The 60,948-nt window shown below is 30.6% G+C and overlaps 2 long non-coding RNA genes across 2 annotated transcripts; one reads left to right on the top strand and one right to left on the bottom strand.

Moving 5' to 3' along the window:
• The first annotated feature begins 4,206 nt into the window (after positions 1-4,206).
• LOC139425543 (uncharacterized) lies at positions 4,207-45,924 on the top strand. Its single transcript, XR_011636747.2, has 3 exons — positions 4,207-4,468; positions 44,134-44,239; positions 45,505-45,924. It is a non-coding gene; the product is annotated as an uncharacterized LOC139425543 (long non-coding RNA).
• Positions 13,401-29,507, bottom strand: LOC139425544 (uncharacterized). The gene is made up of 2 exons (XR_011636748.2): positions 29,223-29,507; positions 13,401-14,844 (listed from the first exon to the last, which is right to left on the bottom strand). It is a non-coding gene; the product is annotated as an uncharacterized LOC139425544 (long non-coding RNA).
• Positions 45,925-60,948: the final 15,024 nt, after the last annotated feature.

Below are 60,948 nucleotides of genomic sequence, written 5' to 3'. Positions count from 1 at the left end.
AATTTAATTGTTGTCCTGATACCATAGAGATAACCCAATAGCAAGTCTTAACTTTTCCCCAACTGTATATTATTCCATATTTCTTTTGTTAAAGATTGTATAAATTACGTACAGATTCTTGTTGATTTGCATTGAGTAGAAATCATGTTTTCTATAAAGATAAAGTAGTGAGTTCAAACTTTTTCCTATGAGTCTATTATTTCATATTTCTTCTGCTACAATTGATATTAATTTTGTACAGGTTCTCGCTGATTTCCAATGAGTCGAAATTCTATTCCCATAAAGATATTAAAAGTACTGAGTTAGCTTTACCTATGAGTATATCACTTCAGATTTCTTCTAATAAAGTTCATAAGAATTTTGTAAGGTTTCTTGTTAATTTGAATTGGATATATAGTATATAGAAATTCTGTGTCCATAGAGATAACAAAATAGGGATTCCAAACATTTTACTATGAGTATATTATGTCATACTTCTATTATAGTTGGCGAGAACTATGTCATACTTCTATTACAGTTGGCACGAACTTCACACGGATTTTTGTTGATTTGCATTGGGTATAAATCTTGTTTCCATAGAGATATTATAGAAGTGAGTTACCTTTTCCTATGAGTATATTATTTCCTTTTCTTTTTGTTGCAGTTGGTACTAATTTTGGAATGATTCGTATGTATTTATTTACATTGAGTGAAAAACCTGTTGCCATAGAGATGACAAAGTAGCGAGTCCAAACTTTTTACTATGTCATACTTCTATTACAGTTGGCACGAACTTCACACGGATTTTTGTTGATTTGCATTGGGTAGAAATCCTGTTTCCATAGAGATATTAAAGTAGTGTGTCTTTTTTCTATGAGTATATTATTTCATACTTCTTTTCCAATAATTAGTATAAGGTTTGTATGTGCGGATTCTTTTTGATTTATATTGGGAAAAAATATCATTTCTATAGAGATAACTAATTAATGAATCCAAACTTTTCCTATGGAATTATTATTTCATACTTCTTCTGCTATACTAGATGCAATTTTTTTTACAGACTTTTTTTTTCATGTGTATTGGATGAAAAATCTGTTACCATAGCACAAACTCGAACCAAGGCTCAAACAACATTTTTTCAACGTCTCTTATTATTTTCTATTTCTGAAAGAAAGAAAAAAAAATCAAATTCTTGCAAGAGAACATCTATGTCCTATTCTTTGATCAATTTCTTAACGGTTCATAAACTTTGATTCTATCAGAACAAAGAAAACGAAAAGGAAAGAAAAAAAATCTTTTTAGGTTAGCTATAAAATATTAATTTACTGAGAAAATAAAAGAAGATTAAGTTCTGTATGCCCGGGTAGTCGAAAAAAACAAAGCAAAATAAACAAAAAATACCAGTCGCAGGTCCCTAAGTGCCCCCTAAGACGGCCCCTTTCCGCTTTAGAGTCTAACATTAGATTTAAAGACCATTACTTGATATTAAAAGCCGTAAGAGCGAAACTATCTAATTACTAACCCCCAATCCACGGTCAATGCCCCTCTGATGATGATAACTTTTTCGATTCGAACATTTTTCGCGCCTGAAATTCTTATGGAACGGAAACGTCCCTTCTTATGTTTTGATGGGGTATTTCTTTGTGTATTCGTCAAAGTTTTCGGCTTGACCTGTTGATCTAAACAGTCTCTAATTTACTTTTTGCTCAGGTAGAGATACTGGGCCGCGGGTGGTTAGTCGCTTATAGAACAATGACCCGGCGATTTCCGTTGAAATTTTTGTGTCCCCTCACTGATTTTTTGGTTTATTTCCTCTCACACAGGAATCCTGATTAAACAATGACAGCGAAAAACTATTTTATTTTCTTCACGTACATCCTTTAACCTGAGATTAACGTTCAGGAACAATGACACTGGATTTACAGTTTTCCACATTACTGTTTTTTTACTCTGAGTCTTTAAATTATAAAAATTATTTTCATTATCAGAGCCGGATTTAATGAGGGACTACTGGGGCTGCAACCCGAGCCTAGCCTCCCAAGTTTTTTAGGGCTTCACAAAAGTATGATTGATTCTTTAAATTTTCTAAAATTTTAAAAATATATTTTCAAACGTAATGTTTAATGATCTTTCTTGAAGAATCATTAAAAATATATTGTGCATTTTGATAATAAATTTCAGAAAATAGAAAAAAAAAATATTATTTGTCTTTATTACTTCTATTTTTTTTCCAGCATTTTTATCCCGGCAATGACACGTTTTTGTCGTCCCACCTCTGCGCTTAGAGTTCCCCCACAGCACTAAATTTAATTGTTTATTTTCTTTAAAATTGTTTATTTTACTTCAAAAAATAATGATCAATTGCAATCAATAACCATATTTACTAATACAACAATAGCGCAGAGCGAGTATTCCTGGAAGACGAGTTATCTCATCCAAAGCTATGAAAGAGTTAAAGATGAAGAGTTGAGTAAGAGTTCTACTCTTTACTCAAGTTCCTAATTTTATCTATTATTGTTTGCTTCAAGCCATAAGTGTTTTTTTAAACTAATTTTTCTGCAACAATCTACTAAACACTTGAAGATAAACGGGGTTGTTTGGTTGGCAGAAATATAACAAGTTTAGTTAAAACGGAACATTCGAATTTGTTTCTTTCGATTTTTTAAAATTTTTATGTTTCGTAGTTCTTATTGCTCCTTAACATTTAGAATTTCATACATGATGATTTTTCTGACATATAAACTTGATCGTATTTTATATTTAGAATGTAATTACTTTTGTAAAAAATTAAAAATTTCTGTTTTTATTATTTTTATTTTTTTGAATTTTTTAAAAACTAGCTTAACTGGAATTGAATTTTATAAAAAATTTCAATATTTCTGAATATAGGCCAATTTTAGATAATTTGTAACATGTAAGGCCCCAAGTTACACATCAGCCCCATTACATCTCAATCCAACCCTGTTAATTATAATTATTTGAAAGAAATTTTACTTTTATATTTTCCATAAAACAGTTAAAATTTTCTTACTCTCGTATTAATACGATAAAATCTATACACTTTAGAGTTATAAATTGCTATAAAGCAATATTCCTTATATAGTAGTGATTGCTATAAAGCAATATTCCTTATATAGTAGTGATTGCTATAAAGCAATATTCCTTATAAAGAGATCTTTCACTTCCATTTATCACCTCTCGAGTTCGCTTGTGTTAGTTGAGCGCAGTAACCACCAAACGCCTTTCTCTACAGAGTTTGTGCGTATGGGATTACGCGCGTATGATCCAATACGCGCACGATAATGCGCGTATTGGATCGTGCGGGATGAAACGTGAAAGTGCAAAATCTTTCTGAATGACCAATATTTTTCACGATTTATCCTCTCGGGCTAAGCTTGTAGCCAGGGCCTGATTATTTCATGGGCGTGAGGGACACTGGACCATGGCCCCACATTCTAAGGGCCCTCAAATCTCATTTCGTAAAACTGTTATCTTTCACGTTTTTTATATTTTGAATTAAATTTTTTCGTATTTAAGGTGCTTTTAGTATTTCAGTGATGGCCTTATAAAAATTTAAATGCTTACTCATTGCTCATAAATATTAAATTCATCATAATTTATTGAATTTAAATGGCGAGTAATATTTTTCTCTTAAAATAATACTCTTAAACATTTTTTTTTAAAATTAAATTTAACCTCATTTGAGATTGATGTAGGTAATATAAATTAAAATAAAAACAACACGAAGCAAATTTTACAAATAAAATTATTATTAATAATTCAATCGTTAAATCTTAATAATTCGGTTAGCTGTAATGCAATAAAATAACAGTTTAAAACCTTCACTATTGCTCATATTTTTAAATAATAGCAAAATTAAAAAAATGTGAAATAAATATTTCTATATTTTTTTTCTCTTAAATGTTTCTTAAGAGAATTCATAAGTCAGTGAATATTTGAGGGCCCACAAATCAGATCTTTGCCTAGGGCCTCTGCTTCCAAAAGAGGTAGGTAGTGGCTCTAGTCCCTCATAAAGCCAAATTGGGTTCTGCATATAGCTAAAATATTAATAAATGTCCAAAATATGAATGCAGCTGAAATAATTCAAAACAATATACTAAAAAAAAGCAAATAGAGCTTCTGTTACATTGAATGTGTACATATTTGTAAGCTTCTTAAGCTGTTGGAAAGGTGAGTCACTTCAAAATCTGATGACAAATGTATTGTTCACTGCGTCGGGTGAGTTTACCTACCTGAAAGAAAGTCTAAAGATCATCTCTTTTACAATGAAAAAGGGGGGCGGGGAATCGGCAACGCTTCTGTTGGAAATCCGAGGTAAAAAAAATGACAATAATAAAAAAAGACTTGTCAATAGTCGACATCGATAGAACTGCTTTGAACAATATTTGACTTTTTTTATAAGATTTTTCAAGAGATGTGCTGACGAATACCGATTCAAAATGGATTTGGTTTTAATTTCAAGACGAAGGTGAGTCAAATACGTTACGTAAATGTAGGACATCTTAAAAGTTTGACTAAATAGAGATTGAAAAAAAAAGTTTTAAAACACAAAAATAGTGATCTAAAGTTTGCATTATGTTTTTTGCGGCTAATATTAACTTTATAAGAATTTCTGACATCTGGCATAAATATCTTAAAAAGTTAGAAACCGATTTGAGGTTATTTATTTGTTTTTATTTATTTATTTTTATTTACTTATTTTTATTTATTTATTTATTTTTATTTACTTATTTTTATTTATTTATTTGTTTTTATTTATTATTTCTTATTTATTTTTATTTACTTATTTATTTTATTTTATTTTATTTATTTATTTTACCTATTTATTTATTTACTTATTCATTTATTTATTTATTTACTTATTTATTTTATTTATTTATTTTATTTATTTAGTTATTTTTGAATCTGATATAACTGAATATTTTGTAATCAGTAGTGGCGGTGGAGAGCCCTCAGCTTAGGGGGGGGGGGATACTTAAAATGCACTCAAACATTGGACCGAAAATTAATATTTCTTGGTGTAACAAAATATTTCATTCATTTATTTATTTAATAAAAAATCATTTATTGAAACATAATATTGTAGTAAATTTAAAGATTTTATCAATTTAGGAGTTGGTGTTTTGTGCAAATAAATCAGAACTATGGTGTAACGTAACTGTGAGCATTAATTTTTCAAAATAGTGCTGATTGTATATCGTATAGTTCATTTTGGTGTGGGGAACCATAGTTTGTGGGACTCCATCTCATAAGCATCCGACACACTTGTCAGTGAAATTGTCAGTTTCTTCATTTGCATTTATAATAACACTTCTGCAATTTTAGCTCATTAACTTTAATTTCAAGACTAATAACAATATGTATATTTTAAATAAATAACAAATTTAAAAACGTAGGGCAAAAATATTATAATAAGTTAAAGAAATATCATAATTGCTTAAATTTTTTGGTGACTCATCCTTCATGTAATATTTATAATATTTATTTAATATTTTATTTAATTGTAGTCAAAAATAATTTTGAATTGTGAGGCTTACAAAATTTCACATCATTTTAAAAAATATAATTTTATATGACAAAATGCAATATCTTAAACGAAATCGGTCGAATAGTTCCTTTGAAATCGAATTTTAAATATATATTCGTTCGCGCTGGGAGCTTGACATGCACTTAGTTGCAAAGAGGTTCTCTCCATAGTGATAATGGTTTTTTCTTAACTCGAAGATGTTAAACTCTCCCCCTCAACCCCCTTCTCCCCCATTTACCTCAAAAGAGGGAGAAGCCTTCAGAGTAGTGTAGGGGTTTTTTCAGATATTTAACATAACAGTGCTTTATATGAAGAAAAAAAAATCTTGTGTTTGAAACAAATCTAATGTCATTGAACTAATGATGAAACTAATTTAAAATTTAACGGCATGTTTCAGATTTTCTTATTAACTATCGACAATAAAATTGTAAAATTCATGGACTTCAACAGAAAAAAATTATTTGATTTCGAAACAGTATAGTTGATCTGTTTTTACACTTATAAAAAATATTTTGAGTGTAATAGTCTAAAAATATTTGACAACAGAGTATACTCGTACTGTCACAAATACAGCAATTCTCTGAACTGTAGACAAATCATGAAGCTGTTTGGTCACCTTATCAGATCCTACCTCGGGTAATACAGTTGCCGAGTTTCAACATTTATTGTTAACGGAGTTTGTAGCTTAAATGGAAACATTTGAATTCTTAATGCTTATCGTAGACAAAGAAAAAAAAAATTTTTTCTCGATAAACACAATTAATGAAATTTTATTACGACCACTTCATGCCATTTCAAAGTTTTCAAAGCGTTTGAAATAAATTTGTGTAAGAGAGGAACGTAACTATATTTTAATTAAAAAGTAAATAAATATGTGTTATCACATGACTTACACTTTTGTTTCGGAGTTTGGTAAACAGTTTCAAAGTTATTTTTAAATTTGTTTCACTTTTAAGATTTTTACTCAATATTAAGAGGATGGTTCCTTAACCTCGCAGCTGGATAACATTTACTATTATTATTATTATTAAGGAATTCTTTTTTTGTTAGACACATGATTAAGATTTAAAAAAAAAGGATTACATTGTGCTAAAGTAATAATTAAATCGACACTATAAGGCACTATCTATCAAATAAACAAATTTTAAAAAAAATTATTTTCACAGCTTTTTTACACATCTGTACCAGAAATTTTTGTGCATACATAGATATAAATCAAATATATTTTTAGTAAAAAAATGTAATCATTATACATCGTATGTATAATACACGCTGCTTCCATTTAAACTTAGTTCCAGTTGAGAGAAAAACACCAAGGTAGAAAACTGTATGGTGTCAAATTTCAAGGGTTGAAATATTGTGAAGGAATTTTCCGTAACCATATCTCAAAAATAAATTCTCTTATAAATTAAAGCATTAATAATTACCTCTTTTCAAACGTAAGTTTAAAAAAAAGTATAAATAATTTTAAAAGTAAGTGTCTTTCAAAAAGAAAATAGAATAATACCTTAATTCACTTTGATGATTCTATAACTAAAGATTAGAATGCATCTGAATTTAAATTAATAACACTTAAAACTATTATTACTCTTACACCTTGTTATCTCATTAGAAAAATAATAAGAATAAAATCGTTTCTATGAGAAATACTAATGAAACTATATGGCTCCGCTGAAAAATATTGAAGGGTCAATTTATAAAACTTATATTAACAACTAGATGGCAGCACTACAAGTTTCGTGTACTTTATCTTCCTCCACTAAATAAAAATAAACCAGAGAAAAATGAACAAAGCAGAATTGATGATTATCTTGATAAAAATAATTTGTCTGATTAAATAAAATTCACTTTTTGTTAATTTAGAATAAAATTCTAAATTAACTATGAAATAAAATTAATAAATAATAACATTTTTGTCATAAGTTTTAGATTTCTAAATATGAAATCTTCTCTGATGCACTCTGAAAACATAACACCATACATTGTGAAAGTATAGTCAGTTTGCATTACTTCAACGAAGAGCTAGCACCTATTCGCTTGTAAGCACTGAGGTTCTGCAGCTATTTTTGTGTTCGGTTTTGCGAACTTCACCGTCACAGAATAATTAGCCACATAGGCGTGGAAATAGAATTTGTACAGTGTCTAAGTATAGTGAATTGATCGTAGGACAAGGTTTTCTAGTAGATCACCGAAGTCAAACATCACTGGAAGGTATGAGGAGGGTGAACACCGAGTGTGCGTTCCTTGTTAAACTTTTCTACTGTAAACTGCCGGAATTCACGGGTAGGTCATCGGGCTATCAAAGAAAGGAATCTCCCGCCCCCCTCTAAAAAAGATCAAAATTATGTCTTCGGAACATCATCCTCAGGGATTTCTCTCCAAACTATAGCCGATAGCCTTTCTGCAGCTCTAGAACTACGTAAATAAAGTACTGCTAGTACTACTACTGTAAGACTTACATATGCACGCTTGTGTACTCATCACAAGCCCTATTCAAGTTGAAAAACAGATAGCATAAGTTAGAGATGAACATCACAAAAATATATCCAGAGTTGCAGCCGGGTTCGAGCCTGCTACCTCCATGCTATAGAGAATTTGATGATTCCAAAATTTTTAGATATAAAGCTTTTAAAAATGAATTCAGCTGTTCTCCAATATGATACACCTATTCTGTTGTCATAGACAGAGAATCGCTCTCTCTTCCCTTGGTTACCCTGGATGCGTCTTCGTGCTGTCCATCTTTGTATTGTCCTGTATGTCCTTCTATTAGACAAAGGTTTATGAGCTTAAATTGTACTCATATGCCTGCAAATGTATTTAATTCCAATAAACCAATTAAGTCCATAATGAAAGAGTCCCGCTTCCCAGTTAAGTCCCATTTCCTGAGATAAGTCCTGAAAGATAAGGATCGCTTCCTATGGGCAAACTGTTGAATGTACTGTTGTTGTATTTGGATAGCCGATGACGCCCGGTGGCTGAGCGGTAGCTCTTCGCGCTGTCGCGTCACATGTCCCTGGTTCGATCCTCGGGTCGGGCAAGGTTGACTCAGCCTTTCATCCCTTCAGTGGGTCGATAAATGAGTACCAAGCATGCTTGGGAACTAAACACTGGGGGTTCCGTGTTCGGCTGACTACCTGACCGGAACATCTGCTCCTGCACCAGCCCAAGGTCAAAAAAACTGTGATGGGTACAGTAGGCCTTGGCCCTCAATGGGCTGTCGCACCACTGAGTTTAGTTTTAGTTTAGATTGCCGATAGAAATGTAGGGCCCACTGCCCTTGGTGTTTCAGGATTTAAGAGAAATCAGGCACTGCAGTCTTGTTAATTCAAACAATTTATCAGTAGAACTTTTTATTTCGAGCCTGGCATCTTAGATAGTGTTTTTTAAAAAATCAACAAAGCTGGAAATGTACGTTCAAAGTTTGCACGCAGTTTTAAATGCGCGTTAAAGAAACTAAACGTAGCACAATAAAAAAAAGCGTTTTTTTTTCTTCAGATAAACAGTGTACAGTTTCAAATAAACACATGTACAGTGCATCAAGAAAAAGAAGGAAAAAAAAAAACGGACTACCCTGAATAACTTTTGATCTAATGATCGGTTGTTCACGTTCTTGGACTCTATCTTAAGTGATCGAGAGGGTGACCTCAAATATGCTAATTAATAAGTGCAGACGATATTGTATGTTACGAAATCAAGCACCAAAACGTTTTTTGTCTGAATAAACGCACCCTTTTTTTGACGGATTCAGATTTCTGATCCCCAAAATATAGGGGGTAGCGGCAATCTAAGAAAGACGGCCCCAATAGTTTAGTCAGGAGAGCGCTCCAAAGCTTGGTCCCGTTAATGTTCATTTAACTTTTTGCGTATTTCGCTATATCTCGAACGCTATATCACGTCAACCGTTCAGAAGAAGACTGTTTTATGTGAGAGTTCAATACTATCTTTATCTTTTCGCATTGTTCTACGTTACGATTAAAACGTTTCAGTTATGTTTCTGTTTTTTGTTATGACGCGGGCATTATGACATTTTTGTAATCAACAGGAAAGTTACCTGCAATGCTAAGTTACGTTTCTGCATCCACGGGAACATTTCCGTGTTACGTTTTTGAAATGCAAGTTACATTTGGTGCTGTATGAGCTCTTCGTTTTCTGTAAAATTTATTATAAGACCAATCTATGCGTAAACACGGTATTGCTTGATTCTAATTCCACACCTTACGGGGGATTTCTACAATTACTATCCGCTCTTAACTGGATAAAAATAAATATTTTTCAAGGAAAATGGTTAAATAACCAATATTTAAAGCAAAACATCTGCGAAACAATTCCCGAAAAAAAAGCACTAAAAATTTCAGTAAATATTGAACAAATTATAATTTCGAAATAAATCATCGTTAAGTTAACAAATAAAAATTGCTCTTTCAGTGCGCTTAATTTCAACTCTGTAGTTGCGTCTCTGTGGTCTGTAAAGCGATCCGCGTTGTATTTTTTTTTACAAGAAATTTAACAGTTAATAATTCTCGAACTAATTATCGAATGTTAGAATTTTAATTATTTTATCAAACTCCCTGTACATTTTTCTACGCTTCATCATAATTTCAAGTTTATAACTTTTACAGTATTTGTGCAGCAAAACAAAATATAACGTGAGTTTAATTTAAATACCAAAAACGGTGGCTTATGATTTTTTTTAATATATAGAGACACCCAAATTAGAGTAAATATGTGCCCAAATTAATTATTGACACTAATAACAACAACGATATTATGCGAACCATTACATAAGAAATTAGGTGTTTTTTTAAGTAAAAGCAATCGTTTGACCTGTCTTAACTTATCCGAAACATGGTCTTTAACTAAATCACAAACAGACCTGCTTGCTGTTTCTTGAGAAAAAAGCCTTAAGATAAATTTTCGGTGCTATAGATTTTTTGGAGACAACGACATAATTTTGAACTATTCAAGAAAGCTGCAATCAGCAAATATTAGGGGACCGGAAAGTAATGTCGTTTCAGTGCGTTTGACATGTGTTATCAAGATTTATTTTTAATCAATAATATATTCACCTACGTTACCAACAACCTTTCAATGCCGGGTAGAAAATGAATCGAAAAAAAAATATTAATTGGCTCTTACATCTAACGAATATTTAATGCACCAAAACGACATTACTTTCCGGTCCCCCTAATGCATCAAAATAAGTCACTTAAAGCTTGTGCGTCACATCTGACGAATGGGCACTTCTTACTTGACATTTAAGATCTTCAATTACAAACCAGTGGGAACTAGAGTTAGAGGTAGGCCTAAGATAAGATGGCCTGACTGTGTGAAAGGGAATATCAAAATCCTAAGAATTACTAACTGGAGAACAATTGCGAAGAAAACAGCAGAATGGAGGAAGGTTTTAGAGAAGGCTCTGGCCCACAATTGAATATAGAATACAGCCAATAGATGAAGAAGAAGAATGTCTCTCAATTATTTCTTGTCACTAAGCAACAACAACAATAAGAACCATTACTTTAAAAACAGGTGGTTTACTATAGGCCATTGGTTTTATTCAGATGTTAAACCCCTTCTTTTAAAGTGAAACTGTTTACTGAATTGGAAGTAAAATCTTTCTGTATTTCTTAAAATATGTAATTGCTTTCTTAAACTATCAGAAAAAATAAAGAAATTCAGTAGTTTTTCTTTTTCAACTCTCAAGGCGAAAGCAGCATTCATGTTGAAATTAACTTGAAGTTAGAAATATTTTCTAAGAATTTTATCACAAAACTTATCTAAGTAATGTAGATAATGTATATTATTTTTTAATAGTATAAATAAATGCAAATTATAGTGAGAGAAGCAATTTGGAACGTCAAGATTTCTATCACAAAAGAAAGCTTTATCTCCAATCTATCATTTACAGTGGTTTGCGTTTTGCTTTTAATTCAAAACTAGATGTATACAAAGTCAAAAGAATAAGCTTTTGCAGAAATGTCAAGGAAAGTTTTTTAAAGTTCGCATATCTAAAGAAATTTTTACTTCATTGACCCAAAAACCTGCAAATAAGTTTTTCACAAAATTTAAATTTATAAAAATCAAATTAACTTTTAGTTTTACTTATTTTGTAATAATTCCATAGTTAAGAAAAGATTATGTTTCATTTATACATATAAATTTCACCAATAAGATGATTTCTTTTATAGGATATATTATTCTGTTCCTATGTTAATATACATAAACTGAAACTTAAAACTAAAATTAAAAAAAATTTGTTAAATCATTTTTTTTAAATTTAATGGGATTAAAATTAATAAAAAAGAAATCAACTATCAGTTTTACTTAGTTTGTAGAAATTGCATTGTTAAGTGAATTTCATTTAAACATAAAAATCTCGCCAATAACCAGCTATTATAGAAATATAGTTTTTTTCCTATATTAATGTACAAACTGAATTATTAAACAAATTTTTTTTTGTTGCTAAATTAATATGATTATTAAAGCTTCAAAATACTAGGCATTAAATTATGTTAGTTTAATTTAAACTAGACTGAGGTTTGGTCAAATATTTAGCACATGATTAAATGAGCTTCAGCTTTTAGATACCTTATTTCTGTATTTTTTTTTCTATTGTCGATTGACTTATCTACAGACTCAATGCTTTATTAATGAAAAGTGAATTATAATTTTTAATGTTGGTATAACAAAACCTTAGTTATTATATAAAGAGAAAGCTATGAAAACATTTCATTTGTGAACCCACTTTAGACTCCTTTAAGACTGCAACCGATGATTCGCCTTCATTTGGGACCTTTTTTTAGTGTTAATGTTTTGGTAGCTCATCATGTTCAACTAAATCTAAATTTGTCTGACAGACGCGACTCAAACAGTCAGACAGATATTATTATTGTAAAAATTCAGCTTAATCTAACATGCACGTAACATGTAAAATGCAAAATTTGAAAATCATTTTGTGTTGTCCTCATATTATTTTATTTAAGATTTTAGATTTGAGTTGAATTTTATTCAATGATGCTAAAAAAAATTAAATAAATCGCTTTACAGTGAAGTCTGCAATCAAGGAACAGAAAAGAAATATTTACTTTTTGTTCTTTAGCTGTGTTCTCTCATTTCAACTATTTGATTTTTATTATAAACAAGTTAAGAAATGTTTTTTTTAAAAAAAAAAAAAAAAAAAAAAACTTCAATTTTCCGATAATTATTTGTTTGTTTGCTTTTTAAAATTAAAAAGAAAACTTCGATGAAAAATAATCTGCAGATGCTGTAATGAACTGCAGATGCTGTACTAATCTGCAAATGCTGTACTAATCTGCAGAGCCCGCTGCCGTACTGAAAGGTTTCTGCTACCAGGCTTATAATGTTCCTTAATTCGAAAGTATGACGAGTAAAAATCAAATGGTGAAAAATATTAAACCGGGTGCGATCTTCCGATCCAGCTACTCTTAACGACCCATTGTCTTGCTTTCGTAATTTTTTAAATAAATAAAAAAAAACACGATTTTTGACTTTTATTTAAGATAAAGTAACAAATTTAAAAGAAAAAAAATTGCATTATAGTTGCGACCAACTACAGCAAAGAGAAAAATCTCCAAAAATCAGGACGAGTCGTTAAAGGCTGTTGGATTGTAAATTAGCCACCCGGGTTGTTCGCTATGCGTGAAAATTTTCTATCAAGTTCATAATAATTGAAAAATATATTATACGAAACCTAATTTAAGGAATTGTTTCGTTATTCGTAATATTTCGTAATTCGAAGTTTCGTTACTCGAGTTATTCGTAATATCGGGTATAAGACAATAAAAATTAAAAATTCCCTATTTTCAGTTTATGAAACAGTAGTAATATGCATCTATACAAAAATATCAAAAACTAGAAATTGTATTTATTTTATTAAGTATCAGAAAATACAAAGAATTTTGCATGCACTTGTCTTTCCTCTTGTACATGTAAATCCCAGTTTTTCAAATAAAAGCATATTTAATTTTTTTTCTATCAGAAACTTAGTCTCAAGATTGTCTCATAAAACATGGAACATTCAAAATGTTAGATTTGTATCTTTTCTCCTCAATTTTGACAAGGGTGTTCGCATAAGCAAATCTGTTCAACAATGTTATAAATTTTTACAGAATGAATGAAAACAAGGTCTAAATAGAATCATATATGTGAAATTTGAAGGAAAAAACAAGACCAAAGTTTTTTAAATTTGTAATGGGAGGGTCATTATTAAATAAACAATTGAATTCTTCTGTTTTGAATCGTTTTTGTACTGAATAAACTCGTCTAAAAAAAACTGTTTAAACAAAAGTTGAATTTCACCAAAAAGAGCTAATTTTTTCCCTTCGTCTGTTGAAATAATTTGTTAATTGAGGGCGCATTATTCGTAAAGTACGGAAAATTTCTTCATTTTGTTGTTTCTAATGGCACTTAAACAAGCCAAGCTGACCAGTAATTGGCCAAATGAAATCAGTAAGTAGCGCCTTTTGTTTTACAAGAGAACACCGCAAAGGTGAAAGTACGTCTTATCTCAAAACCCATCTGATAGATGGCAGCACCATTCATTCGTGAGGTCACTTCTTCAATTTAGACACAGATCTGAAGGGGAGGGCAATTTTCTCCAGATCCCTGCAGCCATTGTGTGCTCAGCGACTGTCCATAGTACTTTTGATTCCTCATATTTTACGAGCGCGTATATCGCTTGTAAAGTGGGTCTTAGAGGAGTTGAGAATCGAACCACTTAGTTGACTCCTAATTTCATTTGCCTACTGGCCTGGATTCAGGATTACAGGATTTTAGAGTTGTTGCGCATGGCGGGCCATGCTGCCTGATAGGGTCCGTGCGAGGAAACTTATTGAGACAGTCTTGGCCTGTAGGGCATCAGAAGAAGAAGAAGAAGAGTTGTAGCACGGCAATGCGGTTTAGTTGTTCTTTAGCGCTTACAAAATTAATTAACGTTCAGTGCGTGCAAAGCATTGATTTTTATTGTTTAATAACTGAGATGAAACGGTTCTGTACAATCTACCTACAAGATCGACTTCATTTACAAAGTGGCGCCTTCAATTTATAATAGAGAAAGGTTTACAAATATTTATAAAAAAAATATACGTTTGTTAGAAATATTTTTCTCTTTTTGACAACTCATAGTTTTAGGCATTTTTACAGCGACCTTCAGCGTTTCAGGCGTTGATTGATAAGCAGACAAGGACGCTTAAAAAATTGGCAACGTTTCAAAACAACTATCCATTGGCAACAAGTTCTTCTGTAGTAGTCTTTCTCCCACATTTTCTTGGAAATACAAATGCACTTTTACACGTGTTCTGAAAAAAAAGAAGATAAAAGTAAACGAAAGAAAGAAAAATAAATTTTTTAAGACATTCTTAATTTTTTTAAACTCCGCCCAGAGTCACCTGAATAAGCTATTGACTCAGCTTCATCAAAATCAGAAGTTTTAATACCCGATTTCGTGGTATATGCATATTATAACCACGTCTTGAAACTACCTGTTGCGAAAGTTCTTCACATCATGTGTTTCTGAGTCATATTACGCTTTCAGTCAATTAAGAGAGTTTTTATTGTTATATTTTAATGCTATTTTTACGTTTCTATCTACTTTTATGACTTAGATATTCTTTCTTTTTTATTTCTGAGTCATTCTTATAAGTAGAGCAAACGATTTTGATGTTGCGAAATATATATTTTATTTGTGGCAATAAGAACTCTTTTTTTCTTTTATTAGTCATTTTTTTCTATAAAAAGTTCTTTTTGTTATATATCTGTTTCACTTTATCTGTTGATTACAAATTAAATAACAATTTGTTTCATTTTTCGTTTCTATATTGTAGAACTTTATCGCAATTTAATAACCATTTTATTATTGTTTGTTCTTTTTCGAAGTTAGATATAAGAAAGGTAGATTGTTCTAAATTTATTTCATGGCAGTTCTGCTATTTTTAAGTTCATTAAGTTACTCAAGATGCATAATTTAAATTAAATTTATTAAAAAAAGCGATTAAAAAAAATTTTTTTTTTCATTTTCGCCTTATCTGATTGCATCATGACAGAAGGACTACAGTTCTAGAATTTTCAGACGGAAAGTTTCGTTTGTTTTTTAACAATGAATGATTGATGTAGCAAGTACTGCTACACTGGAATCGAAACAGAGGATTTCTTTTAATTTTGTTGGTACTTATCAGTATTAAATAAACTAAGCTTTTTTGGTACTACTAATAGATACCAAATAAGCTATAGTCTACAATCTATAGTCAAAGCATGACCAGCTCATATAGATACCATGTGCTGGCCATGCTTTTAGCCATATAGATACCAACAGGAACCGAACATCTATCTATAACCGATAAGTGCCGAATTTTATTATCACAACATTGTCGAAAATTATCGATAATTGACATTGTATCGCGATATTTTACCTATTTAAGTCACTTATATTATTTTTAAATTGATCAATATCTTCGCTACCCAAATAAAATGTATCAACATTATTAATAACATCGTATTCAATAATTATCATTATGTATAATAACACATTCACATTTACATTCGCTGTATTATCTTTTTGATTTGTTATGTTGCCGATAATCATTACGATATTATAGTTTTCGATAATTGTTATTGATAATGATCACGATATTTTCGTATTTCATGAGTATTGTTAACATTAGTGATCGCGATATTGTATTCCATACATCTATGTGCATGCCGATCTGACTGAATAGTGGTCAGGGAGCTAACCTTAGATCAGAAAGGTCTTGGGTTCGAATGGATGTTACATAAAACAGTCTAGTAGTAGTCACTAAAAAAATTTGTTAGATTATCAGACTTATATTTTCACTAGTATGAAATTTAAAAAAAATAATTCGAAGTTTTTTTAAAAAATTCATATTCAAAAACGTATCAGTAATTAATTTTGTAAATTAAAGAAATTTCGATGATGAATAACTGCTTCTCTTAAATCTAAATAAGTGCAAATTTGAAAAATTATTGCTTGGAAGTGAGCAGTGTTTTGAAGATTTTACCTTTAACGCAGAAAGAGACACACTCCCGTGTTTCATTCTGTATTACAAGAAATTATTAAAATGCTAAATATAATATTTTTTACTTACTTTGAACTAAATTAATACAAAATAAAAAAAAAGTATGAATAGATAGATAGATAGATATGGGCCAATCCAAGGTAACTAATAAATCAAACGCGCTTTAATACTGCAGTAAGAACGAGCCATAAAAGATCCCTCTATTTAAGCTTCTATTTTCATATTTTGTTATCTGCCAAACTTATTACGAAAGTATTTTGTAAGTTCATTTGAATTCGCTCCTCGCCTTATAGATTACATTTTTTACTTTATTCTGTATTTTTCTTACATTTTATTTTCCATTTTTTACTTAATATATTCTATTTTCATTTCAACTTTTTTGGGTGGTTCTCAAGCTATTGCATCGATATATTGGCTTTGGCTATATTAATACAATATTATAAAGCACTCCTTTTTGCGGATAGAGTCGTGTGAGCTGATGAAGAAATTATATCTTTTTATTCTTTTGTTTTCCGGCTTTTAATTTTTATTGAAATAAAATCTTTTTTTAAAAATCTTTTTAAGAATTTTTTATTTTAATAATTTTTCTACTTCTCTTTTCATTAATCTTTATTATATTATTTTTCATGTTTTCTATATATTTTAACTTATAATATATATATATATATATATATATATAATCTCTTTTTTTTTTATCAAAATCCTAACCGGTCAAAATTAATTAGTCGGTGTGCTTGCGATTGAAGTTGCTTAAAAATTTAAGACTATTCTTTTCCTTGTGGGTAAAAATATCATTTTATGATCTCATATTTTTGTTTATGAAAGTGTCTCAGTGAAATAAGTTCCGCGACATCGTCCAATGCATGTTTAAAGTCCAAGTAAACAAGGGTCTTTGACTTTTATTAAGATAACCACGCGTTATGTCTGGCACTTTCATGAAATGGGGTCACAGCCTTCAACGATTCTTACTTGAGTTTGCTGTAATTCGAAACGAAAATAAATAACCCTAGAAAAAGGATTCCATAATAACTATTCTTTTTTTATAGGTTCGAGATTAAAATTGTTTGTTTCTCTGACGTCATTTATCTCATAAAATTATGTATGTAACTTTTTCGCGTAATGGAAGACTTTTAAAGAAGGTTGTACTTTCCAAAAAATTTCCTACAAATTGAATATTTTCTTTGATGCATTCCAAAAATCAAATTTTTCACGGACACAGCCCTAATTAACGCGTTGAATGCCAGGGGGGGGGTCACCGGTGACCGGTACTGAGTGTGTCACCGGTGACCGGCGAAGCCAAGTTTATTAGAAACACATAATTCGTGTAAATTTTTAGATTTTTTCATATTATAGTTACTAAAATGGTTTGAAGAAATTAATGAAATATAGATCACACAAAAATAGTTTTATTTATATACAGAGAGATGTCAACTTGCTCTGGGCAGCGAATAAATATTTTCAAGTGGTAGTTTATTAATTGTGATTCGTGGTTTAATAAATTCAATTCAGTAGATTTTTATCCACCACTATTTCTAAACAATTCGTGGACTTATATTATAATTCATCACTTTTTTCAGATATGTTATGCTAAACCTTTTAAAAGACTAGCAAAATCTGCCTAATATTTGCAAATTTAGTTTGTAGTTATTTACCGTTTGGCCAGACGGGCAAGCCATGTAAAATTAGCGTGGCATTTAACGTGTTAAAAGTTTCATTTACGCATAACAATAATCAATTTTTGCTTTTTGATATTGCTCCAAATATCAAAAGTTTTATTTATACATTCCAATAATCGAACTATTCAGCATTGCATTTCAAAAATCGGATTTTTTGTTGCTGCATCCCCCACCCCAAAAAAATAAACAAATCTTCTATTTATGAATTTCAAAATTTATACTTTTTATTAACGCTTTCCAAAACCCGAGCATTTAATTACATTTTTCAAAATTCGAACTTTGTAGTGATGCAGTCAAAAGTTTAGTTACCCAATTTAATAATCGAAATAATCGAATCATTTTAAAAAATAACAATAATCGAATCATTTTTAAAAATCCAAAATTTTAACTCAACAAAAGTCAAAGTTTAAATTCATGCGTTGCAGAAATCGAAATTTTCATTTATGCATACCGAAAATCCAAATTTTTATTTATGCATTCCAAAAAATCAAATTTATTATATATCCTCCCCCCCCCCATCAAAAAAAAAGAGAAAAAAATTTTTTAAAAATTTCTGCATTTCAAAATTTATATTTTTCATTTAAGCTTTCCGGAAATCTAACATTTTAACTGAACATAATTATGCTAGTTTAATTATACATATATTAAGTAACAAGTAGTAAATGCGGATTTTCATGAATCTTTCTCTTCCGGAAAAATCCCCCCCCCCTCCTCCAACTGAGAGCCAGGGCCGGATTAAGCGTACGGGGGTGGAGAGGGGGTAGGCCATTCAAATAATTTTACTTTATTTTATTAAATTAGTACTAAAAATAATCATAACATTTTTAAAAATCATTGTTTCTCTTAATTTTTTAAAATTTACTTTCAAAAAATCCATTTTTAAGGGGGCCTCTAATCATTGGGGGACCCAGGCCATGGCCTAGTCTGGCCTAATGAGTAATCCAGCACTGCCGAAAGCTTTCAGTTAGTTGAGTCCCACGTCCTTTTTACTCCCCCACGTTGGTGGATAGCGTCCGTGTCATCTAATTGAATTCAATGTAAAAAAAAAATACTCGAATTTCTGTGAATTCGGTAGGTTTCGTCCCTAATTGTTGCCTGTTTACAAAAAAAGTCAAGCATTACTTGAACTAACATTAAAATTTAAATTTTTAAAAAATTATGTTTAAATTTACTTGTATATTATGTGCGTTATTAAAATCTATTCAATAGTAATAGTAATAATAATAATGATGAGGATGATAAAAATAATGATCAGGATGAAGAAAATTGTTTGAAATGGAGCTGCGGCAATGGCAAATAAATTTTGTGAAAGCATATTTTGCAATAAAATTGAGTTTTCTGAGAACATCTTTAATCAAATACAGAAAACGATATCCATAAAATATTCTTTTGTAATATGACCTTTGTTTAAATAATGTCTTTTGTGTATTTTTATTTTTTATCATATCATATAAAAAGTTATCTTTCATATTTTTTTAAAAAAATAACAATGTTATTGCAGATAAAAAGAAAATAATTACGACGGAGGAAGAAAAAATATTTTAAGTTCAATTACAAGGGAAATGAAAATGTACATTGTTCTATTTCAGGAGAAATAAAAATATTCAAAGTTCTATTTCAGGGAAAATGAAAATATTCAAAGTTCTAATAGAGGAAAAAACGAAATTTATATTAGCTCGCGTTGTTTCGTTCGAATTGAGATAAAAATATAATTCTTTTAGAATTTAAACGATAATTATTAACATTATTATTATTTTTAGATAGCATCGCATTGTTGAAAAAATGTTTTAGCTCTCTACTAAGTTATTTCCATGGAAACAGGATTACCCTTGTTTATTGTTCCCGTTTCTAGCGTAGTTAGAGAGTTACGACAAACAATTAACATTTTTCGGTTCGTTGTGTAGTGAAATTAACCGAAAATGTTAAGAACTAACAGAGATTCGTCAATCATTTTATTTTTGAAAAGCAACATGAAAAGAGTATTAATTTAATACGCTTTAGCTACTAATTCTTTTCAGAGCAGACTTTTATCGCAAACAGAGAAACATCGATCCAATTTTCGATCTCCTTTTGGCCTGAAATATTGGCACCATATTCTCCAGATGGCAGCCACTTTCCATACTTTGATAAACGAATAATTTAAATCCGTTTAAAGTATATATTTACTAGAGGTCTTAGCCCCCCGTTCGCTGGCGCTAACCTACCCCGATGATTGCTTCGCAATAATTACATTACCGTCGTTAAACAGCTGACTCAATTTAGGGTTTACGGCTACTAATGTTCAACTCCGTGGCCTTGTAATTTAGAACCCGATCCAGAAGACAAGGGAACTCCTGGATCAAGTATTGAGAGAAATGCATTTGCATTACATGGAGAGGAAAACCACGAAGACCATCCACAGCTAGCTTGATGTCAACGAGATTCTAACTCATAATCCGTCTGCCACTGAGGATATTTTACGTCAACACTGTGGTCGGAGCGAGACGGGTGCAGAATTCGATTCGACCAGCAATCGCTGAGATCGAACCCGGGTTACCTTGAGGGGATATATTTTATTGACTATGTCAACCTTCATCTATCAAAAAGTACCTCGAGATAAAATCAAGTTAATATGTCTTATATACTAGCGAATTGGTATTTAATATTTGTAGTGGTAGTTACACCACATTACTCCCCTTCCTGAATTTTATCTGTGATTGAATTCAATTAACAGATTCCATTAATTAATTCATACTGTTTTTTTCTTTTTTTATTTATTTCATTTTGCTCATTATATTTTTCCTTCGTTTTTTTTTTTTTTTTTTTTTTTGTTGTTTATAGCATTTTGCTACTTATTTTTTTTCTTTAATATTGTTTATTCTCCGGGAAACTTTATTTACTTCACCGGATTCTTTTTTTTCTTTGAGCAGTATTTTTAAACAAATTAACTTGTTTAATGTGAACCATCCATTAATGTTGGCAAGTTTATATCACGTCCACAGGTCACCATTGAGGGGATTTATTTATCGACAATGTCAACCTTCATCTATCAAAAGGTACCTCTTAACATATCTTATATACTAGTGAATTGGTATTTAATATTTACAGTGGTAGTTATGCCACAACCCCATGGGGCGAGGCGCTCTAAAACCTGAGCCACTACGGCTCCTTCGCAATAACCGCTGTTTCTCAACGTAAAAAAATTTAAATCATTCAACTAAAAATATATGTACTAAATAGAACATTTGTGCTTTAATTCTCAAGTCCAAATAAATCCCTTACGATACTATTAAAATCTATTAGTGAACATAAATATTTTTTCTAAGTAATCATTTTTTGAAACAACATTTAAAATTAAAAGTTTATTGTTATAACAAATTCGGTGAGTTCTCAACTGTAATTTAATATTTTTTGCTTACCAAACTGACGGATGTATTTTAAATACAGTCTAAATCAATTAACTGTAATTCATAATAGTTTATTAAAATAATTTGCACCAAAAAATAATAATTGTAAAACGGCTAATAAGATCAGACACCGATTTAAATTAACTTCATCTTAAAATGTAACGTAAAATTACATTATTTTAATAATAATAATAATATACAATCCTCCTAAACTCTTAATTCAGAAAAAAAATTATAATAAGAAAAGTAGTGACAGTAGTACAGATAATTTCAACCTCTAAATTAGGGAAACAAAAATATTTGATAGGAAAAGACTAACTTTATGACTTATATCAATTTTATGCTAATGACAACCACAACAATATGGAAATTAATGTGGGAAAACTGGATCCTATCACGTGATTTTCCAGCCAATAAAAATATATTGACAGCAATGGAAAACTGCGACACCATACTTAGATTTTTATATACAGTTAAGACACAAAAAATAGTGCGTGGAGTCCCTCCGCGCGGACGTAATGTGGAAATGAAAATAGGAAGGGGTAGAAATTGATTTTTAGTGAAATCATATTGTTTCTTTAAGACAAACTTTGTTAACAATGCTTACAATTCACAATTTTATCGCATCTTTTAATTATCAATTTCGAGTGGAGAAATATCCAAATCTATAACATTTACGATGGGATTATGATAACTAAAGTACGATACGAAATGATTGAGTTCTATTTTTTTCAATATTTCTTGCATCTCTTGGTTGTGGGATCATTCCTACCATTAATCATTTCAAATCCAAATTACTCCTTAAGGAAGGTTAATAATGTTTCAGCTTCAGGTAACGAGAAATTCACATTAAAATCTCCTGCAAGGATCACAATAATCAATTTCTTCACCAGTAACGTCTGCCAGAGCTTGTGAACCTGCAGTGGATAGAGTTAGAGCCCCTGAATTGGGTATACTATAGCCTACGTCACAGGTTGTGTTATTCCTACTAAATTTGACCCATGAACGGCATTTTCTGCGAGCCTAACTTCAAGCCACAAATAAACAAACGAAGTGTTTGATCGTTTAAATAGCTGCTCGCCAGATTTTATTGCATTATAAAGAAAAGTAATTGATATTCGATTTTTGATTAATAATTGATTTATGTGGATAGTGGCATAGAATTTAGCATTGCGTCATGGTAAATGTTATTCCTACTAAGAGGAAGTTGTTGTGTTTTTTTTTATATTATACCCAATTAGATAGTATAGGAGCCTTAGATAGAGGCAATAAAGATGTTCCGTCATCAATAAACAGTTAGTTTGAATAATTGTTTTAAATCGTCTGCTGATGTAATAACTGCAACTCTAGCTGGTTGCTAGGCAACCAAACGACTTTTTTTTGTTATTAATGTTTTGTTTTGTTTATCGTTGCGTTAAACGTTTAAGGCAACCTTGTTGGAAGTCGCATTAGAAGTTTCACTTCAAAAAATACATTTTTGTGTCTAATGCAGTGACTCTATTGGAAATTAGCACTAATTAATTATCGTTTTGGCTCTTCTGATTGAGGTGGTCATTTAGTCTGTGAAAACCAGCTCATCAGAACAAAAGTTATTTAGTGTGATATTTTTTTTCTCACCGTACAATAGTAATAGACAAACTTTTTCGTAATGTTGATAAAGAATTTAAAAATTTCTTAAACGAACAAGTTCCAGATAAACATGTCAAGAGCCAATGGAAACTTTTAACCCATGTTGTAATTTTTCAAAGACAAGATGACAAGAATTTTAAGTTTATACTTGAAAAAGAAAACATCTGTTTTGCATTTGAAGTATAGTTAAAAGTGAAATTGTTGCCCACGTACTTACTGAACTACCTAAACCATTCTTCAATTTTTATTCCTCGCCAAAACGCCAAGGTATGCTGCCCACCCTTAAGGCTTAACTTTTCGAAAAAAAAGAAAGAATAATTAGCATATTGAATGACAAGCTTGGTTCTACTGCTTTACTTATCGTCAACGTAGGAATACTTTACTCTAGGTGTATCTTAAAAGAATTTATCTTTACGGAATGTTTTGCTTCGAAAATAAAATCCACCGGATGTAATTAATTCTTTTTTGTATCTTGTTTGTTTTTCTTACAATTCCTGAACGTATATTCTTACCTTTATTATCCCTAAGTTTAGCCAAAAGGCCATTTGCCAAGAGTTAAGTGACGTCATCAATTGACGCCAATTGATAAGTGCAAGGAACTGTTTTGTTTTTCAAAAGAACTAATTGAAAAACACAATTTTTAAACTACAGACAGGAAATGACAGCTCTTATATCTGTTGTTAAAGGAATTATTAAGTGAAAAAGCGCATTTATATTATAGGTTGGTTAATTTTTGCAAGAAATATTAGGTTGAAAATAACATTAAAAAACTGTCGATATATTGTAAGATCATGAATCATCATGATAACGATACTTAAAAAGTTTTTTCACGAAATATCGTGAATGGCATCAGAATACGATCGTAAGTACTGTACATAATGAATGCCATCTGCATAACGATATGTCGTAAAAAACATGACTACTGTCGTAAGGTATGATACGTCGTGAATATCATCTGATAATGATCGTGAATACAATGCACAATAAATACCACCAGAATACGATCATGAATTATTTATAAATCGTAAATGCCATCTGAATGCGACAGTGAATGCAAATAATCGTGAAAGCCAACTTAGTATGATATATCGTAAATACTGTATGAATACGGTTGTGAATAAGATGTATAGTGAATTATGTAACATACTGAATATACGATCATCATTAACAACATTAAATACGGCATGTGACGATATTATAACCATCGTGATAGATAATATCACGCATATCATGAATAACTGTAATTATCGGATACAATAATATCGTGAGCGTTGGTAAATTTCATTTGTTTAACGAAAATGTTGACTGACGTGAAAATAATGTAAATGTAATTAAATTAAAAATATCGCGATATATCGTGTGATATTAGTATTCCCAAGCAATCACGATATTAAAAGTACTGTCTTGAACATTTCGGTAATTGGGGCCCCTCATCCTGGTAATAATCATTAATTAATGTTAATAAATACTAAACACTATTGTTTATTGGTACAAAAATAAATTATAGTTAACTATAAATTAAGCAACTTATTTTTATCACAAAAATAAAGTTTAGAATAAAACTCAGAAATAAAATTTTTGTTATTTCATTTATAATTACAGTTTAACTTCTTTTGTTTTACTTTTGTTATCATATCTTTAAAATAAATACATTAGATTAAAGAAATTTCAAAATAATATATAAGTATCTATGTATAAAGAGATCTTGCCTTTTGTTTATTTTATAATTTTGCTTACGCAATTTATCTATTATTTAGGGATTTTTCTTTTTTTTTCGTTTTGAAATATTTCTTTCTTAGAAAAATTTTAATCCTAAAGCAAAACAACTAAAAGCTGAAGAACAGTGGTCACAAATCTCATCTACAGAAATTCTAATTGGAGGCATAAATGATCTTGACTGAGACTTCAATTTATATATTAAAAAAAATTTCTTTATTATTTAGAAGAATTTTGTAAATACTTTTATCGTTTCTTGAAAAATTCTGTATACATTTTTTTTTTCTTTACTTCAATTTTTTAAGGAATTCTGCATACATTTTTTGTCTACCCTTTATTTAAAAAAATATTGTTTGAATTCTTTTTCTTTTCTCTTCTTGAAAAATTCTGTATGCATTTTTTTTCCTTTACTTCATTTTTCTAAAATAATCAGTATACATTTTTTTTTCTTTCCTTTATTATTTAGAAAAATATTGTATATATTTTTTTTTCTATTCTTTCTTTCATGTTGAAAAATTCTGTATACATTTCTTTCTTTGTTTCCATTTTTGTAAACATTCTGCATATATTTTTTCTTTTCTTTAATATTTAGAAAAATGATGTATATATTTTTTCATTCCTTTCTTCTCTTAAAAAACTCTGCATACATTTCTTCCCCTTTCCTTTATATATACTGTATGTATTTTTTTTTCTCTTTTTATTTTCTTGAAATTTCTGCATACGTTTCTTTCTTTACTTCCTTTTTTTTTTAAACATTCTGAATAAAATTTTTTCTTTCCTATGTTATTCAGCAAAATGTTGTAGCCATTTTTTTCATTTCCATTATTTCTTAGAAGAATGTTAAATTCCCCCCCCCCCCCTATTTTCTTGCAAACTTCTAAACATATTGTTTTTTAAATTTATTTTCTAGAAAAATTTCATATTTCTTCTTTTCTTTACTTTTATGAAAAGTTTTGTATACATTTTTAATTTTAATTACATTTTGAAAACAATTATTTTTTATATATTTGATTTATTTGTATATAAATAAAATTTCAAAACAAAAATGAATTTTTTTTTTAATTTAGAAGAGCTGAATAAGTTTTTATTTAAAATAATGAGGTTCACATTTTTTATTTCATTGATTAAATTTTACAATTTGGAAGCGAAAAAACATATGGGAATCAGCTGTTAGAATTGGAGGAGTTAATACATGATATAAAATAGCAAACTTTGCTTTATTCGAAAAAATAACAGGTATGCAATTTAAATACTTCATACATTTTAAAGTTAATTTTAAATTCTAACTAAAACAACTTAATAAGTCGAAAAATCAAAAACTAAATCAAATGCTAGACAATCTCATTAGTTGTTTCGTGCTATTAGACAATGACCTTGAAATGTCTTTCAGACAGCTAAAAGACCTGTAGAACAAGCAACCGTTTATGGAAAAAAGGAAAAAGAAAGAAAGTGAAGAACAACTTTTGCTTTCAGCCAAGCCTGATTACACTTATGCTCTTAGCCATTTTTTTTTTCTTTTTGGGAAAAGAAAAAGACCCAAAACAAAATTGCATTAGGGAACAAAAAATATACAACACAGCTGCGTTTTTTTCGCATTTCCTGATTTTATGAAAATTATAGAAAAGTTGAAAATTCGCTTTATTAAAATGGAATTAATAATAAAATTATTATAATTATTAACAATTTCATTGTGTTATGAATAAATTAAAGAAAAACTTTTCACTAGTTAATTTGATTTCAAATCCTTTGTTAGTTAGAAACGTTCTAAATGTTCTAAACATCTTTCTCAGGTCAAATTATTCTTTTCAAATTAACACTTATTCTGTATCTCTCATTCTTCTATTTATTATTATTTCTTTTTTGTTGTAAAAATAAAGGCGCGTTATTATTAACAAAGTGAAATTTTCCTTTAATTAGTACTAAAACTTTATGAATGCGAAGCTAGAAATCAAAATAGAATTTAGAAAATACAAATTGTTTTCAAAGCAAAAATAATGAAGGGAATATTAAAATTCTATCCTTGTATTAAATATCGTCTGCTTGCAATTTTTTACTTGTTCATCAATGACTGTTCATAATCTGCATCTAAAATACTACTTACTGCTTGTTTTGGCTCTGATTTATGAGGCTATCAAATCAAAATATTTTCTCTCTTTATTTACAATTTAAAATGAATTAATTATATTAATTCTTACTTATTAACAAAAATAAAAATTACGTGGGTTATAGAAACTGCATTGGCAAATTAATAAATAGGCTTAATAGTGTATTGGCATTAGTTCTGTGCGTTGTCATAGTTGTGCATGGGTAAATAAGTGAATTGGCACATTAGCAAAAAGAAAAGCATTCTCATACCCATAGGGTGGCATGTCGTTAACCTTTACTTCCCAGAATACTTATCGATCTAAAGCATCTTTAGATCGATAAGCTAAGATCATCCACAGATCGTAGTTTTGAACTGAAACAGAGAGCGATCAATCTCCAATTCAGTACCCCCAAGGTTTAATTTGTAATGGGAACAAGGAGAACTTATTGACCAGACAGAGATCATATATGGTAACATGGGTAAATCATTGAATCAATATAACACCAATTCAATGCATTAGTAATTCAATATAGTAGTATATCAGTCAATTGACAGATTTAAATATGGAGAAATCAGGGAATCGGCTTAACACTTCGTAAAACAATTTGCATCTTTATAATATTATTATTTCCACAAGCTTTTTATCAGTTCTTTCTTTATAGTATTTAAGACGTAGAATTTTCATTAGTTACTAAAAGCATTTTTTTTAAAAAATAAATCACAAAATAAGATGCTATTTCACCTCGGAACTTATTATCATGAATCATAAATATCTTTTTAAAATGACCTCGACTTTCCCGATAAACTCTCCAAAAAAAAATATCAGTCTCGATTATCACAATTTAAAAATTAGATTGTTTTCTTCATTTCATCACACAATCACTCATCTTCAACGATATCTAAACTGATAAATCGATAAATAAAACTTATTTATTCGAGAACATTTCATTTTGGTACCAAATTTGGGAGTGAAATTTTGTAGCCAAAGGAAAAACAACAAAACCGCAAATTAGATAATTTATCGGGTTATCGCATCGATATGTGTTATAAATCTAAAATTAGCCACTGGTGACTTGATTTATAATTAAATAATTCGATACATTTTAATGTGTTTATTAACGAGACTCAACCTTTTGACTTCAAAACTGATCAGTGACAGGTTGTTTTGTTTTTTTATTCGAGGGAGGGCTTGTTTTATAACTGGCGTAATCCAGTTTTTTTAAAAAAAATTTTAAGCCTTATATTTATGTTTCAGAATTTTTTATTTCTTTCATTTTTTCTTCATAATTTTTTTTTATTTACTTTTTATCTAATCCAGTTGCTTTCTTTTATTCGAGGGTGGGCTTGTTATAAAACCAGCTCAATCTAGTTTTTTTCCAAAATAGTTTTTTTTTAAACTTTTATTAAAAACTTTAAAAAAAAGTTATTTATTTTTATTTCTCAAGCACTCTGAGTTTTTTTCCCCATAAACTTCATTATTTTTACTTTACATTTTTTTTAAACCGAACGTTATAGTAGTTCTTTATTTCAGGCTGGGCTTGTTTCAAAACTAGCTTAATTCAATTTTTTCAAAAGTAGTTTTTTCAAAGTTATTTTATTTTACAACCGTCGTTGAACAGCCGACCCAGTTCTGAGTTTACGATTATCATTGTTCTATTCCGTAACCCTGTAATATTGAACCCAACCCAGAAGACAAGGGATCAAGTAGTGGGACACACTATCATTCGTGGAGGTCTTTCTGATGGATCTAGCCCGCATTTGCTGGAGAGGAAAGCCAAGAAAACTTCCCATGGTTACTCCAACAATAATCCATTATTTACTAAATATTTTGGTTGCCTTTACGATATTATTTAAAGTAAAATGCAATAAGAAACGGGAAAAAACATAATTTTTCAAATAAGAATGTATTGAATAAACTATGAAAAGGATATGCATTTATAAAATATTGCATTAATACTTTCCATCGCTCCTTTTAAACCAAAATAAAATAACTAGATCGCTGATAAAGAAATATGTATCCTTACGAGCTATTTTCAACGTATATAACAGTTCTTTTTTGTTTTCATTTTAACGAAAACCCTAAATTGGCTTAATTCATTCATTTTCAGCTAATGTTTATACATTAAAAACAAATTCAGAACAAAAAGTAACTTAGGCTTCAGGAGTGTGAATTCAACTGTCTGATATAAAACCTAATTTAAGATTGTTAATGATAAAAAAAAATTGCCATTCTTATTATTAAATATTTTCAAAATAAAGCGGTTTTTTTTTAAGGTTAATACGTTCACAATTGTCTTTATATATTTTGACTATAAAGTTGGGGTTCCGTCGAAAGAATGTTGAGCATTTAGAGCACCATAGCCGAAAAAAAATTGGGAACCACTGAGCTAGACACCCTAAGTAAGTAACAGGGTTACAGAAGAACAATTAAAGTGGAAAAAGAATATGTTACTCTGAATAGCTAAGAATAATATTTTAATGGTTGTCTCAAAGTTAATGGAACATTTGCACAGCTACAAGGATCTGGTTTAGAGCTAATCTAAACCCAGTTGTCTGGAAAACTATATTATTTTTGTAGTTTACTACAAATACAACTACTTTGTTACAAATGTAGTTAATTATAATATAACTACAACTAGTTCTTTTTAAATGTAGTAACTACGTAATACTTTGAAGACGAACTTTGCAGGAGAATTTAATTTACACCTATGTTTGAAATGGTTTTTTTAGACAGTGGCTTACATTAAATGTAATGGAATAATTTATTCATGTTTACATGTGCCAGTTTGCTATTCCAAATTTTTTTTTCTTTCAATTTGTTCATATAAGTCGTGATGGCTCAATTGATAGGACGTTTGCCTTCCAATGCGGTTTACCGGGTTCGAATCTCAGCAATGGCTGGTCGATACGAATTCCGCATCCGGCTTGCATTGACCACAGTGCTGACGTAAAATATTATCAGTGGTAGACGGATCATGAGTTAGAGTCCTCCTGCCATCAGGCTAACCGTGGGAGGTTTTCATGGTTTTCCTCTCCATGTATCGTAAATACGGGTTAGTTGCGTCAAACAACGTAGGCAAATTTCTCCCATTACTTGACCATTGAGTTCCCTTGTCTTCAGGATTAGGTTCAAAATTACAAGGATACGGAGTTGAACATTAGTAGTCGTAAACCCGAAAAACTGGGTCGGCTGTTCAACGACGGTTATAAAATAAAATTGTAAAATATAAAATTTGTTCATTTAACCTTTAACTTCTTATGCCTTTTTTGGCAGCAGCGAATGTTTCATTTACAAAATGCCAAACTATCAAATGCTTGCAATTTTTTTAACTGTTTAATGCTCTTTTATTTCCTTTGTGAAATTGAGCAACATCGAAAATGCGTCCCCTTTCTTTGAAATAACATCAATGTTTCACGAGATCGCATTCGCCTGTGAAAGTTTAAGTATTAGTTACACGTGATGTTGAATACGCAATCGGGTACTTGCACTTCAAGAAGATCACATGCCCACACATGTGACCTGTGATGCCAGTTCCAGCTGATCGTTTATAAGCAAAATGGCGTGTTAAAGTTGAGCTAAGTTGCCGACCGGCCTGTGTAGAGGGCAGGGAACTGTCCTTGCATCAGAAAGATTCTGGATTCGAATCCCGGGCAAGGCATGGATGTTTCTTTTTCTCTATCTGTGTTCTATGTCCTTTCTCCTTTGTGTGTGAATGTGACCCGCCCTATAAACGGGTTGTGGTAGAGTGACGTTGGGGACGCTGCAAGCCACGGCTGCCCACTGAGTCACGATAAGAGAGTTAGCAGTTCTGGCACTTTCTGCGGCCAATGGACAATACAGTCAACCCCGCTTAAAGGAATACCATCGGTTCCAGCCAAATCTATGCTATTAAGCGGGTTATTCGATTAAAAGGGGAGTGCTATATTCAATCTTTAATCCTGAGTTTTTGCCAAATTTTATTTTTTAATTGTATTTGATTAAATAAACTCAGTTTTGTGATCAATAAATAATTATAATTAAAACTTTCTGCCTTAGTATCATTATAAAATGTCATTTAAGGTTACATAAAAATAAATCAATGTTAGCAAAAAGCATCATGTAGGAACGAAAATATTATTTTATCCCATCCGAAAAATTCTATAATTGAAGACTGTTTTTTATACCCGTTTAATTCGTTAATTTATCAAAATTAGATATTCCCTTTTAGTTTCTACAAAAAATTTCATGACTTGTAAGTATTCCTTTCAAACACATTCAGATTTTTTTTTTTTATCGTTGAAACTTGAGAAATTCCTAATTAAGGCGCTATTTAAGTTGGGGATTTTTTTAAAAATTTATTGTTTCTAAGATTCATTGTTTTTTTCCGATTAATTTAAAGAATTTTTTTTTGCGCTCAACTTGCAACAAACTCAAAATTATTCACTGGATTAAGCAATTATTCTACTTAAGAGAAAGAGGGGGCCATCAAGAGGGGGCCACAAGTCTTGACCTAAAAACTAATCACTCTATCCCTTTTTTACATACTAAATGATGAGTGAGTGAAGTAAGTCAAAGAGGGGTAAAACCCCCTTCGTTTACTTCAATGTATAACTGGCAGCAAGATTTGATTAATTTTTCAACTTCATCCCAAACACATACTATAATGAATAAGAAGTTCCTATTGAAATGACCACCTACTGTATCCTTATCTTAAGTGAAAAAGGGAAATTCCATTTCAGCTGGTGAAATATTTCTCTATAATTAACAAATTTTTTTCATTTTAGTACCACTTCTTTATGCGATTAAGTGGGGACAAAAAACAACAGATAACCGTTTAAACGGGGAAGTTTAACATTAGTTAAATATAAAATGATTTGGTTCCATTAAATTTTATTCCTATAAGCGGGTTATTCGATTATCCGAGGGGCGAATAAGTGGGGACGACTGTAGTTCCAAGTGCCCGCCATTGAAAAAAAAAAAAAAAACTACGAAAAAAAGTAGCGACTACAGTAGTTCCACTACTTGTAGTGCTCTACTTTGGACCACAGTCTAACTAAACCATCGGGATAAGTCCCAACATCATTTCCACAAAGAATAATATCATTGTGAAAGTTATAAATGTAATAAAACAAAATTTACAATGAAATTTTAAAATTCATGTGCAGATTTAATCAAGTTACTGATATTTTCCCCCAAAAAGAATATTTATTCAATGAAATATAAATATAGCAAAGAAATTGCATAGAAGTATATTTTTTTGGTTAAGCATATTTTACAAAAAAGTATATAAATTAGTAGTACAGTAAAAGTATATTTTCACAAACTTTTTTTTTTTCAAAAAGCATTTTCTAAGGTGGATAACATTGATATTTTCAAGCCAAGAGTAACAAAAGCTTACGTGGTTTGTATTTAAATCTACTCAAATTAAACTAACATTTTAATTTAATTTATCAAGAATATTATTTAGTAAAGTAATCACGACCCTTGATTCTTTTTAGAAGTTAAGGACACTCTTGTCGAATTATTTAACTTTATTAATTTATTCTTATTTTGCAACAGAACTGGTTTAAAAACCAAAAAATTATAACAGAAAAAATTAATCTTTTATTTTAAAGTAAAAATCCACTTTGCTGTAATGCACTTCACACAATTCTCAAATATCGTTCTTGTCTTTCTAATATTCGTTATTTTTAAACCGGTTTTAGACAAATTTTACATTTGATGATGCAAATTATCGTTCTGCAAAAGTGAATTAAAGTTAAAAAAGATTTCAACTATATAAGAAAAAACAAAATGTAGTAAAACGTTTAATAAAAAGCAAACGTTCCAAATCAGCAGCTTTGCGTAGCCATTTTGTTTATTTTATAGAATTGATAGGTGTCACAGCATTCAAAAAACTCTTATCACTTTTAGACTACTAAGCTGTCTTGTCAATCTTCTTTACCTGGTTGGTTTCGAGATTATAATCTTCTTTTATTTAGTTATGTTTTTTGCATAGTATATTATTGTTATTATTTCGCAAAATCTATCTTTTATTCAAGTAATTTCGCTTATATTATTGCGAAAATCATGTCAAGTATTTAAGATTTCGTATTCTTGTTTCGTTATTTATTTTTTTGGAGAAAAAAAAATTGGAATTCTGTCCGTTTTTTTAGAATTATTTGGTTGAATTAATGAAACACTACTTAACAAACTTTATCACCTGTGTTGTTATTGTTATTTTTAAAAGTGACATTGGTTAATTATTTTCAACAATTTTGCTTAATGAAAACTTCAAAATCTAATAGTAAAGGCTTTTTCGCTTAATGAAGCTATTGTGACATAATACTATAACATATTTTGCTTTATGAAACCTTGATTTCTTTAATGAAAACCATAAAACCTAATTCTGTTTCGTATTTTGTGCAGTGAAATCCTTAAACGTATTCCGCATTATGAAATCCTTAAATCCTCATACTATAACTTATTCTGCTTTCTGGATCCTTTAAAACCTATTCCTATAACTTATTTTGCTGTCTGAAACGCTTAAAATCACTTATATTATTTAATAATTATGTTACTTATTTTGTTCAGTGAAATTCTTAAACATATTTCGCTTAATGAAATCCTCATACTAAAACTTATTTCTCTGTCTGAATCCCATAACTTTATTTTGCTGTCTGAAAAGCTTAAAACCAATTCTGCTAACCAAATCTTATAACCTGATTTGGTTAAGGAAGCCTTAAAATCTTCAGATATTTCGAAGAAAAGCTGAAATAAAATATCTAAGATTGATACAACACTTTCTGATGTTATAAGGAAAATAACACAAGACATAAATTTAAAAAAAAAAAAAAAAAAAAAATGGCGTCTACTCTCAGTTAGCAAGTATAAAAGCTGTGACCAACGGATTATCATAAGATTTCACCAAGCTTTTTATCTAGTAAATCTACGATTTTATACCGATTCCACGACCATGAGGTACTTAAGTTATCTTTTTTTCCTTTTATCTTTACTTATATGTATATATATTGCGTTCTTTACTTAGAGTTTATAACACCGCTACCTTTAGTTTGTTGTTTGGACCCAATACACGACGAGATATAATTTGTGATTGCAATGTTAATAACGACGAATAACGAAAATAGCAGCAATTTATTTAATAATTGACATAAATGAAATAACAAATTATACCCCAAGTAGATACAATACATATCAACAATTATGGTACCTATATAACCGAAGATTTCGCCATAGAGGTAAGCGTATTATCAAAGTAAAATTCACGATAGAACCCAAAAACAATCTAATACGGTTTTACGAAGCTCTGTCGCTAAGGAAAATAAAAAAAAAGATACTGTTAAAACTGGCTAACCTTTAGAAAGAACAAGTAAGTCAAATATTTTAAAAATGTATCAAACTTTTTTAAAAATCGCCAATTTGGCGACATTTGTCCACCTTTAAGAAAATTATCAAAACCAAAGCTTTATTCTCAGTTTCTGCAAATTTTTATGAGCCCAGATAATGCAGCATTGGAGTAAGTTTTTAAATTATTAAAAAATTATACCACAAACGCTTTTCATTTTCACTTAACTGTAACTTTTCTCCATATTGACGTTTTGCGCTATTTGCAGAATAAGCATAGACAGAGCAGCTTTACATAGACTAAACTTGTCCTAACAGCCATGAGTTATTAATTGTTGAAAACTCAAAGCAGTTATAAAAATAGCATATTATTCGCAAAAGAGCATCACTTCACATGACTACAAAGCCTTTGAAAACCAACCCTCAAATTTTCCAACACGTTGATATATGTAATACTGTTTGAGTTTGGCTCCGAATTGCAGATTCTGTAACTAAATCAGTTACAAATCATTACAATTCCATATTATATAATTCAATATAATCATTACCAACATTTTACAGTTAAATTAAATTTCGTGGTAATGAACCTTCGCCTGCAAAAAAGATTTGCTGTTCACCAATTATGAAATAATATTCTTCTTCAGTAACACTACAGCCTTGTGCAGGCCAAGGTTTGCTCAGTCTGTTTCTTCCAGGCAGTAGAAATGAGACTGGAGAGTCCGAAGTTGAGCCTGGTTCAACACGGGTTCGGGCTCAATTACTGAAATAAGGTTTCAGTCTCGGATTCATGATAAAATTTTCATAAACTTTTTTACTACTTTTAAACAACATTTGTGTGATCCATTTATAAAATATTAAAAATTTATAAGGTATAAAAATTAAAAGTGATCTGCTACTTCTGTTCGGTTCTTTTGCTTTGTGGGGCTAGCACTATTTGTCAAATATTTTTTTAAATAGCTTAAGATTTTAATTTTTGTTTTAGTCATCTTGAAGTTACAGTTTTTCACTTCTATTTTTCTTTCACAGGTTAGCGATGGGAAAGCTTTTAATTTACTAATTTTTTTTGTATAGGCATCAATGTAGCACAGTGGTCAGAAAATCGGACTCCGGGCCGGAGTTCCTGAATTCCGAAACTCCACTACCCAAGATGCGATCGATATATGTGCACGTAAAATCTGCGGAATCGAAAATCCTGTGGTCTGTATCTGAACAGTACCATGGGTGCAGAGATCTGGAGAAACTTTCCTTCCTATGTCTAATTTGAGGAAGTGGATTCACAAAATTGTGATGGCATGTGTTAGGATCATCCTCAGGGATGTTTCTCAGACCATCGTTAATAGCCCATTGTGCAGCTCTTGTGCAACGTAAATAAAGTAAAGACATCAAAGGCCGAGTGAAGTTCACACTTTTATCTCGTGTTCGGTCTAAACTTCTACGGGCTCAGACCTCCTGAGCTCATCTCAACCATCTCTACTGGGTCATCTCCTATTTCCACAAGAGAATAGGTGAACACACAGAGACATCTTATTGATGACATGCAAATCGTTTTGTTTTCTGATAGAGTGGCTTATAAATATACTGTGTCCCAAGTTATTCACTTTCAATCAAATTATTTTGAAAAGGGACGAAAGGGAAAAAAAATGTTTCTAACTTTCGAAAGAATTCTTCTGTTTGAGTCAGGAACCAAGCAGAATAGGTTTTGAAATTCTCAAACTGTTTAGAAAAAGGATGAGAGGGAAAGAAAAAATTCATTTCTATTTTTCGAAAAAATACTTCTGTTTGCGTCAAGAGTCAGGAACCAATAGGTTTTGAAATTCTCAAATTTTGTAGAAAAAGGACGAGAGGGAAAGAAAAATTCATTTCTATATTTTGAAAGAATACTTCTGTTTGCGTCAAGAGTCAGAAACCAAGCAGAATAGGTTTTGAAATTCTCAAATTTTGTAGAAAAAGGACGAGAGGGAAAGAAAAAATTCATTTCTATATTTTGAAAGAATACTTCTGTTTGCGTCAAGAGTCAGGAACCAAGCAGAATAGGTTTTGAAATTCTCAAATTTTGTAGAAAAGGGACGAGAGGAAAAGAAAAATTCATTTCTATTTTTCGAAAAAATACTTCTGCTTGCGTCAAGAGTCAGGAACCAAGCAGAATAAGTTTTGGAATTCTCGAATAATTACAAACAACTCCTAGGCTTTACATTGGCTTGGGTTTCGAGGAAGAGGTATTGCTCAAAATCGAGTTAATAAATTATTTTAAAGCGCTGCAGTATATGTATAGAAGGGGTGGGCTAAGGTCATGTGATCATAACCTTCTTTCAGAAAAACAAAGGCGAAAAATAAAGTTGAGAAACCGTAGTCAAAATTTCCTCACTCCACAAGAGGTTAAAAATGAAAGTGCAGTGATTTTGGTCGATGTCTGTAGATTCTGTAAAAGGCAACAGATAGAAAAAAAAACACATTGTTATTGTTTTTTAAGTTCAATGTCCTCAGGTTGTGAAAGCTTTAATGGTAATGATCAAGCTTTCAACAAGACTTATGGTTTGGCAGTAAGTCTTCATCAGTTTTATACTATTAAAAAAAGCACATTTATAGCCCAGATTGCACTTACTGGCTGTAAATATATTATAGTACGTAGCGTTTATAGGCGCTGTCATGCTGAAATATGTATAACATATTTTCTAACATCTTAAAACCCAAACTATTATCTTATTTAATCCATTTTCAGTGTTTCCCAAAGTGTGGTAAGCGTACCTCCAGGGGTACGGAAACAGTTTAGTGGAGGTACGTGTTCTTATGCGAAATATCTTGCAACAAACGAAAATTTCAAAAATTTTTATTTAAAAACAAAGCTAGCCATGAACATTTACGATAACGTATTTTTCTATTGGCTATTTTTTGCAGAGTTAACAGTTAATAAACAGTGTTGTTAATAAATAGCCAGTTGTAAATTTTAACTTTCGTGCAATTTATTTATTTATTTGTTTCAGTTTTTGTTCGTGGTACGCAGCGTTACGAAAAATTTAGAAAGACACGAGAGTTATAAGTTTGGGAAACACTGATATACATATATGATACTTGCATTTTTGATTTTTTAGTGGATGGAGGTGTCTGGGGTTAAGACCTGCAGTCACACCCCTCGGGCCATTTTCTAAATTTATTAATTTATATGTGCACAAAAATGAATTACTTTTTTTTTTCAATTCCTACTATTAGTTCACACTCACTCTTCCTATATCTATAACTTCCTATATCTATTCCTATATCTATAACTTCCTATATCTATTCCTATATCTATAACTTCCTATATCTATTCCTATATCTATAACTTCCTATATCTATATCTATAACTTCCTATATCTATATCTATAACTTCCTATATCTATATCTATTCCTATATCTATAACTTCCTATATCTATATCTATAACTTCCTATATCTATATCTATAACTTCCTATATCTATATCTATAACTATTCCTATATCTATAACTTCCTATATCTATATCTATAACTATTCCTATATCTATAACTTCCTATATCTATAACTTCCTACATCTATATCTATAACTATTCCTATATCTATAACTTCCTATATCTTCCTATATTTTTTTAAACTTGTAGTGTATGACACTTGATGCTAATACAGTTTTTTAAAAATATTAATTAATTAATTAATTTTTCAATTCCTATTGTTGGTGCACACTCGTTATAATTTTTATTAATTAAAAAAACAAATTAAATAAAAAATTATCTTTGTTGACCTAAGTAAGGAATTGACTTTAAAACTTTTTTATTTATTTATTTATAAATCGTTTACTTTAGATTTCCATATTTCTGAAATAAAATATTTTCATTACTTATCGAATTTAATTCCTCATTAAAGCAGTTTCTGTTGCTTAATATCTGCATCACACTGGAATAATATATCAGGGTGCGTAAAAAGTGCTTAAAGGTGCTTATTTTCGTTTTTTAAAAGCCCTTAAAGGTGCTTTTTTCATTGGGTGTTTTCAAAAAGTGCTTAATTTTTCCTTCTTCAAAATGAGATTTTTCCTTTCCTATGATGATTTTCGCTTCGAATTATGCAAAAGGACACTGTTCACATTGTTCTATTCAACGTTTTCATAATTAATTCAACCCCAATCTATTTCTGTGTATAGTCAGTTCGTAGCGTATGAAAACGCCATTCATTTTTCATGATTCAAAATTTCATGATTTCTGAAAATTGTCAAAAACAATGGCAAAAGTTTTTTTTCTTCTTCTTTTTCTGACATAATGGTTAAAACAAGATAAAACAGTCTATTGTCAAAAACTTTCCAACCCTGCCAAATTATGATATTTTTTTAAAGTGCTTGAAAATATTATTTGAGTGCTTAAAAGGTGCTTATTTTTTGTTGAATAATTTGGCTACGCACCGTGTATATGGGCAATTTTAAATACGTCAATCAATATCCTTTTCAATTCATGGTGATTCATTAAACCTCCTCAACAAATAGAAATTCCTTCAAACCAAAATATTTCTTGATACTCGACTAGTTTTCTGAGTTGTCGCCAACATTAGCCTTGATCTGTATAACCGATAAATGACTAGTTTTAATATCGTAATACATTGTCAAATAAATATCGATATTTAACAATGTATCGCGATATTTTTCAAAACTTTTTTTGGTTTTTCTTATTAATCCTTTGACGCAGATGAGACACAGATGACCATTTTTCTTCTTCTTATTCATTGATTATTCAACAAGTTATGTTTTTCTTATTTCACACGATTTACGAAAGCAAGCAAAAAGAAGGCTGTGCAACGTTTTTCAAGGTTTGGCGATTCATCTACTTTCACTTAACTAATAATGAAACTAATTCAAAATTCAACGGCATGTTTCAAATTTTCGTATTAGCAATAGACAATATTTGTGAAATTCACGAACTTGAACAGAAAAAAATTAGTTTCATTTTAAAAAAAGTATAGTTGTTCTGTTTTAACACTTTGAAAAAAATATTTTTAGTGTAATAGTCGAAAAATAGTTTCTTATTGTATAGTTACAGAACAATGCCCTATAAATATATCTATAAACAATGCACTATAAATATGCGTACATTTTTATTTTCTGGGAATATTGTGGAAAAGAAAGTTTTGTTCGGACAACAAATGTGCATTCCCGATTTTCCCTGAAAAACTTCAATTAAGAAAAATCGCTCCCAGCAATATAGTGTTCCGCCGAGTCTTGGGTTTCCCCCACAGTGGTTTGGAGAATTTTATTTTTAACAAGTCAATTCATTAACAAGCAATGGAAATTATACCTAAAAATCGTAACAAAAATACGCCTTTCTGTTCGAATAGAATAAGAATAAACATTTCTGGCAGACGATTTTTTCCAACAGCGAGAGAAAAGCAAAAAGTAGCAACATAGATGCACAAGCTTATTTTCCAAAAATACCTTGGTTATTAATTTTTTAAAAGAAACACTCCTTTTTTCTGTAATTACTGGGTTACATGTATGAAACAAGAATACTATGAAAAATTTTACGTATCTGAATCATTTACTTCTTTTGTAATAATCGATTGATAAACTGAGCAATAAACATTTTTTTTTCTGTTATCAAAGTTAAACATAATCTTACAAATTTTTTTTTTTTTTTATCAAAGACTTAAGTTTAATAAACAACACTAAAGGAGGTGATTTGGGCTTAAAAATAATATTTTAATCAAACCTTTTTATCAACTCTAATCATCAATGAAGGAAAAAAAGAGAGATCTTCTCTTTCATTAACGCCGGTTTTGGCGAAGATCCAAAAAACGTGCCGAACTTTCAGCATGAGATAAACCTTGCTTCATTTTTTTTGTGCCATTTTTCTTTCTTTTTTTTTCGTACAACTTTCTTTCCTCTAGTTTCAGATATTTTATTTGTGTGTTAAGTAAAATAATAACACGAAAAGCTTAACTGGAAACAGTTATGAGTAGTTTGTAGAAACATAATTAATAATGAGACTGAACTGAGAGGTTGATGATATACCTCATGAAATTATGCAATATTTTGACATTTTAAATGATTTATTGATAAGCGTATAGGGTATTTGAGATGAAAAAAAACCCTTTTTTTTTAATATGAGCATAAATTAATTTAAAAAATTTAACATTACGTATATCGTAATATACCATTTTTATTTTTCAAACATGTGTATACTCTGTTTTAAGCCAAATTTTATGTATTTATATTTCACTAATGAGGTTTTGTGACCTACCTTAAAATCAAAATTAGGTTTTAGTTATTAACAAACCTTAATATTATTTACTGACAATCGAGCCGTTTCGAACAAAATTGTTTTTTAATCCTTCTAGTTCGTTTCATAATAAATAATTGCTTGTATATTCACTTTTTGCACAATGTTTGACCGTTTATGTGCAGTTTTATATTTATGGGATTTTCTAAAATTGCCTTTGTATCAAAGCTTCAAATTCTAGGTATTAATAAAGCTAGGTGCACTAATTTTTTGATAAGAGCCCTTTTCGTACATAAATTTTTCATACACGACGATTTTCATCTAGTTCAATTCTATAAAAGATAAGTCCTTGCATAATCATTTGTGAAAATAATGTTTGTCTGGTTGTGGCTGTGTTTTATTGATGGAATTCTCGTAAATTACTTTAGAATCAAAACTTTAAAATTGTAGGTGTTAACAAATTTAATGTGTTAATCATGCTTGATACACTTATTTAATGACTAGAGAGCCATTTTCGTACAATTTCCAATTCGCCAAAATTTTCTTCTATTTCGATTCTAAATAAGATAAGTGTTTGTGTCCTTTTTAGAAAAAATAATGTTCGTATGTTCGTGAGCTGTGTTTTATTGATGGAATTCTCGTAAATTACTCTAGAATAAAAACTTTAAATTTTAGGTATTAATAATGAGTCCAAAATTAAATAAATTCACGATTTCAAATTATCGATATTATTGTTCGATGTTATTATTGATATTACTGTGCACTGATATAAATTATCGAAATTACTGTTCTACGTTATTATCACTATTACTGTACACTAATTCAAATTATCGATATTTCTGTTCAACGTTATTATCTATATTACTGTTCAACGTTGATATCGATATTACTGTACGCTAATTCAAATTATTGATATTATTGTTAAACGGTTGTTATTATTATTTTTTTTTAAAGAAAGTACAGTGTTGCATTCTCCTTTTCTTTAAGAGCAAAATTTTTTGCTGCGCATTCGCTGTTTTAGCTAAGAAGTTCGGGTATAATTTTTTTCTTCTTCTTTAATATTGTCAGAGACAGGAATTTACCAATACGTTCGATTGACACCCACGACCGTTACACACAACTGAATAAATGCACATCCTCCCCTGAATTAGAATACAATCTCAATTTTTTCCTTCCACCAGAAAATGATTGACAGCTGTAAATGCAGTGACGCACTTTAGCAGACATGTGCCTTTTGGCAACAACTCTCATCATCCCTATTCCAATCGAACGCCAACCCTGCGTGAAAGCTGCTCTCAATTTTTAGGGCACCGGCCCTTACTGTCAGCTATAAATTTTGACGAGTAAAGGGGCGCAACCATGGGAAATTATAATGAAACATAGCTTCGTGATGGTTGGCTAACCAGGCAGACTGTTTGGGGGCCCCCTTATTTTACCCTCATCTTTTTCTATTGAAGGCTTTCCTTGTAAAAATAAAAAAAACCCACACCTCTGATTGGGGTGGTTTGCAATAAGAATTTATATAAGCTTTTTGACCTTGCCTCAAGGGGTCTAAAATGGGTGAAATATATAAATCCTCTGTTTATATCTTCGATTGTGTAATTGAGATAGAAATAAAATTTACCACTTTCGATTGAAAAGAGGGGAGTTACATAGCTTCCTTTAAGTACAAGCACTTTGAGAGAAAACTGATGTATCTTTTTCTTCATTATTTTGATGATCAAAACTTATTTAAGAATAAAATTTTGTATCAAAACTTATTTAAGGACAAAATTTTGTATCAAAACTTAGTTAGGGACAAAATTTTGTATCAAAATTTGTTTATGGACAAAATTCTGCATCAAAACTTAGTTATGTACTAGATTCTGTATCAAAACTTAGTTAAGGACTAGATTCTGTATAAAAACTTATTAAAGGACATAATTCTGCATCAAAACTTAGTTAAGGACAAAATTCTGTATCAAAACTTATTTAAGAACAAAATTTTGTATCGAAGCTTAGTTAAGGACTAGATTCTGTATCAAAAGTTATTTAAGGACAAAATTCTGCATCAAAACTTAGTTAAAGACAAGATTCTGTGTCAAAACTTAATTAAGGACAAAATTTATTTAAGAACAAAATTCTGTATCAAAACTTGTTTAAGGACAAAATTCTGTATCAAAACTTAGTAAAGGACAAAATTTTGCATCATAACTTATTTAACGTTGGATTTTTCTTTTTTTATCTGGGTACTATTTAAAGATGCTTTCAATTTTAAAATTCCGAATCCTAACTTTTTTAAGGTGCTTGCAAACTATGGAATTTCGATTTAAAGTTTATTAAAAGTGATTCCAATCAAATAAGATAGCTAACTTATTTAAGATGTTACGTCTGTTATCAAGAATACGAGAAATCATCATTTTCGAAATTTGGGCATAAATTCCACTTCGACAATGCCAAAATTATTTCAACCGCAGTTGCATCAGCTCATCTGGAAGCCCTGGAATCTTGTTTCATTCATATGAATTCTGATTCCCTGGTTAACAACATCAGTTCCTCACTTTCTCTCCACAGCGTGTGGAAATACATTTTACCCTGATTTGCCTCTCTCGTCCGCTGTGGTTTTTCTAGTTGTTTTTTTATATTTTTTCTCTCTCGGCTACTGTGATTTTAATAGTTTTGTTTTCCACCCTTATTTCTTCATTTTTTTGTTGTCAACTTTATGCTTTGTATTTCAAATCACGCCTGTTTCTTCTCATTCAAGGTTGGGCAAGTCTTGAAAACCAGCGCCTGTTTTTGAGAGCTATGAACGTGTCGACTGTTGTTTCCTATTTGTATATTTTTGAAGCGAATGAAGTTTGTAATCAAGTAACATTATTTTAGGTGCTTTCAATTAAGAGCCGTACATAAATGACTTATTTTTTTAAATATTTTAACCCTGTACTCTCCTTGCCATAAAATGTCATGTTTCATTACTTAAACATATATTAGCATAACAGAAACGAAACACTGTGTTATTGATTATAGTTTAACTTTCATTTTAAAGCTTAGTGTTTTGACAATAATAATGATTATGCGTGCACGACAAAATAAATAAATACAATAAATACATATTATTTCAAATGTTTTTGTTTTATGTATTCTGTCTTTTTGTTATTTCTTTAAGAGAGATATCATTTGTGGACAGAATTCAGAATCAAAATTATTTAAGGTGCTTTCGACTGTAAAATTATGAATCAATACTTACTAAAAATACTTCGAATTTATAGAAATTTGAAGTGGAATATTAATTACTAAACAGCTGGATTTTAAAAAAGACACCTCAGGAACAAGCAGAACTAACAAAAACAGTACCGTTTTCTTCGAGTTATTTTATCCTAAGTTGTTTAATTCTCTCCACCCCCCCCCCTCTCTGTTTATTACCAAATGCAAATAGAAAAAAATGTATATCTGGTTCAAAAATATGCATTATTTATTTTTCACTTTATACGAAATTTCGGTAAAATATAAGGGAAAAAATTACACGATTTTTGAATTTTCTATTATAGATCAGATGACCAAGTTCCTAGCACCGTCAAAGGATTCTATTTTTGAAAAGGTCATGGTAATGTTGACTCTATTGCAATTTCGACCCTAGTTCGACTACGTGAGATAGTAAGATGAAATCAAATTAATTCTTTTCAACTGCTGAATACAATTATTTCTATGTTTATTTCTTTTACTTGACGCTGAAAACGCAGATATTTTCGGACAACACAAAGGCAATTATAATAATTCATTTTGTCAGGTTTCCTGAAGTAATAATTTAATGCTGCATAACTATATGTAAACTATAGTAACTATATGTGAACTCTATTTAGATTAATTTTGTTACATAGTCTTGAGTGAAAGTTTCAGCTGGGCTGAATTGTTAGTTATACGTTAAGTATTCATTATATTAATTTTGTTACATAGTCTTGACTTGAGTGATAGTTTCAGCTGTGCTGAATTGTTATACGTAAAGTATTCATTTATATTAATTTTGTTAAATAGTCTTGAGTGATAGTTTCAACAGTGTTGAATTATTAGTTAAATATTAACTATTCAGTTAGAATAATTTTGTTACATAATCTTGAGTGATTTCAGCTGTGCTGAATTGTTAGTTATACATAAAGTATTCAATTCGAATAATTTTGTATTGTAATCGAAATAAAAACTTAGTTACAAAATAATTATTTAGATTTATTTATTTTTTTTTTTTTTCTTAAATGGTTGTAGAAAATTGAAACATAAACAGTGCTATGGTGCCGCATACTGGCATACCTCTTATTGGTAACGGAGCTTACCTTTTTCGTGCAATAGCGTATATGTTACACGATACTCAAGTTATGACTTAAGTGGTTCACGAGGAAGTAGTTCAGCAAGTACATTTAAAACGTTTTAATTTATTTCTAGAATTCAATTCATATAGAACTTTGACAATATGGAGGACATTTTGAGATAATATTTATTATTTGAATTGTATTTATTTATAATATTTATAAATAAAGTCCATGCGCGCGGGTAAATCCTATTGTTCTAATTCTTCAGAACGGGACTATAAACACAGTTAGTGAGAATTTTCTTTATTTAAATAATAGTTGTGCGTGAAATATATAAAAATTTCCCGGTATTTTTTGAACTATCATTTTTTTAAAAAATTTTATTTACTAAATATTTATCAATTAAATATTTTTTTTCAGTTTTTAACTAAAATGAAATGTTATTTCTGTTGAACTTAAAAGTGCGTAATGTCAAAGCATCTGGAACTTCTCAGAGCTCCTCCGTGTTTGAAGATAGTGACTTTAGCATGCATTTGCTGTTTCGTGTTTTTTTCTTCCTTCAAACTACATATTTTTTGTTGTTGTTGATAAATATCCAGAAATTTATGCTTCTTACAGGAAACCTGGGTCTCTCAAAAAAGTAAAGTGATATTTAGCTTTTTCTTGGATACCGGCCAACGAAACCACTTCAAGCAACTTGTCAGATAGGACCAATCCAGTTTCAAGGTCAAGAATCACTGGGGGCGCAAGTCTGGAACAAAAACTCTCTTTTTTTATGCAGCAAAAATATAAAAGTAGTTTCATAAATCAGTTTCGCCATTAGACTTTTATTTTGTTATCTTTTTTTTTTTTTGCATCTTGCATCAGCTATTAGAAGAGTGTTTATTTTTGGTGCTGTAAGGATCAACTTTTAAAAATAGTTTTTTTTTTATTATTTAAAATTAAAATATTTCTTTCATATTGTGATTGTAATTGATTATCTGTTGTTGTCTTGAAATAAGGTATTTTTATACATGCCCAGTTCTAAAAGATTTTCATGTCTCCTAAATATATATATATATATATTTTCTTCAGGTTTTAAAAACATAATGTGTAGATATATGTCATAGGCTGATTGATAAACTCAGCTCATTGCAAGTTCGCGGCTAAGGAAAAATCTTCGGTTCAGGATAATTAGGAAGTGTGCGATCACTTATGCCTAATCATACTTAAATTGTTTTCTCTACTGTGATAACTTCCTGAAATAAATAATTAGGCTAATTAAATAAACTAATCTAAAATAAATTAGCAATGAAATGAATGACCTGAAATAAATTAGCAATGAATATATACATTTTCCGATTAGCTTAAACGTATGTGTGCTCATTGCAATAAACCTTAAAAATGTTAAGAAAATTTTAAAAATACTGAAAATTTTTCCAAATAGCCTGGCGCATAGCAAATTGACGGCAGCTGTTTGCAAGGAGCCGGATTAATCAATAAACGATGGATCCATCATGTAATCCAAATGCGGGTTAGTTCCATTAAAAAGTCCTCAACGAAGGCTAATTACTCCCAAGGATTGTGTTGAACGGAGTTGGAGCACTGATAGTCGTAAACTGAAAATTGAGTCGGCTGTTAAACGACAGTTATAAAATAAAATAAACGGTGGCTCAAAAATAGACCAAGCGATCGCCTCCCATTGAGGTGTCCCAGGTTCGAATCACAGCAATGGTTGATCGATGCGAAATCTGCTCACGATTTCTTCCAACCACAGTGAGGTAAGAAAATATCCACAATGATAGGTAGATCTTGGGTTAGAATACCTTTTGGCCATCGGACGACATGGGAGGCTTTCGTGGTTTATTTTTCCATTTAACGCAAATGCGGGTTAGTTCCATTAAAAAAGTCCTCTACAAAGACAAGTTTGCCTCAATACTTGAACCTGATGTTTCTTTGTCTTCTAGGTTGGGTTCAAAATTACAACGCTATGATAGTCAAGAATGATAGTCAAAGCTAGTTAGGATAGGAAATGAAATAAAAACTAAAAGCCTGCAATATATATATGTGTTACCGTGAATGATCGAAATCAAGAGAATGTCGACTTTCACCGGTGAATGTCAACAATCACTTTGTCGCTTTGTTGATTGTCCGAAATATATCCGATCTGATTTGATATTATATCCGATTTGATATTAATTTATTAGTTGGTATTATTACATTTATTCGTCGATATTATTATATTTATTTGATATTTTAATACCTGCCGAGGAGAAGCATCAGTGTTCGGAGTACCCATACTTGACCTTAGAAAAACATTGATTTAGGGCATACCGGGAAAATATATACCTAGCAGTGGCACTTATCTAGAGCAGGGGTCTCCAAACTTTCCAGCCTTAAGGCCATACTGATTACTCCAGTAAGTTCCGAGGGCCAAAACCATATTATCATTGTTGCCGGTGGTAAAAAGTGAAATAGTCCACTGATGAAAAAAAAAGTCCGAAAAAGTACGCAACGTTTAAAAAAGGCTGCAAATCGGACTAAAGTCCGCAAAACGGCAACACTGCATATTATTAATTTTCCTGGCATTATCTGTAATTTCTAGATTAGTCGTAGAGTACGAGCCATGAGGAGTAACATGACACGACATCTGGTGGACACAAGCGGAAATAGGTAGTACCTTCTATCGCTAACAGATGGCGCTAATAGCACGTACAGAATAATCTCGTTGGTTCGAGAAAGTTCTGGTGTCTTCCACTCACTTCTAGATGGCAGTAACTGGAATACAAAAGAAGGCTAGTGGCGCAACCACAAGTCAGTTCCTATGACACTGTTGTGAAATAAAATAGTGCGTACCTCCTTAAAACGTGTTTGTGCGTGTTTAAGTTTAAGACATCTTTGTAACAGTATTTTGATTTGAATTGTTGCTTTTGTGTGTGATTTAGTAGCATGGAAAAGAAGCGAAAAATTGATAGTGAATGCAGAAAATTCAAAGATCAGTGGAACATTCAGTATTTCGTAATTGAGTCCAGTAACAAGGCGCTATGTTTGATTTGCAATGAAAGCATAGCCGTTCTCAAAGAATATAACATTAAACGTCATTATGAAACAAAACATTTTCAAAATTACTCAAAATATACAGGAAGTTTGCGGACAGAAAAATTCGAAGCTATGAAGCGCGGATTGAAATCGCAGCAATCTTCATTTACAAAACTCAAAACTGAACAAGAGGCTGCAACTCGTGCCAGCTTTCGTGTGCCTCTTGAAATTGGAAAACCATTCACCGATGGAGAAATGATCAAAGAATGCATAATTGCAGTAGCCGAAGAAATGTGCCCTGAAAAAATATGTTCTCTAAAAGGAGTTTTCAAGTATGCTAGCTCTCCGCGGGCCGGATGTGGTCTTCGGGCCGTAGTTTGGAGACCCCTGATCTAGAGTATTTGAAATTTTTCAGCGGCCTAGGCCAATAGGCCCATACGCCAAATACAATGGATCATTAAAATAGGTCAACAGACCCTTATATAAATAAAATACAAAAAATATATATATATAAAATACAATATATATATATATATATATATATATATATATATATATATATATATATATATATATATATATATATATATATATATATATATATAAAATACAAAAATTATGAACCCTGAGACAACCAGTAAAAACTGAGTGAGCTGTGAGCCAGAGCTGGTGGATCCCTCAATACAAGACAAAAAATCCAACGATTGCACCAAAAACAGCCGTAAATACAACTCATAAAACCACCAAAAGGTGAAAGGATAAAATAACATAAATGAATATAGTGCTAAAATTGATAGGTTAGAGCTGAGACGAAATCACAGATGTATACACTTGCCAATAGGGCATTGAAAGGATCCAGCCAATCAAGCCAACTTGAATCATGCTGGTAGAACCAAAATAGTGAGGGTAAAGTAGTAACAGGTAGTTAAAATGAAGAACAACAAGTAAAGCACAGTAAATTCAATTAAAGTACAAAAAAATACAGAGGATGAAATACCAATAGATACTAAAAGGTAAGAGCTAAAAGGGGGTGTATAACAATCTAAAAACCGTGTGTAAAATACAATCGCAATGTAAAATACCAAATGTATTAAAATCCAAAGGTTATAAACAAACCTAAAGCATGTATAAAATGCAAAGGCAAGTGCAAAACACTAAAATGGCAATGTGGTCCAAAAAAAGTTTCGGCAAGGTGGTTAGATCAAGCTGGTTGAAATTTTAGCTATAGTCAATTTTCGTTTATTAATGCCATATATTCCTCAAGAGTAGTTTTAATGATAATCTTAATAATTTCTCTACAGACCTTGTCTGCAAAAATTTGTTGGCCTGTTTTTTGGAAGAAATAATTTTTTCAGAGTGTCCGGTACCCGATCACAATTATATAAAAGATGCTCTATGGTTTGTCTTTGGTTACAGTTTGAGCAAATATCTGATTGATTAAAAAAATTGTTTTGGTACACTCCGAACACTCCGTGCCCCGTCAGAAATTGGTTAAAATAGAAATTAGTTTGCAACCTTGTAGTTGACGGGATCTTAATGAATTTAAATGTATGCCTGCCTTTCTCAGAATTTTCCCAATTGGTTTTCCACCTTGCCATTAAATATTGTTTGACTTCGGTTTTGGTTTGTTTGGGGGTCTTCAGAACCTGGAGATCCACACTGTCAGAACCAATGACTTCCTTTGCTGCCCTGTCTGCCTCCTCATTGACCTGGATCCCCACATGTGCTTTTACCCAGTTCAAAATAGTGTTCTTATTCCAAATTTTTTTGATCTCTTCTATAAATTTGGAACTGGGTTCTGGGTCAGCCAGGGCCTGGAGGGATGATAGTGCACTTATCTAGAGTATATATTTCGAACATTTACCAAAGTGACTATGGCATTGTCTACATTCACCGGTGGAAGTCAACAACTACCAATTTCGGTCAATCATAGTAATATATATATGTCACGGCGAAAGACCGAAATAGGTGGTTGTTGACTTTCGCCGGTGAATGTCGACAAACACCAAATACGTCTGTGAAAGATCGAATATTTCATTACATTCGGACCCTCACCGGTGTATGTCGACAATAACAGATATGCTTTGTTGAATGTCCGAAATATTTATTACATTCGATTTGATATGAATTTATTCGTGGATATAATTACATTTATTCGATATTTTAACCCTACACTGATGTTATTTTTAAGGTTAAGTGTCACTGCCCGGTATATATTTGCCCGATACTCCAAACACTGATGTTTCTTCTAATCTATCGTCAGTAAGTATTAAAATATATATTAAATATAACAAATAAATATAATAATATTAACGAATAAATTAATATAAAATTGGATATAACAAATATTTCGGACATTCACCAAAGCGACTATGTGATTGTTGACATTCACCGGTGAGAGTCAGAAATAAGGGTATTTAGCAAATATTTCGGACATACACCAAACGACTACGTGAATGTTGACATTCTCCAGATTTCGGTGTTTCACCGTAACATACATATATATATATATATATATATATATATATATATATATATATATATATATATATATATATATATATATATATATATATATATATATATATATATATATTTACCTTTGGCTATATTAGTACAATATTAGAAAGCACTCCTTTTGCGGATATAATCGTGTGAGCTGATGAAGAGATTATATCTTTTCTTAGTTTTGTTTCCCAAATTTTAATTAATTTTTTTTTTAAGGTATTAAAAATTATGTTTTTTAAATACTTTTAAAAAATTATTGTTAATAATTTTCTTCTCTTGTCTTTTTCCATATTTTCTCAACTTTTTAGCTTATATATATATATATATATATATATATATATATATATATATATATATATATATATATATATATATATATATAGAAAAGCTGTAAATGTTTTTACATAGCCCCAGGACGTGGTAAAAATAAATAATTTTGTTAGCACAGCTTCTTGTAGGGATTTGTAATCTCCCGGAATATGAATAATATTTCATTTCCAACCAGCTAAATACTCATCAAATGTTGTGATGAACAAGATATCTGTAGTAGACTAACAAAATAAATGAATGAGGTTAAATAAATAAAGATGCCGCCGACAAATGCTCTGGAATTTATTCATTCTTTTTAGTGGTTTCTGAACATAAATGATAGGACTGTAGGATTCAAAACATGATGAGTTGTTATAATTTTTTTAAAAAAAATTATGTGAATGAATGAGTAAAAAAAGGGCAAAATTCAAGAAATTAAAAAAAAAAAAAAAAAAAAAAATACAAAGTTAAAAATTTGTTTAACTTATCCATTGCGAGAAGCATAAATGAATAAATAAAAGATCTATCTCATTTTTATATAGTTAGTTGAAAGAAAGATATCATTTTTGAAATACTTAACTTCTTTCTTTTTCCGCTCATAGCCTACGAATATTTGGGACCATTTCATATGGTTTTCTTTTTAAATTAATTATATAATAACAAATTTTAATTAACGTTGTTAGTAATAAAATAAAGAATTAATTAAAAGAACTGTAAATTAAATTCCGTTAACACTTAAAAAAATCAACTTCATATTGTTTATAGTAAAAAACATACATGTAAAAAACATACATACCATTTTTTAAATATATGTATTGTTAAATTAATTATATAATAACACATTTTAATTAACAATTTTTAGTAATAAAATAACAATTAATTAAAAGAACTGTAAATTAAATTCCGTTAACACTTAAAAAAATCAACTTCATATTGTTTATTGCAAAAAACATACATGTAAAAAACATATATACCATTTTTTTAAATACATGTATTGTTAAATTAATTATATAATAACAAATTTTAATTAACAATTTTTAGTAATAAAATAACAATTAATTAAAAGAACTGTAAATTAAATTCCGTTAACACTTAAAAAAATCAACTTCATATTGCTTATTGTAAAAAACATGCAAGTAAAAAACATATATACCATTTTTTTAAATACATGTATTGTTAAATTAATTATATAATAACAAATTTTAATTAACAATTTTTAGTAATAAACTAACAATTAATTAAAAGAACTGTAAATTAAATTCCGTTAACACTTAAAAAAATCAACTTCATATTGTTTATTGCAAAAAACATACATACCATTTTTTTAAATACATGTATAGTAAAAAACATACTTCATATTGTATATTTTAGAGGGTCACTTCATACATTTATGTAGTTGGGGGTCCCTCCATAAATGTCACTACCCTCCCTTTCACATGTCACGTTATTTTGCATACACGCAATCTACTATTTCAGAAATAAAATTACAATAGTGACTCTCTCAAAGATTGCTATGTATTTTTAGTTTTATGACTATGTATTTTTTGTTCTATTTTTGCCATTTATTTATGCCATGGATTTCATTTATGCCATGTTTTTTTTTAAATATAAATTTTGCTTTATGAATTTATTTATTTCGTTTAATTTATTTACTTCATTTTACTTATTTGCTTTGAGATATCAATCTGATTTCGAATTAAGTGTTTTAATAAAGATTTTATTTCTGGGGAAGTATGTAAGATTCGATACGGTGTATGATTATTATTTCCCTTTTCAAATTTTGTTTACCTTCCAACGCAGTTCTTTTTTTCTTTTCTTTTTACGAAGTTTTCAGAGGTGCGAAAAAATAGTAAGAAAACAAAAAGTCAACGTAAGCCAGAGTTGAAATGTTTAAAAAATTTATGTTTTTCTTTGTTTTTCAATGCACTGAGAATGATTCGAATGCGTGCATACTAACTGGCTGGTTTGAGGCGTGCAAGAAATTACATTGCTGAGTGCAACGTGTTTCATTTGATTTACTGCATTCTGGAAGAAAAAAAGAATTCTACGTAGCTAAAAGCAAAGCGTAACTTTGGGAATGAAAAAAAAATATTCAACAGGAGCCCAAAATCTTCGATTTCATTTATTGCTAGTGATTATATGAAATTTAAAATTATAAATAAATAGCATTAAATAGCAATTTAAATTACGGCATTTTTCTAACAATAAGTAAATAAAAAATAAAATAAAATAAATTATATTAGTAGAATAGAAAATAGTTGAGTATTTGTTAAGATTTATTTAATCTTTAATATATTTGGAATGAAGTTTAAACTGAAATTCAATTAAACTTAGTTATGAGTATGTATTTTTCTTAAGGATGATTAAAAAAGTTTAAAATGTTCAGCTGTGAACGTTTAACAAAAATGAAATTTGTTGATTGTAGTACATTTTTTTAAATTTTTTTCGATACTTTACTAAATTATATAATCTTTTAAAATTATAATTATGAAATTAAAAAACTTTGAAAACTATCAAAAAACCTTAATAACTCATTTCGAATAAATATTTAAATTGTGATATAGTAGAGGAGGATGCTACCTCTTTGATACTGTTGATCAACCCCTACAATTTCGGAATAATTTTGACATTTAAAAAAAAAAAAAAAACTTGTCACGAAAGTTTTTTTTTCTTTAAAAGTTGAAATTGTATGTGTTTGAATAATTATTATAATTCTTCCAAAATGCGTGTATGGTGAAACTTTTAGGAAAAACCAATGCTGTGCAGCGACCTCCTCTACTTGCTACCTCTTTTGGGAGGCACGGAATTTTACCATACTCAAATGACAATTCTTGATGGTCCCATCAAAAAATTTTGATGGTTTATGTTGACTTCAGTGCGATTCATGATGGTCCCATCAAAAAAATTTAATGGTTTATGTTGACTTCAGTGCGATTCATGATGGTCCCATCAAAAAATTTTAATGGTTTATGTTGACTTCAGTGCGATTCATGATGGTCCCATCAAAAAATTTTGATGGTTTATGTTGACTTCAGTGCGATTCATGATGGTCCCATCAAAAAATTTTGATGGTTTATGTTGACTTCAGTGTGATTCATGATGGTCCCATCAAAAAATTTTGATGGTTTATGTTGACTTCAGTGCGATTCATGATGGTCCAACATCATTTGATGGTCACCATCATCCAACATTTTCCTTTGCGTGTTCATGGTTTTTGATATGCTAACAAATTTACATCATTCCATGACGGAAAATGCTACTTTAATGCTATGATGGTTAATCATCAAGAGAAGTTTGACTCTCATGGACCAACAATTCGTGATGGTTCAAACTATACATTTCCATGATGGTTTAATAAGAATTCTTGTTGCTTCTCAGGAATATACCATCAGAACAATTTGTTTTTTTTTTATGTTGGACCATCATAAATCAGTCCGAATTCCTACATTGGGATGATGGTTGCTCAAGATCGTTCCAACATTTGATTTCTAAGATAGTATGATGGAAGTTCGTGATGGTTCAAAGTGAATAAACCATCAAAACAAGTTGCTATTCTTATGTTGGACCATCATAAATCTGTCCGAATTCCTACATTGAGGTGATGGTTACTTATGTTGGTTACCATCAAAAAGTAAAATGGCTCATTATGGAATTATTGATGGTAGCCATCAAGATTATGTGGGTCCATCAGTGAAAAACCATTAAAAATTTTGACTTGGGTAAACATTGCATTGAAGAAAACCTTTAAGAGAGAACATCGAAACCTTCCCCAGCGACCGGGCAATCCTCTGCACCAAATGCAGATAAGGTCAAATAAGAAATATTAACAAAACAAATAAGTAGATTAAGATGCATACAAAACATTGGTGTGAGGCTCATATTTAGTGAGCTCTTTTCTACGATCTCTGAAAGAGATCAACAACCTCATGTTGCAGTCAGAGTGCACTAAAGAGGATGCCACCAATGATTTATTTTTAGAGTTGAGAGTTAAATTAGAAAAAAAAAAATCATTTTAGAAAAAAATAAGCATTTCAAACAAATGCAGAAAGAAAACACAAATAATTAAATTCGAAAAGGATAAAACTTCTTTGAAAAAAACGCGCTAAGAAGCAGCAGAAATTTCAGAAAAAAGTATCAATACAAAAGTATCAAGCAATCTATTCATTTGTCTACGTATTTCTTTCTCTTGACCTTTTCCATTTCATTTTAAACTTCTTCTGCGCATTATAATAGGGGGCGTTGGTTTTTCAGTTTTTAGTGTTTTCTTTTCCTCTACTTGCTTTTGAAGTTGATGCTTGACCTGTGACTTAGTGAGTTTTTCTGGTGATTTTGAATGATTTTCTTTTCTTAATTTGTTAATTATTTTGAATGTATCTTGTTTTTCCTGGACCTCTATACAAAACCATCGGGGTACTGAGGGAGATTTTTTAAGCATTTGCTTCTGCCTCAAATATAAATGGTTTTGATTTTAATGGCTACCGAGGCCGGTACCCCCTGAAGACGTCGGCTTCGGTGGTCATATTTTTATTTTTATTTCATTCGTTTTTTGTACATTTCAAACAAACATACCTCTTCTCATCTTTTAATGTTGACTTATTTTTATAATATAAAATTAAATGCAAACTTAAACAAGAACATAATTGTTTATTCATTTCAAATAATTCTATCTAATCGTAATCGTAATTCTAATCGTAATTGGTAAGTTGGTTTTTACACTTAATTACATCAGATGGGATCATTTTTATTGAGACAAAATTTTATTTATCTATCCGATTCTCATGACCCCAACACGAGTGGGATTTCCGCACCAAGAAAATGACACTGACTAAAATTAAAATTGTTAGGGAAAAATCATCTACTTTCGATAACATTTTCAAGGCATTGGAGGGAACTTCTTAGAACGACCAACCCCCATTAACGACCATTTTACTATGGAATAGAGAGTGGTCGTTTCCGAGAGGTTTCACTTTATTAAATTCACTGTATTTTTCTCACGCTCTTGTTTTCCATTTTCAACGTTCTAACAATTCTCTCAGCAATTATTTTATTACTTTTTTTTTCTTTCTAATCTGAGACATTGCGACCATACTGATAAGATAGCAGAAGCTATATTTTCCAGACATTTATTTTCATAAAGAGTAATTAAGATTAGCGCTATTTAGGCTTAAAAATAATTAAATTTCGGCTTTAGAACGAAACATTAGTACGAAAAGAATAAAACAGAGAGATAGTTGATTATTGAGCTATTAAAAATAAGCTGATAGAAAATAATAACAAAATAATACTTTATTTTATAACTGGCGTTAAAACAACCGATCTAATTCTGAGTTGGTGACTAACAATGTTCAACTTCGTATCTTTGTAATTTTGAACCAAACTCTGAAGACAAGGGAGATCTTAAATCAAGCATTGGGACAAACTAGCTTTCGGAGGTCAATTTAACCCGTATTTCCGTAACATAAAGAGGATATCTCCCTCGTTTTGCTCGACGGCAAGGGGGATTCTAACCAACATCTCCTAGAAGAATGAAGACCTCAGCACGGATCAATTAAGTAGTTCGATGTAACGAACATAAACTGCACAGTGGAGGAAAAATAAGAAAAATGTCACTACTTTGGGCTACTAAGCTGGGCAGTGGGGGGATTCAGATAGATGTCATTACGTTTGGACAACTAAAGGATAAAATTTCTTGTTTATGATAACCCGTGCTGAGGCCTTCTCTCTTTTAAAAGGTATTGTTTTAATCCTTGATCCATCTACCATTTAGAATATTTTACATCAGCACTGTGGTCGGTGCGAACAGTTATTGACGATAATTTGAGTACGACGTTTTGGTGATAAAGTCATGGTCACTTGTAATGCGATTCAACGTCATAGGATCATTTTTTTTTAAGTCTAAGCTCTATGCCAGCAAACACCTAGCCACCTAAGCAAGGAGTGAAAGAGCCACATTAAACGCTGAAAACAATAATCTCCTTTTGATGTGCTTCAGTTTTCCTTCGTATTTTTCAATAAAATTTTTCTCTAAACTTTGTTTAAGAATTTCTACAAAAGAGGGCGCAGGTAACAGCAAACCCATGAATGCCATTTACCGTTATGCTATACTTATCTAGCCCTGATACTTATCTCTATAGTGCAGGGCGTGAAATTTTAGTTCTAAAGGTACTAACTACCCAGACTAAACCTTTTGCTCTCCCCTGTTTTCACGACAAATATCAACAGTTTTTAAAATACTAACGGATAAATTTTAAAGAACTTTTTGGTGGCCAAAACAGTACAAAAAATTTTGAAACTGAAAACTGGAAGTAGTGCAAAATGTTATAATCTGGCAGCAAATTTGGGGAACATTCTTCACTGTTAAATTATTCAATATGAGAATTCATATCTGTAAAGCGTTCTTAAACTAGAATTCTGCCCACTCTGAAATCGCAACATTCACTTCTTCATTAAAGAGATTTGGGTTTAATTACACGAGTAATTAATGTATAGCCTCTTTACCAAATTCAAGAATATTTTCTTAGGGAAGAAAAACCTAAGTGATATCAACAGTTATAATGACATAGATATCAACAGATTAGAGATTTTAACAGATCAGATATCAACAGATATAATGACGTAGGTTTCGGTCTTTTTTTTAATGAATATTTTAGTACACTTTTCCATCTTTAGTATTTTTCTACAGTGAGTTTGGAAAAAGTGAGGCAGTTTGAAGTACAATACTTTACAAGAATAAACTTACTTGATATCCCTAAATATTTGGTCGCCGATGGCGAGTGAGAATTTCACGCCCTGCTGTACTGTATTCCTTATGAATTCCTGAAATTTTTTTTAATAAAAACCTGTGTTTTTTATCAATATTTTCTCTTGCTGGGAATTTCGTATAGCTTTTTTTTCCTTTTGATTACTTTGCTAAGAAACAATAGCTTATAGAAAGTTCCATAAATCGAAGCATATTTCATTATTTCTAAATGGTTCCATATAAAGTCCTAATCTGACCTTATATCTCAAAAGAAGAAAAAAAAACTATTGCTAACCACCTGTCGTCTTTTAAAAGGCATTCAGGACAGGAAAAAAAAATGTGAAGGGTGGATGGTATATTACGAAATGTGGAATGAAAAAAGTCTTACTCCCCTACTTTTTTCGTCTTTCGTCACGAACCCCTTCACAGTGTTGAGTTGTTATTATGCTTACTCCTTTTTTTATCTTCTGCTTTTCTTTATTGCCAGATGAGGAGAATATGAAACTGCGAACCTTTAAACAGGGCCCCCGAAAAGCATTCCAGAAAAAAAAAGAGCGTCCCTATTTTTTTCCAGCAGTGGTCGTTAAAGGCTTATTGTTCCATTTTGGCAGTTATAAAGGGGACAAAAAAATTCACTTGTTCCACTATTTTTTTTCTCTACGAAAAAAGTACAAAAATTTCGCAACAATGAATTCTGAGTTCCTATGTATAAAAAAAATGTTAGATATAACAGGTGGAGACAGAAGTATTGATTTCTAATAGTAATGACATTTTTACAATGTCTTATTTATTTGTTGACAATATTTAATTTTTATTGACTTCGTTTAGAAATGTACTATTACATGTTTATTCAATAATTGATTTTAATCCACTAAGTTTTCCATGAATTTTTTCAAAATGACACAAGGCTTGACTGTCATTCAGTCATTTTTTTCTTGTCATTTAAGTTGGAGGACTAAGACACACATGCTCACCATACTATAATTAACAATATAAATGTCTATATTTCTATCTAGAATTATGTTAACTGCCATATTTCGAAACTAAAGTCATGAATAGGGGGAAATAGCCTGGTTGGAAGGGAGCTAGATTCATGTTTGAGAGGACGGGAGTTCGAATCAAGCCCTCCGAAGACTCTCCGTATAGTAAATGGGGACCGATGCATGTTAAATCTGTCGGGTCACAAAGTCCTCCATGTTCCTATAACCTCTGGAGGTACTGAATCGGAGATTGGTCATTATCTGGTTCAGGCTAAAATTATGATATGGGGATGAATGGGTTCTCCCTATAAACGGGTGTGACGTATGGGTATGACAGAAGCTGAATTCTTGGCTATAGATGGCGCCACTAGAAAACAAGAACAATCACACTCTTTGCCTTAATGGCCTGCGACAAACAAAGTGATGCCCAACAGTGTGAACATTAGAAAATATTGAATAAGTTAGAGCGTAAACTGCCTACCATTATTTCATGAAGTTACTTTTTTTACAACACTACAAAATGTTGAGTCAATGTTTACCGAAATGTAAAGGCAGTGGTCGGAAGTAGAGCGATACAAGTAGCAAAACCACTGTAGTCGCTACTTTTTTACGTAGTTTGTAGTGTAGTATGATACTCTTGAAAAATAAAGGCAGTTCGGTGAGTTGTTCCTCACAGAAAAACAGTATTTAATTGCGATTTCTGGCAACTAGCGTTAATTAAAACTTTTAACGTTAATTTATTGTGGTAACAAGGTTCAAACGCTACGAAGTTATGAATCTGATTGGTACAACCTTCGCAGATATGCCTATGTGAAAACCTATATAAAAATTAATGCCCCTAAAAAACATTAAACACTTCGCAAATATTTGGTAATTTAACTGCCATTTCTAAATTAAATATTCGTTGTAGAGAAATAAAAATTTAAAGGTTAAAAAAAATGCTTTAGAATAACAAAGTGCCTCATGAAAACATAAATAAATATTATAAATAATGCCTCATATTTAAGCAAGTCATATTTAAAGTCATTTTGAACATGGGTGTTAACTAAATTCTCCAACTAAGCTCGTCTTTTAAAAGTAGTAACTACATTGTCGAAAGTACTAAAAAAAAACATTTAAAAAAAGTAGTAGTAATTGCAGTTCATTATATTTGCAATGAAGTAGTTGAAGTTAACTACAAAATCTCTCCGATCACCGTGATGTAACTAATAGCTTTTGTTAAGATTGTCTCAGTGGTAGCGAGAAAACACTGAGACTGTTTTTCTCAATCTCTGCTAACATTTGTTAACCTGAAACTCTCTGTAACAGGATATAATATTTATGCTATTTACACTTGCGTCACATTTATTTTATTCTATAACCGTCATTGAAAAGCCGACCCAAATTTTGGGTTCACGACTACCAATGTTCAGCTCCGTAGCCTTGTAATTTTGAACACAATCCAGAAGACAAGGGAACTCCTGGATCGAGTTTTTGGGAGAAATTTGCCTTCGTGGAGGACTTTTTGATGGAACTAACCGGCATTTGCGTTACATGGAGAGGAAGTCCACGAGAACCTCCCACGGTTAGCCTGCTGGCAAGGGGACTCTAATCCATGATCCATTTAACACGGAGGATATTTCACGTCAGCACTGGGGTCGGTGCAAGCCGGATGCGGAATTCGTATTGATCAGCCATAGCCGAGATTCGAACCCGGTTCACTTGATTGGAAGGCGAACGTTTTATCCCCTGAGCCATCGCAGCTCTATGTCACATTTATGTAATTTTTATAATTGTTGAGCGATTGTAATAGCCAACATGACTGTAAAATTAAGTTTTGTCAATCTTTTGCAAGCGCCCTCTGTGAAAAAGGCTCAAAATGTCACAATAAAAATATAACCATTGTCTGGTGAAAATGAAAAGCGTTTGGAATCCATTTTTTTAAAATACATATTTGAATAGTTATTTTAATGTTGCACCATCTGGGGTCTTAAAAATTTACAACAGTTGAGAAATAGGTTTCATCTCGACAAATTGGCAAGAAAAAAGTTTTACGATATTTTAAATATTTAAGCTATTTTTTCGTTCTTCAGACCAGATAATTCTTAACTGCATAGTGTTATGGATACTTTAAAATTACAATTTATCTGTGAGTTTAAAGCACTTAAGTGCGCCAAGTTGCGACTTATTTATTTTTCTAGGTGAAAGAACTTCGAAAAATACTATAATTTTTTAAAATTCGACAGCACTTAAAAATTCCACCACCTTTTTTCGGCGTTATAATTTCATGATTTTGAGAATCATTTGCTTAATTCGTGTAGGTTAAAATAATTTTAAGTTATTTTTTTAAGCCCATAATCACCTATTAAAGTATAAAGAATTAAAGCATACTAGTGGGCTGCGCCCCATGCTCGCTAACATTCGCCAACCCCCGAAAATTGCTACGCAATCTTATATGGTTTGCTTCGCAAACCAAGCTCGCTTCGCTCGCTACTAACTTAGGTACATTGCAAATGCACAAAATTCTAA

Source organism: Parasteatoda tepidariorum, chromosome 8, assembly GCF_982258835.1.
Source record: "Parasteatoda tepidariorum strain Cologne lab strain chromosome 8, Ptep-v5.0, whole genome shotgun sequence".
NCBI classification, from domain to species: Eukaryota; Metazoa; Arthropoda; class Arachnida; order Araneae; family Theridiidae; genus Parasteatoda; species Parasteatoda tepidariorum.
This window is presented reverse-complemented; position numbering and strand designations above follow the sequence as displayed.